General features: G+C 40.4%; 2 protein-coding genes across 2 annotated transcripts; one reads left to right on the forward strand and one right to left on the reverse strand.

Annotated features, from left to right (window-relative positions):
• Positions 1–15868: 15868 nt before the first annotated feature.
• LOC134817514 (nuclear pore complex protein Nup155-like) lies at positions 15869–26729 on the forward strand. Its single transcript, XM_063826656.1, has 10 exons — positions 15869–16025; positions 16213–16343; positions 16902–17039; positions 23134–23274; positions 23522–23664; positions 23985–24104; positions 24269–24479; positions 24696–24873; positions 26311–26387; positions 26663–26729. The coding sequence occupies exons 4-10, from the start codon at positions 23246–23248 to the stop codon at positions 26727–26729; spliced, it is 825 nt and encodes a 274-aa protein (XP_063682726.1). The 5' UTR covers positions 15869–16025; positions 16213–16343; positions 16902–17039; positions 23134–23245.
• Positions 26730–27694: 965 nt separating this feature from the next.
• LOC134817515 (nuclear pore complex protein Nup155-like) lies at positions 27695–50361 on the reverse strand. Its single transcript, XM_063826657.1, has 14 exons — positions 50214–50361; positions 49695–49854; positions 49170–49462; positions 48795–48945; positions 48377–48499; positions 48075–48230; positions 47724–47888; positions 46293–46472; positions 45777–46183; positions 45503–45660; positions 45177–45318; positions 44855–44983; positions 42009–42145; positions 27695–27755 (listed from the first exon to the last, which is right to left on the reverse strand). The coding sequence occupies exons 2-14, from the start codon at positions 49846–49848 to the stop codon at positions 27695–27697; spliced, it is 2256 nt and encodes a 751-aa protein (XP_063682727.1). The 5' UTR covers positions 49849–49854; positions 50214–50361.
• Positions 50362–61039: the final 10678 nt, after the last annotated feature.

Here is a 61039-nt window from a genome sequence, read left to right on the forward strand (position 1 = left end):
ATTAGAGGAATTGTCGAAGATTCTGTGAGTCATACCAGTTCTTCTAATGATTCATCTGAAAAACCAAAAGAAATAACAAAAATTGTGAACCAGGCTTTCCAAACCTGGGCAGATGTTACTGCAAATAGTCAGAAGAAAGTTATTGAAGAAATGAGCCTACAGCAAGCTTCTCAAAGTGTTGTTAGTAAAGTTCAGTCAAAGATGCACACTGATGCATATGAGCGAAATTTAAGAAAGCTCAATCTGTGTGTTTTGAATGTACCAGAGAGCAAGAAAACTAACTCCAAGCTACGCCAGGAAGAGGACTCGAAGTTCTGCAAGGAGACACTAAAGATTGAAAAAAGTGACTTTATCAGTTGCCATCGTGCAGGTAAAGTGGATCCAGGTAAGCCAGACTCCTGTCGGCCATTGATCATCCAGACAGCTGACGAGGAGTCAGTTAACTATTATTCCAACCATGGCAAGGGCTGGAAAGAGTCATCATACTGGATAAATCTGGATCTTTGCAGAGCAGACCGAGAGATCCGTTTTTTAGCCAGAGAAGAGAGGAAGAAGAGGCGGGAAGAAGCAGAGAAGGAAAAGACAGAGAAGAAGGTGGAGAAGAAGTAAATAGCAGTAACAAAGAATGTAGTCAGCCCATGAATATATTTTATACTAATGCTAATGGACTATTTAATAAAATTGATGAACTAAAATGTATTCTATCAGTTTATAAATCCATTCATGTAATCTGCATTACAGAAACTCATTTTAATAGTGATATTTTAGATGCTGAAATTTTTATTGAAGGTTTTAGTATGTTTAGAAAAGACAGAGATTTTAAAATCGATAACTCCACTAGCAACATAAGTGGAGGTGGAGGTTCTATCATTTATATTAAAAACAGTTGTAATGCTTCATTAGTGAGCTCATTTTTAAAAGCACCAGACTCTTTAGCTATTAATGTCAATACCTCTGGTGGATTGATTAGTATTTGTTGTATTTATAGGTCTACTTCTTTGAATTTAAAACAGAACAATATGTTATTATCTTGCATCAAGAACATATCTAGTGAAAAGAATGTTTTTGAAACCATTATCATAGGAGATTTTAACCTACCTAATGTATCTTGGGAAACTGGTAGTGTAAATAGTGGTATTCCTAGTAAGAATCAGGTTTTAATGATTCAACAAAAGTATATTGATTTATTTAATGACAGTGGTTTGACGTGGTACTTTACTAACGAAACAACCAGAAGACGGCTTGTGAAAGATACTCTCCAGGAGAGTCTTCTTGATCAGGTTTTGTATACAAATGATGCTCTTGTCAACGGTTGTAAGATCGTTTCTCCGCTTGGCAAAAGTGATCATGTTGGGATACTTGTCGAACTGGTTGTTTCGCCCAATACTAACAAAAGTCCCAAACAAAAGATTTTAAAGCCTATTTGGGGTAAGATTTCCTCAGAAGAGTTATTTAACTTTAGTAAGAATAATATTGAATGGGATTATAGTTGTACAAATAATGTTCAAGATATGTGGGTTGAATTACATGGTAAATTGGAGTCTGTTGCTGCAGCTGTCCCAGCTGCTTCGGTTTATCTCGACAACAGACCTGTCAAGTTGCCATGGAGTACAACTTCACTTAAAAGAATGAGGAAGAACAAAGATAAAGCATGGGCTGAATTTGATATTAATCCTTCGGATATTAACTTTAGCTGTGCAAATAGCAAGCAGCATATTTTTGAGGTGGCAGAAATTAAAGCTAAAGTAAATTATGAAAAGAAGATTACATCTAATTTAAAACAGAATTGCAAATCTTTTTACTCGTATTTGCGCAATAAACGTCAAGTCAAATCAAGTGTTGTTTCTTTAGATAGAGGAGATGGTACACGCACAGATAGTTCATCTGAGTCTGCTGAGGTACTTGCTAGTGCCTTTAGTTCTGTGTTTGTGCGTGAACCACCTGGCCCTCTTCCCCAAAATGAGAGTTATAACAGAGAGGTTATTGATGATATGGAAATTAGCAGTTCTGATATCAAGAAGCAGCTTTTAAAGCTTAATGTTTTTAAGAGTTCTGGTCCGGATGGCGTTCATCCAAAGTTGTTGAAATCCTTAGCATACGATGAAAAGTTTGTTGAAGCTGTAACTGAATTATTTGTTAAAGGACCAGTTAACTGAAAAATTTGTAGTCTCCAATTTGGCTAAGATTTAAATCAGCTGTGACAAACTGGTAAAGAATCGTATCGTCGAAAGAACCAACTCTCTAGCGTACGTGTAACGCGTGTTATTGCAATAATAAGCTGTGGCCTCGTGACGTCATAAAGTCCCTCAGTGCGCGCTTGCATAGCGTAATTTACATTACAAATGTTTATCATCGTCAATAAAACACGTGTAACTCACTCAAATTTTAGAATTATGACTATTACCCTAGTTCTCCAAAATCCTTATAGTTTTGGCTATCATTCTAACTAAAGGAATAGCTGATTGGATGTACAGTGCTCACGTCATGATTTTAAACAGTTGCAGTGATATAGGTTCTTGAACAGTGGCGGGTGAATGTACGATTAGAAAGTTTCTGCTATTACAACTTATGTCATATGTGATAATTTTAGATTGTTTTCATTGCTTAATTACACAAGCAGCTAGGGAGACTGTACCGATTATTTTTCCCCAGTCCATGAAACTCTAACGAATTTAGAAACGATCTAGATAAGTAGGAGTTTGTTCAATTCCGAGAGCAATTATATTTATAGCATAGCGAAATTTATAACTATAATCCGCATGTGTCAGCCAGTACAGGAGACAAGAAGTCTGGCTACTTTACGGCCGTTCCTCTGGGACCATTAGTAGAAGTAGCTTCTATCAGAACAGTGCCGTGGGAACAGAATTCCCGCCAAAATACCCGGTATCGGGTTTACCAAATAGTAATACTGTTCGGAGTGTACGGTGTGCAGTGTTTTTTGAATTAGACTTACGGCTTACCTAGTTGTTATCCTAATTGCATTATCATCGGTACATAACATAAATAAACTACTGGTAAGTTTAAATACCAAGTGCAAACGTGTTCAGTCAATCGACCCACTGAACAATTATAGAAATTCCAAGACCCTATTATTCTCTGGCCATATATTACGGCACGATCGATTGTTAGATGGCTAAACGACCAACGTTATAATCTATACAATTCTAAAACTATGAGCTAGCACTTTAATCTAAAAACACACCTTTGATATTACTCCTGATTTTTACATTTCACGTAAAACATTGTCGCCACAGGTTGATCATGGACACTAACAGCTTAATTTGAGATAAATGACTTATGAGTTTCTCTAAAGTTAACTCTTAAGTTGTGTACTCGAGTCATTTATGGAAATTTATGGAAATGAACCTGCAAATGTTCAAATACTCACGAAACTTTGCACAGACCTTCCTGAAGGTATGAATAAACGATTTTCGAGACATTTTTTTGACCGTGGAGAAAACCCAGGAGGGCCACGCCCATATTGACCCAATAACGTAACCGACCCCTTGCTTCTGAAGGTCGTAAAGACTTCAAAATAGGCTTAAACGAAGCCACATATGCATGTTTATATAGGAGTTATTGAGCAACACATGGCCTAAAATCCTTACTTTTCGAGAAATTTGCCAAAAACCATTTTGGGCGTGGTGCTGAGCCCATTTTCGATAGGATCGTGATAGAGTCTTTAGATAGGGTGCAAAAGAACCGAAATGAGCATATTAATATATGACTTACGAACAAACATATGCCTTAAAGTGCTTACTTTTTCAGTTATTGGCGAAAAACTGATTTTCGGTTCCAGAAATCATGCAAAACTATGGGTATCTGGTAACTTGGGCTATGAAGGCCCTAAAGGTTTTTAAATGTGTGCAAATCGTGCAGAATGGCCATGTTTATATACAACTTATGAAGCAACATGTACCCTAAATTACTTACTTTTCGAGTTATTTGGGGGAAAAGATTGTATTATGTCCATTTTCTACCTGTAAAATACAGTCTCACGAGCTCTTCTGCGCGCGTGAGGGACTTTATGACGTCATCGCCAAAATAATACAAACGCTATTTACACGCGTTAGAGAGCAGTTAGAGATTTAGGAATTTCGACTCGTTGCTTAGTTTGCTATTTGTCACAATCTGTCAGAATATGAGGATAACTTTTTTTTCAGTTAACTGGTCCTTTAAGTGTTCAGAAACAGGAGTCCTGCCTGACATTTGGAAGACAGCATCTGTTGTAGCATTGTTCAAAAAGGGTGTTAAATCTGATCCCTTAAATTATAGACCTGTCTCATTAACTTGTATTTTGTGCAAAGTGTATGAAAAGTTGGTGAGGGCACATTTATTAACATTTTTAGAAGAACGAATTTCAAAGCATCAGCATGGATTTGTGAAGGGTAAATCTTGTCTTTCTAATCTCTTAGAGACATTTGATAATATTCTTGATATTTTAGACGAAGGTGCTCCTGTCGATCTTTTGTATTTTGATTTTAGTAAAGCTTTTGACACAGTCCCTCACTTTAGACTTCTATCTAAATTGGAGGGGTTTGGGGTCAAGGGAAAAGTTTTAGATGTTATAAAAGACTTTCTGACAGACAGAACCATGAGGGTTTGTGTAGAAGGACAATGGTCTGAGGTGAAACACGTGTTATCTGGTGTTCCCCAGGGGTCAGTATTGGGTCCTTTGCTATTTATTCTTTATATAAACGATTTACCTGACAATGTTAAAAATAAGATTAAATTATTTGCAGATGATCTCAAGCTAGTTTGTAATGCAGCTAACCATAGAAGTGTATCTGATGATATTTTAGAACTCGAAATTTGGGAGAGTATTTGGCACTTAAACTTCAATCCTGCCAAGTGTAAAGTAGTCCATATTAATCTGAATAATAATCCTAACTCGAATTATATTGTAAATGGAGTAGAACTAGAAGTATCTGCACAGGAAAAAGATTTGGGGGTTATTACCCATAGCTCCTTGCTTTGGAATGAACAGATAAAAGCATGTATTTCTAAAGCAAATCGTATGATCTGCTGGATTGTAAGAAATTTAGTTATTAGAGAAAAGGTTGTAATGATAGCTATTTATAAAGCTTTGATAAGACCTCATCTTGAGTATTGTGTCCAATTGTGGAATCCAGTTGCGGCTCATGGAAGTTGGGGGACTGTTTTGGAGCTGGAGAGCGTCCAGAGGCGGTTTACCCGTCTTATTGATGAGGTGGGTACTCTTCCATACAGCCGCAGACTGGATATCCTCAATTTGACAACGCTGGCAGAGCGGCGAATACGTGGGGACCTTATCGAAGCTTTTAAAGTAACTAGTGGTTTGACTGAATATGGATCGGGTTTGTTCAGAATGAGCAGATCTGGTCTTAATCTAGTTTCAACTAATAGGTGTAATAAGAGTGTAACTAAAGTTAAGAATCTCCAGTCTTCTTTTCTTCCGGAGCGAGTCATTCCTTACTGGAACAAACTCCCTTCGGATGTCAAGAACTGCTCGACAGTTTTAAGCTTTAAAGTTAGATTGGAAGGATTTAAGAAAGAAATGATTTCTAAAAACAGTGTAAATGATTTTTATTTTTGGAATATTTCGAGTGAAGTTTTAGGGAAAATTGAAGGACCCAGTTATTTAAGCAATAAGGAGACACATAATGAATATCTTTGGTTTCATCCTTTTGTGGCAAAGAAGCGTTTTATAAATCTTTATTCCACTGGGAAGTATTAATGAATTATTTATAGATAATGTATTAGATTTTATTAATTAATAAAATTGAATTTGATAAATTATTAATGTTGATGGAAAAATATATTTATTTAAATTATTTTTTTATTGACATCCTCCAGTCTCCAAAACGAGGTGTGAAGGTAAATTAACTTTGAGCCTTGTTTTGGCGACTCCTTAATCGATGGGCAAGTAGGTATTTGTTTTTTAGCAGTGTTGAACATTGAAACAATTATAAAATGTTTATTTTTATCTTATATAACCAATAACGTACAATATGAATGACATATGCTATAGTGACGTAACATATATAGTGCAAAGAATTAGTAACTTGCGAGATGTGATTTAGTGATAATCGACGTTAACCTTTTGCAGTTTACAGTTGCACAATGTTGGCGTCGATTGTTACTAATATTTATCTGAATTTAATACAAGTACATGTCACATATAAATTGGGTAGCTGAATGAAACTCGTGCCTCAAAATTTTCCGTTATTAGCATTGCAGTGTCCACGCCCTATACTGCGTTAACGACCGAAATTTGCCCAATATGCAATTATTATTTTGCTCCTAAAATTCTCTGATAATTAATAATATATCGTGACATGTAATTGTAAGATAACAAACCTCGCGCGCGCGGCGCTTACATCTGCACCTGAGAATCTCTCAGCAATGTGTGGCTGTCTGCGCGGCGGGCTGTGTATTGTGTATAGCTGAATTTAAATTTAGATTTATTTGTAAATGTATAATAATATTAAATATGTATTGATTGTTTTGTGGTAAATAAAAATTTTGTTTTACTTAAAAAATTTTGTTTTACTATTTAGTGCAATGATATTTTGTAGATCACTTGTGATGATGTTATGTCATAATCTTTACTTACTTACTTACTTACTTATGCCATCTGCAAAGCAACAACTCTCAAATATAAAACACAGCAGAGGTATAAGACCCAACGTATGAGTACTGACTTTTGGCCCACCCTGTATGATACAATATACATAAACGAGTAAAAAAACTAGCAGTGTAATCTGAAAAGTTACATACAGCAAGGATACAAGGATAAAAGGATACAAGGATACAAGGATACAAGGATACAAGGATACAAGGATACAAAAGCGATAATTACTTTATTGAGTAATTTATTGAGTACAGCAATCATTTTAATTTAGTGTTTGACATTTCAACAATTCGTTGTTGAGAAGGTTCCAAGATCGATTAGCAAGATTGACTTCATTCAATTCAAGATCTTTATCATTTTGGAGATTTTTTCAGAGTTGACAAAAATTCTTTATTTTAACCCAAATTTTTTGAAAACTGGCCACGGGCCTAAATATTACATATCAATCAAGTACAATTCATTAACATTACCAATATTAAAAACTGTCCAAAATATCTAAGAAAGTATTTCTAGCCAAAGGGCTCAATATTTAAATCTAAATCTTCAATATTGTCTGGTTTATATCGCAACTTGGGCCCTCTGTCCCCCCTTATCGAAATAACTGTTGTCTTTAATAACTGGTGTCTTTAACCCAAATCCTAACCTGGATTTTTTACCCCAAAGTCTGCCATTTTGCATTTTTGGGGTTACCTTTGAGTCAAAATTTTGTCCAAATTTTTGCAAGATGTGTAGTTTTGTTGCATTTAAAGACTTTTGCTATAAGCTGTTGCTCCAAAATAAAGCTTCGATAAACAAAAAAATCATTGACGGATGTTACTCGTCTAAATTTCTTCGAAGTAGCGCGCGCCGCTTTCTTCTCGAAATGGCCTGATGGCAAGTGCTACGAAGTAGCGCGCCGGGCCAAACCATTAACAATGGTCAAAATTGGAGGACTTCGCCGCTTCGACGCGCCGCGCGAACTAGCATTCTTGCTTTGCATCGACGATCGTTGCTCTGCTTCGCAGAGCAACGATCTCAACGGATTGATATCGTCAATCAATGGTCAAAAAATCATCAAAACATAAAAATATGTTTTGGAAGATTTAAAAAAGCTTTTCTGCCGTCTCCTTGACCAAATTTTACAGTTTTTACTACATTTTTGACCAGTGACCATTGACCAATCAGCATGAAAGCGGTAAATATACGTGGGAACCTTATTGAAGCTTTTAAGGTTATTAATGGTTTGACTTGTAGCGCGATGCGTTACTGTGCCGCGCCGCGCACTTAATAAGGCTTCTCACAGCGACGATCGCGATAATGGTTTAAACTTGTTTAGACCAAGCAGGTCAGGTCTTAATTTGGTTTCATCCAATAAATAGTATAAAACAAATTTTAGTAAAACAAATTTTATTTTATACCCACAATCAATTCATATTTAGTTCAAATATTTAAAGTCAAAATAACCTTTTCACATAAGTGGTTTTAATATTGACCATTGTTAATGATCTGGCCCGGCGCGCGCTACTTCGAAGAAATTTATACGAGTAACATCCGTCAAGTTTTAATATAATAAAATAATTTGTGATAAATTAATAAATTAATTTACACTCAAAAATGTACAAAATATACACAATTTTTACCTAGTACAACACTGGTTAACCGGCGCGCAGCTGATCGAAAAAGTTTGTTTTGCATTTACTAACTTCAGTGTACACCGTACATGAAAAGATAACTTTCTGAATCTTTTACTACTAAATACATATTAATTCAGATGTTGTTCAATGAGTAAGCCACAAATGTTCAAATTATGTAGGAGGGTAAAGGACACAATTGCTAGTAATGCTTCTTTGTGCCCGTTGACTATAATGAACATTTTGCGGAGTTTCTCCAAATAGCTTTTATCGGAGTGCGTGTTATTTACTAGGTTATGCATAAGCCAGGCCAACATTTTGTTTTGTGTCAGCCGCGCTACCAAGTTGCAGTGTATGATAAACACTAAAAAATTATACACTATACAAATTTGCTAATACATAATATCAGAGTCCAATCTAGCTGCAAACGTCAAACACCAGAATATGTAGTAAGAGTGTGACAAAGGTCAAGAATTGAATCTTCAGTGTTCTTTTCTTCCAGAGCGGGTTGTTCCTTATTGGAACAAGCTCCTTCGGAGGTGAAGAATTGCTTGACAGTTTGAGTTTTAAAATTGGATTGTAAAGTTTTAAAAAGAATATGATTTCTAAATGTATTGTAAATGACTTTCATTTTTGGAATGTTTCGAAAGAAGTTTTAACAAGAATTGAAGGTACCAGTTATATCAGTAATAAGGAAAAACACAATGATTATCTGTGGTTTCATCCTTATGTAGCAAAGAAACGTTATATAAATCTTTACTCCACTGGGAAGTATGAATAAATAAAAAATTTGTAATGTTGTTTTTATTCATGATTAATATTTGATAAATTATTACTTTTAAATTTGATGGAGAAATAGTTATTTTTCCATGTAGTGAGATGATACTTTGTAGACATTAATGATGATGTTATGTCATAATTTTTACTTTACTTTACTTTTAGTGAGGTCGGTGAGAGTGACACAGGTTGCCATCAAGATACTAAAACCAGTATGTCAGGAGAAAACTTTGATGCAATGTAGAATAGATGATGAAGAGTTTATAATATGATGAATTATCTCTGGATCGGTATGGTCTATGAATGCGCGCTCGAGGGACCATGAACCTGCTAGTTCTTTTTATTTGTTAGTCGAACATCTTATATTAGGCTGTAGGAGTTCTAATAAGTTCTAATAAGTTTATTATCGGATATCTATTATGATATAAATATTCATTGTAATGGCAATAAATAAATAAATCAATTTAAATTTAAATTTAAATCTGAGGCCATACCTGGCCTAGCTTGCAAGTCTGTTGCTTGCTCATTTTACGTATTTGTATAAGTTAATAATTGACGCGTCGCAGACAATGTGTGCCGGGTTGCACACTTGGCGTGCACGATCAGAGAGGTTTACAATGTGTAGTAATCATGCAGCCGAATCTTTAATCGATTTATGTCTATTTACTATTTATTTATCATGTTTATGAACATAATAGCCTGGGGTCCCCAGGTAAGTTGCAAGTAGCATTATTGGATGCGCGGCGCGGCCGGGTGCAATCAGATTTGGACCTTTTTGTGTATATATATGTATACATTTTTATTTAAAAGGCACCCATTTGGAATTATCAGCATTCAAAATTTGAAAACATATTTATGATTTAATCGATTTAAATTGTAAATTGTTTTGAATTGTCAATGGGGTCACGTTGTCATGACGTGCAGATACAATGTAATCGCGAGGGCTCTGGCTAGAGCAATAAATTAACTTGATGCTAGAGAGTTCTTTGATTTTTGTTAATATAACGTTTCCTCATTATCAATTTTACAAATTATAAAAAATTACAAAAAATATTTAAGGACTTAACAGTTAATGGGGGGGTACCAACATGGAACGTTACGCCACTGGTTGTATGAAGTGCATATGCATATTTGAGGTTAAATTAATGGTGCTTATTGTAGCCAGTTATTTTAAGAATTTTCATCATCATCATATTAAAGTTTTAATATTTTCAACACTACTATATATATAATAAATGATTTGAGATCATGAATACGGTGTTGTAACATTGAAACGTTGAGTAATTCCTTTCCTGGTAAGAGCATTTTTCCTTGTCAAACAGGATCAATACAAATTTACACAAGAATACATCATATTAAATAAAAGGAACACCTTACTTCAATATTTTGTATACTGAAAGTTTCAGGATCAGTGTTGATGTAGATTCATAGAAACCAACTTATCATTCAGTAATCAGTATGGACTGGATTTTCTATCTAAGCTTCAATTTATTTAGCAGCCAGAAAAAAGTATCTGGAGGTCTCATGTAAGACCCCATCGGGATTTAAACCTATTACCGAGTGAAGGTGTTCACCTTTGACTCCTCAATATAAGACTGCTTTATTTATATGATAACTTCTTAGTACGCCATGAAGCAGAAGTAAGGGAATTTAGGATTGCGGTTACTTGCCAAAGTTCAGGGCAAATTTACCGGTCCCAAAACCGTTTGTAATCCAAGTTGGAACTTAACCATGATTCAAAAGGTCACAACCTTAATTTGCAAATTTCTATGGTGCCTTTCTTCAGCACTTCTAAAACGTGGAAGTAGAATGCGCTTGGGTCTAGCCACACGCCATGGGTTTCTGTTGGGTCCTGAGAATGGCCATTATGTTATACCATGGATGAAAATGAGGCAAAGAATGTCTTGATGACCTCGAATATACTTTTTGATATTCAAAATCATTTTCTAAGCAGTACAGTAGATTTGTTATTAATTTCATTCATGATTTCACCAGGGCCAACAATTTGAGCTATAAATATTACAAATTCTAGATTCTTTATATCCAGACATTTCCTTTAAATTCATTATCTAGAAACATAATAATACTTTAAAACAATCCAATAAATACATCATAATAAAAAAAATTGTAATAATAAATACATCATAATGATCGTTACTTCCCCTAGAATGACAGCTAGCTCTTCTGCCAACAAACCGATATCAACAGAGTCGCTAGAAAATGCAGCTAAGAACATTGACACTGCCCTTCTATCAGATCGTCTGTATTCAGAACTTGATGCGCTGCTAAGGAATGCTCGACATGCTGGTGTACATTGGTTAGTATTGTTGCCACATTTGTAAAAGTGGGTCCAAAATTTTTATCTCATTTTTTTTATGCTTATTACATTAGAATCTGAGTATACAGTTCTAACTTTTAAAAAACAGAAGCTAAAATTTCATCTTTTTAATTTGTTAGATCATCATTGGCTGTTAAATTTTTAATAAAAGGTATATTATCCATCACAATAAATGGTATGTACAATTTTAATATGCTATTTTATAGGATTATGAACTCAAATGGGCGGTGTAGACTGTGGGACTTTTTTAATTTATCTTTCTTCAGAAAAATTGTTAAATTATTACTTTTTAAATTTTAATAATAACAATTTCTTCGACTGGAAAAGACAGATGGAACACCCGTCTCAATCAAAGGCTAGCACATTCCACTGATGGGCCCATAAGACAGTCCCTTTCCCGAGACTGTCTGAGCATTTGCTCAGTCCAGTGAAACTTTTTTCAGGGCCTTTTCCCTACCTTCAAAAGTTATGAGGATAAAAAGCTAATTTTAAATAGAATTAAAGTGCCAACATGTAAAAAAACAATTTTTATAAAAAAAAAAAAAAAAAAAAGGGAAAAAAAAAAAAATTTTTGAATTGTTTGGTAATTTTTTTGTTTGAAATTTTGTTAAATGTGGTTGTGGTTAATTTTTAAATTAATTTTTATGAAATTTCAAGAGAGGAGGGTAAATCGCACGAGATTTATTTCTGAACTATGAGACAGGGGGGGAGACACGTACAAACGGGGGGCTACAGAGGTAGCTGAGTGTAGGACTTGTCGTCCCAAACCCGGGTTTTCCAACCTCACAAAAATTTCATTGGTGGGGCCCCCGCCACATAGGGGTGCTGGGGGTCGTTTGAAGTGGGGGTGAGATCAATGCCCCAAAACCCTTCGCCAAACCCCTTTGTTTTTCTCTTTCTTCATGGGTCAACAGGTACGGTAGGAATTTTTCTTCGTGTAACTATTCAGTATCAACTTTAAAGGTTAAATTAAAAATTTTGGGTTTTAAGGAAGAATAAAAATTGTTAACGAGGGGGAAAACATAGAATTAGAATACAATTTACACAGCAATATAATAAGATTCAAAGAGGCTTCTCCCCAGCTGAATATGAGAAAAGTCTCAGACTTATCACTTTTAAATTTTTTCCCATTTTAAGGGAAAGGAACACCTAAAGGCAGAATCTTCCTAGCGGGGGTAACGGGCATCTCTACAAATTGCAATACAGTCTTATCAAACCTGGTTTGGAAAGAGGTGCAAACCTAAACCAAAGCTCCTCTTTTTCTCTTTTTCCTAGTTCCATCGGGTTTAAAAATTTTTTTTTTTTGAATTAATTAAAATTTTTCCTTGCCACTTTTTTAAAAAACCCTTGTACTGTTTTTTGGATGGGAATACAAAATTTAATCATGTTTTCCAATGATAAAAAAAATTTTTAAAAATTTTTTAAAAATTAAAGAAACTAGTATAGACATACAACTATTTACAGTTTTCCCAAAAGAGTTTGTGAAACGATCATTGTTCGATTTTTACAAAATCACCTGTTTTTCCTCCAACATCCATGATCCCTTGAAATCAAACTAACTTTCACTCCACGCCCTAAGTTGGGTGAGAATGACCCAATAGTGCAGATGAATACACACCACACGTCAACTACTGACCAATCGAAAGGGGCTTCTACGCTACGCCCTAGCGAAGAGGGCAAGGTAGCCCCTCAGTTGCTTATTTTAACCCTACAAAAGATGTAACAAGGTTTCAATTTTGAATGCCGGGGTTTTCACCGCGTTTGACTTGTATTCGATTACAAATCGTTAATAGATCTTTTACTTGATTTTTTACAACTCCAGTACGGTAGTGTTTTACATTCACAAACACCATCCGTCAAACAAACGAGTGCTAACACCCTCAGGGTCTTGATAGTTCCAACTTCAAACCTCTCGTCCTTTTGTCCTATAAAGAAATAGAATCGTTCATTTGCACGCTAGTAACATTTATTAAAAAATTTCCTTTTTAAAACTCTTCATGACATCATACGTTTGAATCTACAGATTTTTTTTTCTTCAGAAATTAAAAAGAATTAAATCAGTCCGACCCCTAAACTTTTTTAACAATCATTCGAAAAGAATAATCGGTCGAACACAAAAAGGGTCTCTCAGGAGTGACAAGCTCAGGAGTACTCTCTACTCAGTAAAAACGCAGCATCCGGGGGGAGGGTACAGCCCCCTGTCCCTGGCTCACTCAAAAAAGCCACCGGGCTTCGCCCTAATGGCCCCCCCCCCAGCACCCCATGTTCATCTTGCTATCAGCTAGGGGTAATCGTTACATTTTAAACTTTTTAAACTTATTTTTTCCAGACCATGGCTCAAATCCCAAAGGCAAAAAGGCCAAGGACAAGGGTTAGCGAACGGGGGCACCGGCGTGCCTCCCCACCCCCCAGAAACACGCCATTTTGACGGGCGCCGGGGGAGAACATTTTTTTTGGGGAAAAAAAGGGAGAAAAAGAGGAAATTTTTGAAAAATTTTACCCAAAATTTTCGAAAATTTTTTTGGATAAAGAAAATTAATTGGGAAATTTTGAAGAAAATTTTTTTGATTGTATAAAAAACAAAAAGGAACACCTGTCAGTTTTGGAACGCAGTGAAATACTGATTTAGAATGCGATTGCGTTGTGAAGTTTTCCAAAATTTTCTAGTACTTGATTTCTTTCAAACCCCCCCTTTTTGCTTCCTACAAATTTCTTGAATGCCAAAAGTCTCTAAAAACCCTTTTGCAAAAAATTTTCCTGGGGCTGCCCTCCCAACCCCCCTAAGGCTTCGCTACGCTCGCCGACACCCCCCCCAAAGAAAAATCCCCGGCTACGTCCCTGCCGTGAATTGGGCCCCAAGAATTTTAAGAAAAAAAAAAGCATTGGGGGGAAATAAAAACTTTCTGGATGTGGGGTCCTGCGCGCCCAAAACGCCCACGTTTTTAACTAGCCTGCACAAATTATTTTTCAGAAATTCCCAAATTTAAAAAATTGTTTCCGCGGGGGCTGAACGACCAAGTAAATTGTTAATTTCATTTCACCATGAAAGGGACTATCCCATTAGGCAAAAATTTTTTAGAACTGGTTATAAGTTATATTTATTTACTATTTTTGACAAAACCGTTCAGGGGGCATAAAGTTTTTAAAAAAAAAAACAACGGTTTCTCATTTTCAAATTCGGTATGGAATTAAAATGGGCGGGGGGGGCTGGCCGTCACCCGCAAAATCGCATGCCTTTAAACAGCTAAGATGGGAACCCCGGGTTTTTCTTGTAGGGGGGGGGGGGACTAAAACTCTGGGGAGGGGACAAAAACCTTGGGGGGCTATATAAACCTGGGGACTCTAAAACAAAAAGGGACCTATAACTCTGGGGGGGGCTATATAAACCTGGGGGAGGGGGGCCTATTAACTTATTAAGTTTATAAGACCCATTTTTTTTTTGTTGCATAGTTAAATTTTACCACGGTACTTTAAAAGGGAATTTCAGATTGTATGTCACAGAAAGACAGTAAGATTTAAAGAGCATCTCCCGACACATTTGGTTTTTTACCACCTACTCAGAGACCCACCTCACAACGGCCCGAGGGAGAGTCGGGGTCGGGAAAGGCCCTAACCTTGCTTTTTTGAGGGAAAGTAGAGGGGTGTTTAAACGAAAATTGAGATGAAAATTTTGTAATTAAAATAAATGGGGGCAACCAACAACCAGACCATCCCCTTTAAACCCGCTCACAAAAAACAATTTGCCGGGAGGTACGCGAACACTTCCCCCAACATAGTGTGCCCCGCACGTCAAACCTTTTTTACGCACGATCCTCCTACCTCCCAGGGGGACCTTTTTCCTAAAATCTCTCCACCCGTAACCATCCTTCACTTTCGGAGAGTACAAAAGGTAGGACCAGAGGCACGTAACTTTTAAAAGTGCCCCGAAAAGAAGGAAATCACAGCACTGATCCGCGTGCAATCCTGGGGGACAGACACCTGATCCGTCCCCGCGCTGCACGTCCTTTTTTCAATTTAGGAGGCGACCAACACTGCGCAGTGGCACTTTCAGCAGCACAACTGTGGGGGGAAAACCCCAACACCCCTACTGGGCCCTAAAAAAATACCATGCTCAACACTATCACAATAGAGGGTAAGGAATTTTACTATTTTAACATTAAACAAGCCTGTGGTAACTTAACGAAGTTCAGATATTTTTTTCTATTCTAGTTTAAATTATTGAAATCTGTAGTTACTCCTTCAGCCGACACAGTCACTGGGGGGGCTATAAGCCTAACGAAGTGGGTACAGTGTAAGCACGCCGATTTTTCTTTACTTTGCGAGACACTGGGTCCCCTTTTACGGCAAACTGGTGGAAGAACCAGTCTCCGATAACCCTGTTTAAAGGAAGGAATCGTCTGTGTGTGTTGTGTGTTTGTTTTTGGGGGGTGTGTCTGTGTGCTGATGGTTTTTTTTGGGGGAAAAATGTGATCCAGGAAGCTAAAAATTTTCAGTAAACATTGTATAATACAAACATTGCGGTTTGTAGCGTAGTTGCACAATAACTCGTCCAGGGGTTTACATTGAATTTTGCGTGGTTCACAGAGCAACTGTCCGCCCAAGACTTCCTTTAGATAGCTCCGCAAACCCCCCTTTCCCAACACCCACTGACTCACCTCACGCGCCGGGCCCCCAAAGTGGCAGTCAGGTACCTGTCCATTTACCCGGCCACCATGTGGTTATTACCTGAATATATAATACGAAACCTAAATCACGGGCCGCTGTTTGAACGAAACTGTTTTTACCCTTTTTAATTTCTGGAACAGTACGGCATTTTCTGATAAACCAGAACTGCAATTCTCTAAATCATACCCGACTTATTCTTGAATTTTCAGGCTGAAGCACTGGAACGAAACTCAGTGTTGCTAACTGAGACTACTGGTTCAGTACAGTGTCGAAGCGTTAGAGTTGTGGATAGGTACTTTGCGAATACCAGTTTCATCTTGTTGCGGAAAGACTTCCAATGGTAAATTTCAGTTACTTTTTCTGGACTGTAATATGAATTTAGTTTTCATTGACCATTTAATCGCTGCATCATCACAATTATTATGTAATGACTTAAAACCATTCCTGTCTAGTCGACGGAGTTGTAGAAAGTTTTTTGCGCGCGATCTCCGCGCCATATTGTATTGTGTAAAAGCACATTTGTAAGCATTTAAAACGTACTGCTAAATTTTATTTATAAATTTTGTTTCGCCGCAATTTATGAATTTATCACTGCACTTCTTATATCGATAGTTAAAACTTTTAGCTATCGATAGTTAAAACTTTTAGCTATATCAGGGGTTTATCAATAAATATTACATGCAACTTTGATACATTCACCAGTCTGTAATCTGTATGATAATATTTCAAATAATCATATCGGAATGAATGACTAATCTCCTTGTACAGCGATCAGACTAGTAGTCTGCTGAAGGGTACAGAGCAGTACTACCACTTATTTTTTGTCTCATCATAAAAATAATATATAATACACAATTCTAAAACCAGGGTTACAACTTTCTGACGCTCAAAATCTCAGAATATCAAGAAGGACCCTCTGCAGAAACGACGTTCAGAAGATTTAGTTGTAAGTGGTAAGCAGATAACTGTAGCTCTTATCACGCTCGATATGGAGAGATTTTCGGGACTCCAACTTGACAGATGCCCTCAGTGCCAGGTTGGTCTTTAAGGGGCCGGGGGGAGGGGGTCTTTAATAACTATGTCCTGTATTTATAGTTATGATGAGAGGTTCTTCGTAAATCCGACCTTCCACATGTGCTCCTGTCACATTGTATTTAACTACATAGTTGCTGGATTTAGTTATTTAATTCAGTTATATTTGAAAATGGAATTGGTTCCGTATGTTTTTACTATCTTCGTAACCGATTAATAATAAATAAGATCAGTAAGACGAGAGAAATACAACCAATCTAATGTTAGAGGTTATCCGAAGTCTTTTTAACAGTCCTCCTAAGTAAACTGATTGGTGGACCGAATCCTCGTCATAGGAGCCTATTATTAGCCCTCACCCTACCCCTTCGGTAGGGGGCTGGTGGTTATTGAGTGGTCCTAGGAGCCTATTATTAGCCCTCACCCTACCCCTTCGGTAGGGGGCTGGTGGTTATTGAGTGGTCCTAGGAGCCCTTTATTAGCCCTTACCCCTACCCCTTCGGTAGGGGGCTGGGTGGTTATTGAGTGGTCCTAGGAGCCTATATTAGCCCTCACCCTACCCCTTCGGTAGGGGGGCTGGTGGATATGAGTGGTCCCTAGGAGCCTATTATTAGCCCTTACCCTACCCCTTCGGTAGGGGGCTGGTGGTTATTGACTAGGAGCCTATTATTAGCCCTCACCCTACCCCTTCGGTAGGGGGCTGGTGGTTATTGACTAGGAGCCTATTATTAGCCCTCACCCTACCCCTTCTGTAGGGGGCTGGTGGGTATTGAGTGGTTAGGAGCCTATTATTAGCCCTTACCCTACCCCTTCGGTAGGGGGGCTGGGGTTATTGAAGTGGGGTCCTAGGAGTCTATTATTAGCCCTTACCCTACCCCTTCGGTTAGGGGGGCTGGTGGTTATTGAGTGGTTGGGGTTCGGTCTGCTAACTGGGGGGGGGGGGGGGGGGTACCAATGGCATAAAATGGCATAAATGGCATACGTTTTATGGCATAATATAAATGGCATAATATTATGGCATAATATAAATGGAAATTTTTATTGGCCAATTCTCCATTTATGCATGAATTTAGGTCTTCATATTTGACTTTAAAATTCGCAAATTATTATTAGTACTTGAATAAGAGACATGTTTCATGCTTTATAAACGCTTGGAATGATTGTTAAAGATTCATATGACAAATAAAGAAAATAGAAATGTATTATATCAAAAATGGCATAAATGGCATACGTTTTATGGCATAAATGGAAATTTTTATTGGCCAATTCTCCATTATGCCATTTATGCCATTGGTACCCCCCCGCTAACTGCTTACCTTCTCTGTGAAACTTAGGAAGTTGGATTGAAGACTGCAGATATTCCCTTAAAGTTGACATACAATATATTTAAAAATTCAATGAAATTTTAAAATGTTTTTTTTTTGAAACGTGATCTCTTTGCTTAGGTTAATTTGTACGGTGAAAGTCACAAATCTTCATAATACACATTTGGTGATGAAATTCTTTAAAAGCCTGTTTACACAAATTCTCAATACAGTATCTATATGTATTAGCGAAAAAGTTAGCAAATAAATCTGGGGGGGGGGGGGGGGGGGGGGGGGGGGGCAACCATATTAAAGTATATTAAAGTATATCCCCGGGTCAAAATCGGAAAAAATCCTACATTTTAATATATTTTATATACCTACAATTAGAAGATTTATATTCTTCGTTAAGATTTACATGATGAACTATATTTTTCACTCAGATTCGCAAGATAAGCCTGTTTTAGGAATAGTACATGAATTTCCATCCAGATTGGTCAAAAATTGGCTGAGCTATGAGCTTTAAAAAATATACCCATATTTGGGCATACGCTTTTGCCCAAATTCGCTTTTGCCCAAATTCGATAAAATTTCAATATGTTTTAATGAGACTAACTCTATGTGAAAGATATAACTCAGTGTTTGTTGAATATAGTGGATACTAAGTAAAAAGACCTCCATGAACAAAATTGGGAAAATTGTACATAATTAATTGACAATATAACTTTATGTTATTTGCTTAAACTGTTTAGGATGCAACCTAATGTCATGATCTTTTTGAACTTATTAGCAATTAGACTGTTAGCTCGCTTCATAAGCATGTCATCTTCGTTCCAAAACTTTTTATGTCCTATGCATACAATCCTTGATAGTTGTCTTGATCTAGTATCTTTGTTTCACACAATAGAGCATAAGTTTTGTGGTTTATCCACTGGGCTTAGAGTTTGTGTTTAAGCTACCAAATTTTATTATTATTATTTATAATATCTCGGTTCGGAATACTAGCCAAAATGACTTCATTAAAATTGAAATAACTCCATCAGTTTTCAATATTTTTTCAAGAACTTTTTGGAATCGATTAAGAATTGCATTTCAAGCTTATTTTGGGCAACAATTTTTGATGTAGACCTCCGAGGAGATAAATATATATTAAAGTGTATTGTAGGTATATTAAAGTATATTAAAGTATATCCCCGGGTCAAAATCGGGAAAAATCCTACATTTTAATATACTTTAATATGGTTGCCCCCCCCCCCCCCCCCCCCCCCCCCCCCCCCCCCCCCCAAATCTACAAGTCTCTATCAATCTCCGCGGCTGATATCAGCTAAATTTCTATTGTTCAAGTTGTTCACCTGTCATTTCCCTCTTGATGCCGTATATTACACCGGTTGTAACCAATAGTGCGGTTTGCATCATAATTACAACTAAACCCGAACTTTCGTGATATGCATATTGAACAGCCACAGAAGCAATTATACTGGCTAAGCTGTAGCAACTGTTCATTATCGAAGATGTAAATGATCTGACGGATGTTGGAAAATATTCGGAAGCAAGGACGAAGTTTAACCAGCCCATTACGGCTAGTGTACCTCTGGTTATAAGGAGGACCGTCAACTTCAAAGCGGAAGGTATGCAGAAGTAAAGTGGGATGAAAACAAAAACTGGAATAAGGCTGGAGATAAAAAACAATTTTCTTCTCCCTATCTTATCAACGAGAAGCAGTCCTATGGCTACAGCAATTGGGTCAGCTAGTCCGATGACCCCAAGATCAAATAAAACAGAATTATCAAATGAGCAGGACTGGGAAGACTGTTTCTGTGTGATTTTCACCGTATGGCAAGGACCTTCGTCCATAAAGAGAGGAGCTGCATAAATAAGACCCATATAAACTGACTGTCCCGTTAATGTTATGATCACAAGCTTCCAAAAATCTGATAGATACCCTGTTGTCCTCAAAATTTGATAACTTTGGTAAAAGGTTGTTATTTCCAGTTCCTCAGAATTCTTGTCCTGGGTAATTTCAACCTCCCCCAGTTCTTTAGTGCAGTTCAAGTTGGCTAGTGTTTTCAAAGTTTCTTGAGCATTTTCCAATTTACCTATCCGGACATCATGCCTGGGAGACTCTCTGATTATTAAGAGAAGGACTAAGATTGGTTAACAGAGAAGTGCAATGATGATCAAATAACCCCGCCACCCATATGGTCCAAGCGTAAGATAAGCCAATGCACCGCTAAGTGCTGTCCCAATACCCCAACCAATTCCAACTGATGACATGCTGAGTGACCTGTATTTTATCGTTGGTATTTCTGCTGAATAGGTTGCCGCAGGACCAGCTCCAATGCCCTCACTTGCCCCAACAATGGCCCTGCAGATAAGTAACTGCCAAAGATTCCCAGCGAGCCCTGACAAGAGTCCTGCTGAAAGCATGGAGATGGTTGTGATGATTAATAGTTTCCTTCTTCCAAATCTATCGCCTAAATGAGATAGAAGGAAGCCGAATATTGTACAAGTAACCATACTGATAATTTGAAGTGCTGAAGTCCAGAAAGTTGACAGGCCCCACTCGCATTTCAAAATCAAGCTTACTACTGACATTACAGCAACTTCGGCTCCTTCCATAAGCAAGAAGCAATATGGCCCTAAGCCGTACAAAACCGAACCAAATCCACATCCCAATCGTTCTATAGCCTCTCCTATGGTAAGTGACTCTCTTGAAGACGGTTTCCCTTCAATTGCAGCTGTCAGCAGAGTTTTTTCGTCATTTTCCGATTCCATTTTTTTCTGGGATAAAAGGGTTTACGATAACATAGTTACTGATCTAGGAATTTATTGATATTCGCCATAAAAAATAGTAATTTCAATTTTCCTCGCTAGTTTTTGAGATGGGGCGCTAGCAGGCTCGGTTGATTGCAGTGCCCAGCATCTTCCTTGGGATCTTCTAGGTGTTTACCTGCCTTAACTTCAATAATCAGGGTTCTGGCAATTATTTCTGTCCTGAACCAGCTGATGATCATAATGATCATCAGCTGGTTAGTTAATTACAAGTTACAATCGACAGGGAACTCAGAATTCAAACCTGACGTTTCTATTTAGGACTAATTCCCTCATATATTTAGCAGCGCCCAAGATGGCCGAATAAAGAGCAAGTTCTAGCAGAAGTCAAAGTATAGACTACTTATTGAAGTTCGTTACCTCGATACTTCTTAGCTGACAATTTGTTTGCCTATAATATCGTGGTATGTTTTATTTGCCATCCCAGAGGAATAGAACCACGGCAATTAAAAATATATAATCAACAAAACTAACGAGCAGTTAAAACTTTATTATTCAAATAGTCACTCTCACTCACTCACACTCGCTGAGCAACGACACTTGCTCCACTTCTTTCAATGTGGACAATGAGTTGTGTGTGTATACTATGTGTTATATAATCTTATATACAGCTCATGTTATACAGCTCATGAAGGGGTGTCGAGTTCAGCTGGGCAAGCAAATAAAGGACGGGGTCTATATCGTCTTCTGAACTAAAGGTCTCAAAGTAGACGACTATACGGCAACTCATATCAAACTGGGCAGTCGCTACGACAAAATTTACTGGGCAAGTTTAACCGTGAAGACATGTTCTGCAACAAGTCCAAGAAACTCCATAATAAGCAGTGTGCTGGATCTTTGCAACTCTGGTCAAGCAGATATACAGTTCTTATGCAGAGGCAGTATATAAGTGCGGTGGGTGCGGAATCGCATTATTGACATAATACACCTATACCTGCCGTCATTCGTTCTACCGGTTAAAATCAAAGTTTTTCATGACATAACATTAAAACTATCGGAAATCGTCCCTGGAGCAGAAGTGAATGTTAGCAAACTAGAGCAGCTCTATGTAGAGGGATAGGCGATAGCCGCTGAACCCTTGTGTCTCAACATTCCCTCTTGTTTCCTTTGTTTCCAAAAAATATACATTATTTGAATATTATCTTTAAATGCACATACAATGTTTGTAAAAACAACAAATTCTCATCGTTAATGTGGAGATACAATGTTTGGAAAATTGTTTGCTGAATTTTGCTTTGAAACTGTACTTAAGATGTGTGGAATTGAACGTAGATTCGTGATATGTAAAAATCTCAATTTTGAAAAAATTGGACATGCGATGTTAGGTAATGTGAGCAGCGATAATTGTATATATGTACGTATATTCTTTAACTTTAGTCTCAAGTTACAGTTTAGTTAAAATGCTCTAGAGTATTGAAGTTTCTTGAGCAAATATTAAAGAGTAGAGTATTAGATCACGGTGTTTTTTTCCTCCAAATTTGCCGCACATAAAATAATTGAGGCAGGTTCGCACTATTTGCATAATTTTACCGCACCTATATGTTGCCTCTGTAACTACCAGTAGTAACCAGGGTAACCAGGAGTCGGTTAGCTCGACCGTCATTAAGCTTGTTGTCGGAATCCTATTTAGACGTTTTATTGCCGGAAACGACAATTTTAAGAATTTTACCTGTACAGATGTACAGATAAGATAACCTAGCTCTAGCACAAACCAATATACTCAAACCCACGGATAACATACGTGGACATGCACAGACATCATGGATCACCTCCCTAATTCGATTCAACGGTTTTTATACATAATTTGTATTCCAAGGAATAGGTTGTTTTTAGCAAGACTGGTGATATTTACAGATATTTTGATATACTATTTCACCTAATTACTCATCTGATTACTATCAATTGTTCAGTATTTGCTGGTAAGTAAGTAATAAGTATCTGACCTCTTAACTATTTAAATTTCAGGTTACGAGAGATCTGTCCTAATCTGTACGGAGCAGCTGACCTGAAAACTACAAAAGCGAACGAACTTTTACAAAGCGCAAAACATCAGACCAACAAAACGGAACAAACAACTATGCTTCATAAGAGTCTTGAACTTTTCAAGTAAAGCAACCATAATTCATCAATATTACAATAAATTTATTCTTTCTGATGAGACAAATTGTAGCCTGAACAGCATGCCAGATGATATTATTTGTTTTAAATATTTTTCCTAAATGATTGGTCCCCCCAAATAACCCACTTATTTGTTCAGGCAGGTGACAGTTAACCCACGTACTTGTTCAGGCAGGTGACAGTTAACCCACTTATTTGTTCAGGCAGGTGACAGTAAACCCACTTATTTGTTCAGGCAGGTGACAGTTAACATAGACCTGGGTGGTATTTGCAACCAATACGCCAGTGTGGGTTTCTATGAGGGTATCGTGGAGCTGTGTCTGGCAACAGCAGCTGAGCAGGATAACCAGAACTTAGCTGTTCATCTTACCCATACTGGTCAGTCAGTCAGTCAGTCAGTCAGTCAGTCAGTCAGTCAGTCAGTCAGTCAGTCAGTCAGTCAGTCAGTCAGTCAGTCAGTCAGTCAGTCAGTCAGTCAGCCAGCCAGCCAGTCAGTCAGTCAGTCAGTCAGTCAGTCAGTCAGTCAGTCAGTCAGTCAGTCAGTCAGTCAATCAGTCAGTCAGTCAGTCAGTCAGTCAGTCAGTCAGTCAGTCAGTCAGTCAGCCAGCCAGCCAGCCAGTCAGTCAGTCAGTCGATCAGTCAGTCAGTCAGTCATCTAGTCAGTCAGTCGATCAGTCAGTCAGTCAGTTTTATTACAGGTGAAGATGCAGGAGAACAGTTGTTGGTGGCTAGAAGGCACTGCTACACTTGTATTACAAACACACTAAACAATCTGCTAGCAATGTCCCAGGGCGCTAGTGGTATTCACAACAACACAGGTCAGAATACAAAACATAACCCCTTGCTAAACTCGGTGTTGAAGAATTATATTATGTTACTAGATAACTAACATTTTAACCAGACGACTCAGTATCTTCAACCGTTGGGGTCGTGAAATGAACCCTATCAGTTGTAATCAGATTCCTAAATTCGCAAACGTCAGGCGTCAAGGTAAGCAGCGCGGCAGAAGCAGAGAAGCAGTTGACGACCATGCTGGACTTCTGTTACCGGAGCAATGACGAGGTATTCCACGTCTTTCTGTACGAGTGGCTGATTGGAAACGGGCTTGTTAACCGGCTCCTTGCCATTAAGAGCAGTTACTTGGAACCGTATCTGAGGAGAGCTGCTAAACAGCCTGATAACCTACAGATTCTGTAAGTGGTATACTTAGTTTCTAAACCATTGACGGAGGGGGGGGGGGGGGGGGCACTGACGATAGCTGCAGTTTATTTAGTTATATCGTTCATCCAAACTTGAGACTCTTGGAAGAGCAATTGTCGTTGGTTTTCGGGGATCCTGATTTATCAAGTAATCAGAGTTTCATCGTTCAGTACAAATTCTGTACATGACATGATTATGACATGTTGCAGGGATATAATGTGGAAGTATTACGAGAAAGAGAAGAACTACAGTGCAGCTGCCAGGATCCTAGCTAAACTAGCAGACCGGGACCGGGACACTGATAACTTTACCCTGTGGGACCGTATTGACTACATATCACGTGCCATACTGTGTGCTAAAGCGTGTAGTACTTCGCTCAATAACGAGGTGAGAACCAACAAAACGTAAAATGAGTTTTGTGCAAGGATTTTGTTTTATTGGGTCTTTTTGTGGTGTACCAGCCGCGGCTTTACTGAGGTTAGCGTCAAAATTAAGCAAAGCTTATACTAAAAACTTTGAAAAATTCATTCTTTGCCGTTCTTACTAAACAGGTATCCGCCTCACACCACGTGGATGACGGGCACACCCACGTGTAGGGACGTCACACCACGTGGAGTGACGTCACAAGCCGACGTGGATGCTGAAAAAGACTACAAAGTTCAGACCTCCCCCGGCCCGTTCTTACTAACAGGTAGCCTCATTGTCCTCTGGCTCACTGTTACACAGTATCTAGCCTTCTACTTCCCACGACCATTCTAATTAAACCAATATTTCCCTGCTCAGCAACGTCTAGTCTATAACCCCCCACTTTACTAATCATACAAGTACTCCCGCAAAATGAAGGGTATTAATTTGTCCAGTGTGGTGCATCCCCGCTTTCTTTCTAGTTTCAAACTGGATGAAGACAGAACCCATTTCGGAATAACTGTTCTAGAATCTAATCACTTTTTTCTAAAATATGCAAATAGTTTTAATCTTGCTAAGTCCGGTCCGCCGCTTGTTATTCGCGAGGTACCAGGTTTCGTTCCCAGCTGAGCTACCACCATGGGTGAGCGTCATGACTAAGGATTCGGAGTGGTCCACGCAGCCGAATTTTAGAGAATCGGGGTGTGAGGGTTACATAGGAGCTGCCCATTGCATAAAAGGTCTCGGGGCGAAGAAATGTATAATGAATCCATCGGCTTCCTGTTTATGGGCTGGTTACATTCGTGTAACAATGTTGGCTGTTGGAATGTCCGAAGTAAAATAAGGGTTAGATTTACTAGTTACTGAAACAGCTAAAAAGAGTAATGTTCCTCAAAGGCAAGACTTTCCATTATCCAGCTAAGGAGAGATATCCTCAGAAAAGGTGCTACTGTTCATATGCGTCCCGAAACGCTGTAAGAAATGAAAACAGGACGTCTAGAAGGTGTAATTACAATCCCTAACCATATTATTAGATTAATATATACCTGCCAGATGAAGATTTGATAGTGCGGGAGGGAAGTTTTTTACGTCAGCAAATACCCACCCTCTACAAACGCACACGGCACATTCGGGGAGAACCATCCCGTGAAACCCTATCTTTCTTGAGGAGAGCGCAGAGATTTACCTTTATACAGCACCCCAGTCAACAAGTGTACTTCACTCGATTTGTCAACATATAGTGGAATTTACAAGTGTACTTAACACATTTAACATATTTTAACAGATTTTAAAACATATTTAACATATTTTAACATATTTAAACATATTTTAAAACATATTTTAAACAATTTAACAATTTTAACCATATTTTACCATTCCAAGCTCGATGTACTCTCTGGTTTAAATTCTTCCTTTCAGGTTACTGCTCCAAAGGCCACTAGAAAGACCGCCAAGTTGCAAGACAAACCGGGAAATTACAAACACAGAGAGATGCAGTGCCTCGTCGCCCTCTCGGAAACGGGGACATTTCTCCATCGTAGAAGCTGCTGGTAGCCTGAGTTGTCCTAAAATAAGAGTTGCTATTAGTATATAAAGGGGAGCAATACACTGGAATCTTTGAACACACATGATGATGAAGTTGAACAAGCTCACGAATTACGAAATAGTCAATTTATATTTAGTATACACTACTAAGAATCTAAAAAAAATCTTGTCAGAGTGAGTTATCGGGATCCCCCTGGCCATACGCTGAATCAGTAAAACTGCACAGTTTCCCTCACAAACACACGAGTATGGACGTCACACCACGTGGAGTGACTCCACTAAAAAAGACGTAGTCGAGTCTTTTTTTTTTTAATACTTTACCACAGTTTTTGGTGTGAGTGACGGGAGGTGCCCAGTAAATAGAAGGGTATGCATTTTGATTTTTGTCCTTTACGATGGATAGACCGTTCGCTTACGTCCTTTTTTTTTTATTTCTTCAATATTTATAGCATAAATGACAGATGTACGATCTTAGCTAATATCTAGTAGTAGTAGTATAGTAGTTTGCATGTTTTAATCAGATTTATTTTGTGTATTAGCTGTTGTTATATTTATGTTAACTAACTGCCGGTTTAATGTTTATGAATGCTGCTTTTATTTGTAAAATTTAAATTAAAGTAGTTTCCAGAAATTTTGACGATGTTTATTTCCCCTTTATCATTATACAATTGTCATCAGTCCACCCACTTAAACTGGCAGTTCCTCAAAAAGCAATGATAATAATAGTTACCCTTAAGAATCAAATCATTTCATTGGCCTACTTAATTACTATACCTGGAGACGAAGGCTCAGTGTGGAGATAGATGACAGACTGAGCACGCCACAGTAATGCCGTATGGCACATAATGCCGTAATATGGCACAGTAACGGCACAGTAATGCCGTAATATGCACAGAAATGGCCGGAATGGCACAGTGAGCCGTATTATGGCACATTCTTGGTCGTAAGGCACAGTAAATGCCGTACTAGGGCACAGGAAACGGCACAGTAATGCCGTAATGGCAACAGTAACGGCACAGTAATTGCCGTAAAATGGCACAGTAATGCCGTAATATGGCACAGAATCCGTAATGGCCGACTATGCCCCTTTTCTATCTGCAACGGGCCCTAAAGTTGTTTGATTTGAATCGGTCAGCAAATAATACAGAACTTATATAAAAGTTGGCGACAAAGAATGGTGTTCGGCTGGCAAGTGGAATAACAAAAAGCTCAGGCTGGTTAGGACAGGCAACAATAAACAGACTTAACTGTACTAAGACTATGTGAGATTCTGATAAGGGAAACCAGTAACATCCATGTTGGAAAACTTGGCTCTTACTCTGCCCATAAGTTGTTAAACGTATTTAACTTATTAGCTGACCTTGTTCCATGTTTTAAAAACAAAAGTTTTGACTCTGTAACACTAACACAGAACTAGCTTCGCTAGTCCTATATTCGCTCGCTTCTTCTCACTTGCATATTCAGGGAGCTTGAAAAGAGCGCCGCGCACAGGTATCGGCGACCAGGGAAACCATGCAGGACGCAAAGGATCGGAGAGGAATAACTAAAGAGTTTGTTAGCTTTCATTTTACATTCTCGCCGTATATTGTAAACTTTCTAGCTTGAAAAAGTACGTATTCATATTGTATATTACAACCCAATGTAACAAAACGAATGATAAATAGGGCCCGTCGGGGATATCATGGCTCGCTTAGAGGTTCCACATCCAGGATCTGGTAGTCCCTCATAATTCGCGGCCTCTATTATCGTCATCCCGAACACCTCTTTAAGAATTAAGGGATTGGCATGTGAAAATTTGCAGCCTTCCCGAAACTTGATAGGGTTAACGAAGTGTCGTTTACGTACACCTCAAGATCGGTACAGGGGCTGACCAGCCAGAACCCCATTGATGGTCTGAGGTCACGTGGGATTAATGACCCTGAGGTCACGTGACTACAGACGTCACCAGACCTTGTTTCACTGTTTCCCGCTCATTTGGACACGGTTGAGCTTGCATGCTTGTGAAATGTGTGTAATGTACAGCCTGTACTGTATTTATCTCCGATAAATGCCTAAAATATGTACAACAACGGATGTCAAAAAACTTCAAAAAAAAACGATATTTTCACTGGGGTGCGAGTCACAAAATATATTCTAGACATCTTTTTTAGATATCAATGTTTTATATTTGCAGTGCTAAGTTAGGTGTCATATATCGTTTAACTAGGTATTCAATTTGATCGCTCAATGTCCCCTAAGATGTGATCCTGATTCGAGCGTGCTAAATCACTCTACACAGTCGATCTTCGAGATTATTCTAAAAGGGCCTCCGATGGTTGTAACCAACTTCAATCGAAGTATATGTCGGACGCCTGATTCCGAATCGACCCCCATAACATAAGGTTAAAATGCTCTCCTGAAGAGATATTGGCGAAAAAAACTGTATCGATCACGTGATAAGACCGTATAAGTGCAGTTAGCCTAATTTCTCGTTAGGTTATGAGTTTCAGCAAATGTTTTTGTTTAACGATTGGTTTAGGGTTAGTGTTGGATCAGATTAGAGGGTTAGGAGTTTCGAAAAGTCGTCAGAACCACTAGAGAACGGGTTAAAAAAGTCACGGTGACAGTCGAGTGTAGAGTGATTAATCATCATCCAAGCGATTCAAATATTGATCCTTGCTAAAATTGTGCATTGTGGGTCTGTTAAAGGTCATTGCGTATGACCATGTGTAATGGTGTTATTCCACGTGCAATTTTAAAATCGGGATTTAAGTTCGTTTCATGGAAATTTTTATAAATCGGTAAAATGGAGTACGCATGAATTTGACAAAAGTCCCGTACTTTTGGTTATACATCGTGCAACACAAATTGGGTTCATGAACATGTATATAAAATTTGCCCCCTTTTCCCCCTACGAAGGGGTTGGGTGAGGGTAATTGGGCCCCAACCACCAAAAACCCCCCCCAGCCCCCTACCGAAGGGGTAGGGTGAGGCTAATAATAGGCTCCCAACCACTCAATAACCACCAGCCCCCCTACCGAAGGGTAGGGTGAGGGCTAATAATAGGCTCCCAACCACTCAATAACCACCAGCCCCCTACCGAAGGGGTAGGGTGAGGGCTAATAATAGGCTCCCAACCACTCAATAACCACCAGCCCCTACCGAAGGGGTAGGGTGAGGGCTAATATAGGCTCCCAACCACTCAATAACCACCAGCCCCCTACCGAAGGGGTAGGGTGAGGGCTAATAATAGGCTCCCAACCACTCAATAACCACCAGCCCCCTACCGAAGGGGTAGGGTGAGGGCTAATAATAGGCTCCCAACCACTCAATAACCACCAGCCCCCTACCGAAGAGGTAGGGTAAGGGCTAATAATAGGCTCCCAACCACTCAATAACCACCAGACCCCTACCGAAGGGGTAGGGTGAGGGCTAATAATAGGCTCCCAACCACTCAATAACCACCAGCCCCCTACCGAAGAGGTAGGGTAAGGGCTAATAATAGGCTCCCAACCACTCAATAACCACCAGACCCCTACCGAAGGGGTAGGGTGAGGGCTAATAATAGGCTCCACTCAATAACCACCAGCCCCCTACCGAAGGGGTAGGGTGAGGGCTAATAATAGGCTCCCAACCACTCAATAACCACCAGACCCCTACCGAAGGGGTAGGGTGAGGGCTAATAATAGGCTCCCAACCACTCAATAACCACCAGCCCCCTACCGAAGAGGTAGGGTGAGGGCTAATAATAGGCTCCCAACCACTCAATAACCACCAGCCCCCTACCGAAGAGGTAGGGTGAGGGCTAATAATAGGCTCCCAACCACTCAATAACCACCAGACCCCCTACCGAAGGGGTAGGGTGAGGGCTAATAATAGGCTCCCAACCACTCAATAACCACCAGCCCCCTACCGAAGGGGTAGGGTGAGGGCTAATAATAGGCTCCCAACCACTCAATAACCACCAGACCCCTACCGAAGGGGTAGGGTGAGGGCTAATAATAGGCTCCCAACCACTCAATAACCACCAGCCCCCTACCGAAGAGGTAGGGTGAGGGCCAATAATAGGCTCCCAACCACTCAATAACCACCAGCCCCCTACCGAAGGGGTAGGGTGAGGGCTAATAATAGGCTCCCAACCACTCAATAACCACCAGCCCCCTACCGAAGGGGTAGGGTGAGGGCTAATAATAGGCTCCCAGTAGGACATTCTCTTCCCCAATCTAGTCGATGTGATTTTGATATGGAGCTGGAGGACTCCTCGCCCTCCGAAATTGCTGAAATCATACATGATCTTAAGAACAAATCGACTTCAGATATGAATATACAGCCTCTTAAAAAGGTTTGCAATGTGCTGTCTCCAGTAGTTAATCACCTGATCTCACACTCCCTTCACGAAGGAGTATTCCCCGAAAAGCTCAAACTTGCTAAGGTTATCCCACTCCATAAAGGAGGATCGCGCAGCGAAATTACAAACTACAGACCAATCTCACTTTTGTCCTGCTTCTCAAAGATATTCGAAAAAATAATGCATGCACGTTTAGTAAAGCACCTAAAATCACGTAATATTCTATATGCATCGCAATTTGGTTTTAGATCGGGTCACAGTTGTGAACATGCGTTGCTTGAAGCTCAGTTTAACATACATAAAGCTCTAGAAAGGAAGCAAGTGTCAGCATTACTGCTTCTTGACTTCTCCAAGGCGTTTGACCTAGTAGACAGTGAGATACTGCTACATAAGCTGGAGCACTATGGTGTAAGAGGCCTTAGCTTATCCTGGTTTGAGTCTTATCTAACTAACCGGAAACAGTATGTTCACGTCAACGGTTGCAGTTCAGAAAAAATGGGATTGGAACATGGAGTTCCTCAAGGGTCCATTCTTGGTCCTATATTGTTCATTATTTACATAAACGACCTTGCAAATGTAAGCGATATAGCCCATTATATTTTCTTCGCTGATGATGCAAACATCATCGTTTCTGCCGACACGTACACTGAACTGAACATGCGTGCAAACAGAGTATTAAATACTGTACAGACATGGGTTAAAAACAACGGTCTTAAACTTAATGTAGGAAAAACTAAATACATGATATTCACTAACAGATTACCAGAGGATATAAATATTAGTATAGAAGGACAGCGACTAGTGAAAAGTGAACATGAACGATTTTTAGGTGTCATTATTGACTCAAAACTTAGCTGGAGCCAGCACATTAAACAGTTAAAGACTAAAATATCCAGAAATGCAGGCGTAATGATGAAACTTAAAAGTTCCATTCCGAATAAAGCTCAAAAAATGCTATACAATAGTTTAATTCAATCTCACCTGTATTACTGCGCTACTGTTTGGGGTACTAAATCTTTAAATTCCATTCAGTCTTTATTCTCTGCTCAAAAGAAAGCTATTCGCGCCACTGATTCAGAATATCATAACTATTTTTACGACAAAGAAAAACGTAAACTACCATCTCACACAAAATCCATCTTCAACAAAATAGGAATTTTGGCTCTTCCTAATCTCATTGCTAAAAGCTGTCTAACTTTGATGCACAAGGTTTATATGGGAGTAGCACCATCGAGTATCTGTAGTATATTTGAAAAATCACCGCTTAGACAAACGGAAAGGAGAAATCCAAAGTATTTTGAAATTAAGTTCAACAGATTACGGATCACCGATTATAGCATCTCTAACGTAGGACCACGATTATATAACAACACGATAAACGAAATAAACAAAATCCTTCCCTTCAACGTACCTAAGTTACAAGATAAGTTTATTAATGCATACAAGGACAACATTGTACGTTACTTACTGGACAAACAAAAACTTGACCTAGAAAACCTTTCGTGGACGGAAAAGAACTTTGTCCTTTACAACTTTTAAACAAAATATTAGCAAAATATAACAGCTGTAAGAATCCTAAACGTTAGTGCAGTCAAATAAATGAACTGCGATAATGCATTTGACAGTCAGTCACTGCAATTTATTCTGCAACTTATTTTTCAATTTTCACTGCCACACTTAGGCTTATCTTGCCTACACATTTAAAAAAAAACGAAATTCCTTGCGCACCGCGTACTAAAATTACTTGGATTTCTACCGCTTTGATAAATGACTACATGAAGATGGGGAGTTAATATTTTTGATTTATATAATATAGATTATTCATTCTTTAGTGTAGATTAACTTTATTTTTATATATTTTACCAAGTGTGAAGGATCAACCATACGTTATTGATATTTTTGAAATATTTAATGATACATTGATATAATAATAAATGATTGTAATATTTTTATTGAGGCACATGCCACCCCATCGCGGGTTTACTACTACTACTCAATAACCACCAGCCCCCTACCGAAGGGGTAGGGTGAGGGCTAATAATAGGCTCCCAACCACTCAATAACCACCAGCCCCCTACCGAAGGGGTAGGGTGAGGGCTAATAATAGGCTCCCAACCACTCAATAACCACCAGACCCCTACCGAAGGGGTAGGGTGAGGGCTAATAATAGGCTCCCAACCACTCAATAACCACCAGCCCCCTACCGAAGGGGTAGGGTGAGGGCTAATAATAGGCTCCCAACCACTCAATAACCACCAGCCCCCTACCGAAGGGGTAGGGTGAGGGCTAATAATAGGCTCCCAACCACTCAATAACCACCAGCCCCCTACCGAAGGGGTAGGGTAAGGGCTAATAATAGGCTCCTAATAACCACCAGCCCCCTACCGAAGGGGTAGGGTGAGGGCTAATAATAGGCTCCCAACCACTCAATAACCACCAGCCCCCTACCGAAGGGGTAGGGTGAGGGCTAATAATAGGCTCCACTCAATAACCACCAGCCCCCTACCGAAGGGGTAGGGTGAGGGCTAATAATAGGCTCCACTCAATAACCACCAGCCCCCTACCGAAGGGGTAGGGTGAGGGCTAATAATAGGCTCCCAACCACTCAATAACCACCAGCCCCCTACCGAAGGGGTAGGGTGAGGGCTAATAATAGGCTCCCAACCACTCAATAACCACCAGCCCCCTACCGAAGGGGTAGGGTGAGGGCTAATAATAGGCTCCCAACCACTCAATAACCACCAGACCCCTACCGAAGGGGTAGGGTGAGGGCTAATAATAGGCTCCCAACCACTCAATAACCACCAGCCCCCTACCGAAGGGGTAGGGTGAGGGCTAATAATAGGCTCCCAACCACTCAATAACCACCAGCCCCCTACCGAAGGGGTAGGGTGAGGGCTAATAATAGGCTCCCAACCACTCAATAACCACCAGCCCCCTACCGAAGGGGTAGGGTGAGGGCTAATAATAGGCTCCCAACCACTCAATAACCACCAGCCCCCTACCGAAGGGGTAGGGTGAGGGCTAATAATAGGCTCCCAACCACTCAATAACCACCAGCCCCCTACCGAAGGGGTAGGGTGAGGGCTAATAATAGGCTCCCAACCACTCAATAACCACCAGCCCCCTACCGAAGGGGTAGGGTAAGGGCTAATAATAGGCTCCCAACCACTCAATAACCACCAGCCCCCTACCGAAGAGGTAGGGTGAGGGCTAATAATAGGCTCCCAACCACTCAATAACCACCAGCCCCCTACCGAAGGGGTAGGGTGAGGGCTAATAATAGGCTCCCAACCACTCAATAACCACCAGCCCCCTACCGAAGGGGTAGGGTGAGGGCTAATAATAGGCTCCCAACCACTCAATAACCACCAGCCCCCTACCGAAGGGGTAGGGTGAGGGCTAATAATAGGCTCCCAACCACTCAATAACCACCAGCCCCCTACCGAAGGGGTAGGGTAAGGGCTAATAATAGGCTCCTAGGACCCCACTCAATAACCACCAGCCCCCTACCGAAGGGGTAGGGTGAGGGCTAATAATAGGCTCCCAACCACTCAATAACCACCAGCCCCCTACCGAAGGGGTAGGGTAAGGGCTAATAATAGGCTCCTAGGACGAGCAGTTAGCAGACCGAACCCCAACCACTCAATAACCACCAGCCCCCTACCGAAGGGGTAGGGTGAGGGCTAATAATAGGCTCCCAACCACTCAATAACCACCAGCCCCCTACCGAAGGGGTAGGGTGAGGGCTAATAATAGGCTCCCAACCACTCAATAACCACCAGCCCCCTACCGAAGGGGTAGGGTGAGGGCTAATAATAGGCTCCCAACCACTCAATAACCACCAGCCCCCTACCGAAGGGGTAGGGTGAGGGCTAATAATAGGCTCCCAACCACTCAATAACCACCAGCCCCCTACCGAAGGGGTAGGGTGAGGGCTAATAATAGGCTCCCAACCACTCAATAACCACCAGCCCCCTACCGAAGGGGTAGGGTGAGGGCTAATAATAGGCTCCCAACCACTCAATAACCACCAGCCCCCTACCGAAGGGGTAGGGTGAGGGCTAATAATAGGCTCCCAACCACTCAATAACCACCAGCCCCCTACCGAAGGGGTAGGGTGAGGGCTAATAATAGGCTCCCAACCACTCAATAACCACCAGCCCCCTACCGAAGGGGTAGGGTGAGGGCTAATAATAGGCTCCCAACCACTCAATAACCACCAGCCCCCTACCGAAGGGGTAGGGTGAGGGCTAATAATAGGCTCCTAATAACCACCAGCCCCCTACCGAAGGGGTAGGGTGAGGGCTAATAATAGGCTCCCAACCACTCAATAACCACCAGCCCCCTACCGAAGGGGTAGGGTGAGGGCTAATAATAGGCTCCCAACCACTCAATAACCACCAGCCCCCTACCGAAGGGGTAGGGTGAGGGCTAATAATAGGCTCCCAACCACTCAATAACCACCAGCCCCCTACCGAAGGGGTAGGGTGAGGGCTAATAATAGGCTCCCAACCACTCAATAACCACCAGCCCCCTACCGAAGGGGTAGGGTGAGGGCTAATAATAGGCTCCCAACCACTCAATAACCACCAGCCCCCTACCGAAGGGGTAGGGTGAGGGCTAATAATAGGCTCCCAACCACTCAATAACCACCAGCCCCCTACCGAAGGGGTAGGGTGAGGGCTAATAATAGGCTCCCAACCACTCAATAACCACCAGCCCCCTACCGAAGGGGTAGGGTGAGGGCTAATAATAGGCTCCCAACCACTCAATAACCACCAGACCCCTACCGAAGGGGTAGGGTGAGGGCTAATAATAGGCTCCCAACCACTCAATAACCACCAGCCCCCTACCGAAGGGGTAGGGTAAGGGCTAATAATAGGCTCCCAACCACTCAATAACCACCAGCCCCCTACCGAAGGGGTAGGGTGAGGGCTAATAATAGGCTCCTAGGACCCCACTCAATAACCACCAGCCCCCTACCGAAGGGGTAGGGTGAGGGCTAATAATAGGCTCCCAACCACTCAATAACCACCAGCCCCCTACCGAAGGGGTAGGGTGAGGGCTAATAATAGGCTCCCAACCACTCAATAACCACCAGCCCCCTACCGAAGGGGTAGGGTGAGGGCTAATAATAGGCTCCCAACCACTCAATAACCACCAGCCCCCTACCGAAGGGGTAGGGTGAGGGCTAATAATAGGCTCCCAACCACTCAATAACCACCAGCCCCCTACCGAAGGGGTAGGGTGAGGGCTAATAATAGGCTCCCAACCACTCAATAACCACCAGCCCCCTACCGAAGGGGTAGGGTGAGGGCTAATAATAGGCTCCCAACCACTCAATAACCACCAGCCCCCTACCGAAGGGGTAGGGTGAGGGCTAATAATAGGCTCCCAACCACTCAATAACCACCAGCCCCCTACCGAAGAGGTAGGGTAAGGGCTAATAATAGGCTCCCAACCACTCAATAACCACCAGACCCCTACCGAAGGGGTAGGGTGAGGGCTAATAATAGGCTCCCAACCACTCAATAACCACCAGCCCCCTACCGAAGAGGTAGGGTAAGGGCTAATAATAGGCTCCCAACCACTCAATAACCACCAGACCCCTACCGAAGGGGTAGGGTGAGGGCTAATAATAGGCTCCACTCAATAACCACCAGCCCCCTACCGAAGGGGTAGGGTGAGGGCTAATAATAGGCTCCCAACCACTCAATAACCACCAGACCCCTACCGAAGGGGTAGGGTGAGGGCTAATAATAGGCTCCCAACCACTCAATAACCACCAGCCCCCTACCGAAGAGGTAGGGTGAGGGCTAATAATAGGCTCCCAACCACTCAATAACCACCAGCCCCCTACCGAAGAGGTAGGGTGAGGGCTAATAATAGGCTCCCAACCACTCAATAACCACCAGACCCCTACCGAAGGGGTAGGGTGAGGGCTAATAATAGGCTCCCAACCACTCAATAACCACCAGCCCCCTACCGAAGGGGTAGGGTGAGGGCTAATAATAGGCTCCCAACCACTCAATAACCACCAGACCCCTACCGAAGGGGTAGGGTGAGGGCTAATAATAGGCTCCCAACCACTCAATAACCACCAGCCCCCTACCGAAGAGGTAGGGTGAGGGCCAATAATAGGCTCCCAACCACTCAATAACCACCAGCCCCCTACCGAAGGGGTAGGGTGAGGGCTAATAATAGGCTCCCAACCACTCAATAACCACCAGCCCCCTACCGAAGGGGTAGGGTGAGGGCTAATAATAGGCTCCCAGTAGGACATTCTCTTCCCCAATCTAGTCGATGTGATTTTGATATGGAGCTGGAGGACTCCTCGCCCTCCGAAATTGCTGAAATCATACATGATCTTAAGAACAAATCGACTTCAGATATGAATATACAGCCTCTTAAAAAGGTTTGCAATGTGCTGTCTCCAGTAGTTAATCACCTGATCTCACACTCCCTTCACGAAGGAGTATTCCCCGAAAAGCTCAAACTTGCTAAGGTTATCCCACTCCATAAAGGAGGATCGCGCAGCGAAATTACAAACTACAGACCAATCTCACTTTTGTCCTGCTTCTCAAAGATATTCGAAAAAATAATGCATGCACGTTTAGTAAAGCACCTAAAATCACGTAATATTCTATATGCATCGCAATTTGGTTTTAGATCGGGTCACAGTTGTGAACATGCGTTGCTTGAAGCTCAGTTTAACATACATAAAGCTCTAGAAAGGAAGCAAGTGTCAGCATTACTGCTTCTTGACTTCTCCAAGGCGTTTGACCTAGTAGACAGTGAGATACTGCTACATAAGCTGGAGCACTATGGTGTAAGAGGCCTTAGCTTATCCTGGTTTGAGTCTTATCTAACTAACCGGAAACAGTATGTTCACGTCAACGGTTGCAGTTCAGAAAAAATGGGATTGGAACATGGAGTTCCTCAAGGGTCCATTCTTGGTCCTATATTGTTCATTATTTACATAAACGACCTTGCAAATGTAAGCGATATAGCCCATTATATTTTCTTCGCTGATGATGCAAACATCATCGTTTCTGCCGACACGTACACTGAACTGAACATGCGTGCAAACAGAGTATTAAATACTGTACAGACATGGGTTAAAAACAACGGTCTTAAACTTAATGTAGGAAAAACTAAATACATGATATTCACTAACAGATTACCAGAGGATATAAATATTAGTATAGAAGGACAGCGACTAGTGAAAAGTGAACATGAACGATTTTTAGGTGTCATTATTGACTCAAAACTTAGCTGGAGCCAGCACATTAAACAGTTAAAGACTAAAATATCCAGAAATGCAGGCGTAATGATGAAACTTAAAAGTTCCATTCCGAATAAAGCTCAAAAAATGCTATACAATAGTTTAATTCAATCTCACCTGTATTACTGCGCTACTGTTTGGGGTACTAAATCTTTAAATTCCATTCAGTCTTTATTCTCTGCTCAAAAGAAAGCTATTCGCGCCACTGATTCAGAATATCATAACTATTTTTACGACAAAGAAAAACGTAAACTACCATCTCACACAAAATCCATCTTCAACAAAATAGGAATTTTGGCTCTTCCTAATCTCATTGCTAAAAGCTGTCTAACTTTGATGCACAAGGTTTATATGGGAGTAGCACCATCGAGTATCTGTAGTATATTTGAAAAATCACCGCTTAGACAAACGGAAAGGAGAAATCCAAAGTATTTTGAAATTAAGTTCAACAGATTACGGATCACCGATTATAGCATCTCTAACGTAGGACCACGATTATATAACAACACGATAAACGAAATAAACAAAATCCTTCCCTTCAACGTACCTAAGTTACAAGATAAGTTTATTAATGCATACAAGGACAACATTGTACGTTACTTACTGGACAAACAAAAACTTGACCTAGAAAACCTTTCGTGGACGGAAAAGAACTTTGTCCTTTACAACTTTTAAACAAAATATTAGCAAAATATAACAGCTGTAAGAATCCTAAACGTTAGTGCAGTCAAATAAATGAACTGCGATAATGCATTTGACAGTCAGTCACTGCAATTTATTCTGCAACTTATTTTTCAATTTTCACTGCCACACTTAGGCTTATCTTGCCTACACATTTAAAAAAAAACGAAATTCCTTGCGCACCGCGTACTAAAATTACTTGGATTTCTACCGCTTTGATAAATGACTACATGAAGATGGGGAGTTAATATTTTTGATTTATATAATATAGATTATTCATTCTTTAGTGTAGATTAACTTTATTTTTATATATTTTACCAAGTGTGAAGGATCAACCATACGTTATTGATATTTTTGAAATATTTAATGATACATTGATATAATAATAAATGATTGTAATATTTTTATTGAGGCACATGCCACCCCATCGCGGGTTTACTACTACTACTCAATAACCACCAGCCCCCTACCGAAGGGGTAGGGTGAGGGCTAATAATAGGCTCCCAACCACTCAATAACCACCAGCCCCCTACCGAAGGGGTAGGGTGAGGGCTAATAATAGGCTCCCAACCACTCAATAACCACCAGACCCCTACCGAAGGGGTAGGGTGAGGGCTAATAATAGGCTCCCAACCACTCAATAACCACCAGCCCCCTACCGAAGGGGTAGGGTGAGGGCTAATAATAGGCTCCCAACCACTCAATAACCACCAGCCCCCTACCGAAGGGGTAGGGTGAGGGCTAATAATAGGCTCCCAACCACTCAATAACCACCAGCCCCCTACCGAAGGGGTAGGGTAAGGGCTAATAATAGGCTCCTAATAACCACCAGCCCCCTACCGAAGGGGTAGGGTGAGGGCTAATAATAGGCTCCCAACCACTCAATAACCACCAGCCCCCTACCGAAGGGGTAGGGTGAGGGCTAATAATAGGCTCCACTCAATAACCACCAGCCCCCTACCGAAGGGGTAGGGTGAGGGCTAATAATAGGCTCCACTCAATAACCACCAGCCCCCTACCGAAGGGGTAGGGTGAGGGCTAATAATAGGCTCCCAACCACTCAATAACCACCAGACCCCTACCGAAGGGGTAGGGTGAGGGCTAATAATAGGCTCCCAACCACTCAATAACCACCAGCCCCCTACCGAAGGGGTAGGGTGAGGGCTAATAATAGGCTCCCAACCACTCAATAACCACCAGACCCCTACCGAAGGGGTAGGGTGAGGGCTAATAATAGGCTCCCAACCACTCAATAACCACCAGCCCCCTACCGAAGGGGTAGGGTGAGGGCTAATAATAGGCTCCCAACCACTCAATAACCACCAGCCCCCTACCGAAGGGGTAGGGTGAGGGCTAATAATAGGCTCCCAACCACTCAATAACCACCAGCCCCCTACCGAAGGGGTAGGGTGAGGGCTAATAATAGGCTCCCAACCACTCAATAACCACCAGCCCCCTACCGAAGGGGTAGGGTGAGGGCTAATAATAGGCTCCCAACCACTCAATAACCACCAGCCCCCTACCGAAGGGGTAGGGTGAGGGCTAATAATAGGCTCCCAACCACTCAATAACCACCAGCCCCCTACCGAAGGGGTAGGGTAAGGGCTAATAATAGGCTCCCAACCACTCAATAACCACCAGCCCCCTACCGAAGAGGTAGGGTGAGGGCTAATAATAGGCTCCCAACCACTCAATAACCACCAGCCCCCTACCGAAGGGGTAGGGTGAGGGCTAATAATAGGCTCCCAACCACTCAATAACCACCAGCCCCCTACCGAAGGGGTAGGGTGAGGGCTAATAATAGGCTCCCAACCACTCAATAACCACCAGCCCCCTACCGAAGGGGTAGGGTGAGGGCTAATAATAGGCTCCCAACCACTCAATAACCACCAGCCCCCTACCGAAGGGGTAGGGTAAGGGCTAATAATAGGCTCCTAGGACCCCACTCAATAACCACCAGCCCCCTACCGAAGGGGTAGGGTGAGGGCTAATAATAGGCTCCCAACCACTCAATAACCACCAGCCCCCTACCGAAGGGGTAGGGTAAGGGCTAATAATAGGCTCCTAGGACGAGCAGTTAGCAGACCGAACCCCAACCACTCAATAACCACCAGCCCCCTACCGAAGGGGTAGGGTGAGGGCTAATAATAGGCTCCCAACCACTCAATAACCACCAGCCCCCTACCGAAGGGGTAGGGTGAGGGCTAATAATAGGCTCCCAACCACTCAATAACCACCAGCCCCCTACCGAAGGGGTAGGGTGAGGGCTAATAATAGGCTCCCAACCACTCAATAACCACCAGCCCCCTACCGAAGGGGTAGGGTGAGGGCTAATAATAGGCTCCTAATAACCACCAGCCCCCTACCGAAGGGGTAGGGTGAGGGCTAATAATAGGCTCCCAACCACTCAATAACCACCAGCCCCCTACCGAAGGGGTAGGGTGAGGGCTAATAATAGGCTCCCAACCACTCAATAACCACCAGCCCCCTACCGAAGGGGTAGGGTGAGGGCTAATAATAGGCTCCCAACCACTCAATAACCACCAGCCCCCTACCGAAGGGGTAGGGTAAGGGCTAATAATAGGCTCCTAGGACCCCACTCAATAACCACCAGCCCCCTACCGAAGGGGTAGGGTAAGGGCTAATAATAGGCTCCTAGGACGAGCAGTTAGCAGACCGAACCCCAACCACTCAATAACCACCAGCCCCCTACCGAAGGGGTAGGGTAAGGGCTAATAATAGGCTCCTAGGACCCCACTCAATAACCACCAGCCCCCTACCGAAGGGGTAGGGTGAGGGCTAATAATAGGCTCCTAGGACCCCACTCAATAACCACCAGCCCCCTACCGAAGGGGTAGGGTGAGGGCTAATAATAGGCTCCTAGGACCCCACTCAATAACCACCAGCCCTCTACCGAAGGGGTAGGGTGAGGGCTAATAATAGGCTCCTATGACGAGGATTCAGTCCGCCAATCAGTTTACTTAGGAGGACGGTTAAAAAGACTTCGGATAACCTCTTACATTAGATTGGTTGTATTTCTCTCGTCTTACTGATCTTATTTATTATTAATCGGTTACGAAGATAGTAAAACATACGGAACCAATTCCATTTTCAAATATAACTAAATTAAATAACTAAATCCAGCAACTATGTAGTTAAATACAATGTGACAGGAGCACATGTGAAGGTCGGATTTACGAAGAACCTCTCATCATAACTATAAAATACAGGATATAGTTATTAAAGACCCCCTCCCCCGGCCCCTTAAAGACCAACCTGGCACTGAGGGCATCTGTCAAGTTGGAGTCTCCGAAATATCTCTCCATAAGAGCGTTGATAAGAGCTACTGTTATCTGCTTACCACTTACAACTAAATCTCTGAACGTCGTTCTGCAGAGGTCTTCTTTGATATTCTGAGATTTTGAGCGTCAGAAAGTTGTAACCTTGTTTTAGAATTGTGTATTATTGGGGGGGGTGTCATGTCCGTCTATGTCCGCCTATGTCCTGTCCTTTTTGGATTCTATGAGACAACGGACGTGTTTTTTGGGACATTGGCGGACACGGACGGACATTGGCGGACTTGGACGGACATTGGCGGACTCTGACGGACATTGGCGGACTCGGACGGACATTGGCGGACCCGGACGGACATTGGCGGACTTGGATGGACATTGGTGGACATTAGCGGACATTGGTGGACATTAGCGGACAAACATTTTGAGGACTGAAGAGTACTGAAGAGTACTGAAGAGTACTGAGGAGGATGGCTAAGAAGGATGGCTGAGGAGGATGGCTAAGGAGGATGACTGAGGAGGATGACTGAGGAGGATGACTGAGAGGGAGGAGAAGGATCAGGAAGACCCAGGAGGAGGAGGACCCAGAAGGAGGACCTAGGAGTAAGGAGGAGGAGGAGGAGAACTGAGGAGGATGACTCAGGAGGAGGAGGACTGAGGAGGAGGACTGAGAAGGAGGAGGACTGAGGAGGATGGCTGAGGAGGATGGCTGAGGAGGATGGCTGAGAGGGAGGAGGAGGAGGAAGAGGACTGAGGAGGAGGAGGAGAAGGACTGAGGAGGAGAAGGAGGACCCAGGAGGAGGAGGACCCAGGAGGAGGACCCAGGAAAAGGCCCCAGGAGGAGGAGGAGGACTGGGGAGGAGGAGAACTGTTGAGGACTGATGAGGAGGACTGAGGACGAGGAGGAGGAGTAGGAGGAGGACTGAGGAGGGGAGGAGGAAGAGGACTGGGGAGGATCAGGAAGACCCAGGAGGACCCAGGAGGAGGAGGAGGAGGAGGAGGAGGACCCAGGAGGAGGAGGAGGACTGAGGAGGACTGAGGAGGACCCAGGAGGACTGAGGAGGAGGACTGACGATGACTGAGAAGGAGGAGGACTGAGGAGTACTGAGGAGGATGGCTGAGGAGGATGGCTGGGGAGGATGGCTGAGGAGGATGACTGAGGAGGATGACTGAGAGGGAGGAGGAGGAGGACTCAGGAGGAGGACTCAGAAGGAAGAGGAGGACTCAGGAGGAGGACTCAGGAGGAGGACTCAGGAGGAGGACTTAGGAGAAATGAGAAGGAGGACTGAGGAGAACTGAGGAGGAGGAGGAGGAGGAGGACTGAATAGGAGGAGGAGAAGGAGGGGGACTGGAAGAGGACCGGGGAGGAGGAGGACTGATGAGAAGGATGAGGAGGAGGACCCAGGAGGAGGAGGACTGAGGACCGAGGATGAAGAGGAGGAGGAGGACCCAGGAGGAGGAGGACTGAGGAGGAGGACTGAGGAGGATGGCTGAGGAGGATGACTGAGAGGGAAGAGGAGGAGGAGGAGGAGGAGGAGGACTCAAGAGGAGGAGGAGGACTGAGAAGGAGGAGGAGGAGGACTGAATTGGAGGAGGAGGAGGGGACTGGGGGAGGACTGAGGAGGAGGATGGAGGACTGAGGAGAAGGATGAGGAGGAGGACTGAGGAGGACTGAGGACTGAGGAGGAAGAGGAGGAGGATGAAGAGGAGGAGGAGAACCCAGGAGGAGGACCCAGGAGGAGGACTCAGGAGGAGGAGGAGGACTCAATGAAACAAGAAATTTCAATGAAACAAGAAATTTAATTTTAGCACATTTTACAGAATAAAAAGATGTAAAACAATTCATAAAATATAATGCCCATTGGGGGGGGGGAGGAGAAGGACTGTTGAGGACTGATGAGGAGGACTGAGGACGAGGAGGAGGAGTAGGAGGAGGACTGAGGAGGGGAGGAGGAAGAGGACTGAGGAAGATCAGGAAGACCCAGGGGGAGGAGAAGGAAGAGTAGGAGGAGGAAGCATCTAAATGTTATTTCCATTTTTGTCCGTTTTTGTCCATTTTTTTCCGTTTTTGTCCGCTCTATTTTTTGTCCGTTTTGAAAATATAGGGTACCGAACGGACAAAAAACATGATCCCCCTATAACAGCAAAAATTGAACATTTTATTTAGCAATTTAGGTGTCCATTAATGTCCGCCTATGTCCGCCTATGTCCGCCTATGTCCGCCTATGTCCGTCTATGTCCGCCTATGTCCGCCTATGTCCGCCTATGTCCGTCTATGTCCGCCTATGTCCTGTCCTTTTTGGATTCTATGAGACAAGCGGACATAGACGGACGTGACACCCCCCCCATTATTATATTATTTTATGATGAGACAAAAAATAAGTGGTAGTTACTGCTCTGTACCCTTCAGCAGACTACTAGTCTGATCGCTGTACAAGGAGATTAGTCATTCATTCCGATATGATTATTTGAAATATTATCACCAGACTGGTGAATGTATCAAAGTTGCATGTAAAATTTACTGATAAACCCCTGATATATATATATAGCTAAAAGTTTTAACTATCGATATAAGAAGTGCAGTGATAAATTCATAAATTGCGCGAAACAAAATTTATAAATAAAATTTAGCAGTACGTTTAAATGCTTACAAATGTGCTTTACACAATACAATATGGCGCGGAGATCGCGCGCAAAAAACTTTCTACAACTCCGTCGACTAGACAGGAATGGTTTAAGTCATTACATAATAATTGTGATGATGCAGCGATTAAATGGTCAATGAAACTAAATTCATATTACAGTCCAGAAAAAGTAACTGAAATTTACCATTGGAAGTCTTTCCGCAACAAGATGAAACTGGTATTCGCAAAGTTCTCTCCACAACTCTAACGCTTCGACACTGTACTGAACCAGTAGTCTCAGTTGCAACACTGAGTTTCGTTCCAGTGCTTCAGCCTGAAAATTCAAAGATAAGTCGGGTATGATTTAGAGAATTGCAGTTCTGCGTTTAATCAGAAAATGCCGATACTGTTCCAGTAATGGCTAGGGTAAAAAACAGTTTTCGTTCAAACAGCGGTCCGTGATTTAGAGTTTCAGTATTTATATAGTCAGGCTAATAACACATGGTGGCCGGGTAAATGACAGGTACCTGTACTCTGCCACCGTTGGGCCCGGCGCGATGAGGTGAGTCAGTGGGTAGTTCGGAGAGGGATAGCGGAGCATACTCGTCAAGGAATGTCTTGAGGCCGGACAGTTGCTCTGTGAACCACGCTAAATCATCACATGTGAACCTGGACGAGTTATCTGTGCAACTATCGAACATATGAAACCGCAAACTGATTAGTAACTTATACCATGTCTTACTGCAAATTATAGACCGTTCCTGAGATCACATTATTCCCAACTAAACCATCACGCACACAGACACACACACACACACACACACACACACACACACAGACTGTATATCCTTACCTGCTAACAAGGAGTTTATCAGGAGACTGGTTCTCTTCCACCAGTTTGCCGTCCCAAAGGGGAGCCAGTAGTCTCGCAAAGTAAAGACAAATACCGGCGTGCTTACCACTGTACACCACTTCGTTAGGCATTATAGCCCCACCCAGTGACTGTGTCGGCTGAAGGAGTAACATACAGATTTCAATAATTTAAAACTAGAACTAGATAAAAATATCTAGAACTTCGATTAAGTTACCACAGGCTTGTTTAATGTTAAAATAGTAAAATTCCTTACATCTCTATTGTGACTAGTGTTGAGCATGGTATTATTGTTAGGGCCCAGTAGAGAGTAGTTGCTGGTTTGGCCCACAGTTGTGCTGCTGAAAGTGCCACTGCGCAGTGTTGGCTCGCCTCCAAACTTGAAGAAGGACCGTGCAGCGCTGGACGCGATCAGGTGATCTGTCCCCACAGGATTGCACGTCAGGATCAGTGCTGTAGCACATCCTTCTTTCTCTGAGTGCAGCTTGTAAAAGTTAGCGATAGCCTCTGTGTCCATACCATTGCTACTCTCCAGCAAGTGAAGGAGCTGGTCTACGGGTCGGAGAGAGGTTAGGATGAAGGTGCCCTGGGAGGTAAGGAGGATCGTGCGCTGAACAGGTTTGACGTGCTGGCACACTATAGTTGGGGGAAGTGTTCGCGTACCTGCCGGCAAATTGTATTTTGTGAGCAGGTTAAAGATGGATCTGGTTGCTTGGATTGTCCCATTTATTTAAATATACAAAATTTTCATCTCAAGTTTCGCTAGACACACCTGCTACTTTAGCCTCAAATAAGCAAGGTTCAGGAGCCTCTTCCAGAGCCCAGACTCTCCCCTCGATGGCAGTTGTGATGGTGGTCTCTTGAAGTGAGGTGGTAATACCAAATGTGTCAGGGGAGATGCTCCATACTACATCTATACTGTCGTTCTGTGACATACACATCTGCACATTCCCTGTTAAGTATCCGTGGTAAAATCTTAACTATGCAACACAAATAACTGGAGTCTCTATAAACTTAATAAGTTAATAGAGTCCCCCTACCCCCCAGAGTTTATATAGTCCCCCCCAGAGTTCATAGAGTCCCCGTTTAGTTTATAGAGTCCCCCAGAGTTTATATAGTCCCCCCAGAGTTTATATAGTCCCCTCCCCCCAGAGTTTATATAGTCCCCCCCCCCCCCATACAAGTACAACCTGGGTCCCCAGTCTTAGCTGTTTATAGGCATGCAAATATAGCGGAGCGACAGGCCGAGCGCCGCCCAGTTAATTCCATACCGAATTTGAAAATCGAGTAACCGTATGTATGTTTATTGTTTAAACTTTATGCAACCTGACACGGATCTGTGCAAAATAGTAATACTAATACTAACAATAATAACAGTATGCTATCAATTAGTGCCTAATGGGATACGTACATATCATGGTGAAATGAAATTAACAATTTACTTGGTCAGTTCAGCGCCGCGCGACAACAATTATTTAATTCAGAATTTCTCGCAAAATAACTTTGTGCAGGCTAGTTAAGAACGTGGGCGACATATTGGCGCGCAGGCACCCCACATCCAGAAAGTTTTATATTTCCTCCCAAATGCGTTTTTTTCTAAATTCTGTGGCCAATTCACGAGCAGGGACGTAGCCAGGATTTTTCTTTGGGGGGGGCTGTCGGCGAGCGTAGCGAAGCCCCTTAGCGGGGGCTAGGGAGGCGCAGCCCCCAGGAAATTTTTTGCAAAATAGGGTGTTTTAGACGACATTTGGCATTCAAGAAATTTGTAGGACAGCAATAAACTGGGATTGAAAAGAATCAAGTACTCACGTAAATTTGGTAACTTCACAACAGCAATCTGCATTCTCCAATCAGAATATTTCACTGCGTTCCAAAACTGACAGGATGTTCCTCTTTGATTTTTATACAATCGAAAAATTTTCTTCAAAAATTTCCTCAATTAATTTGTCTTTATTCCAAAAAAATATTTCGAAATTTAGGAGTAACTTCTCAAAAATTTCCTCTTTTTCCTCCCGTTTTTTCCTCCCAAAAAAAATGTTCTCCCAGGCTGCCTGTCAAGATGGCGTGTTTCTGGATGTGGGGCAGGCACGCACGGTCGCACCTCGTTCGCTAACCCTTGTCCTTGACTCTTTTGTGCCTTTGGCACTTTGAGCCATGGATCTGGAAAAAATCAAGTTTAACAGTTAACACTGTTAACGATTACCTCTAGCTAGATTAGCAAGATGAACATTGAGTGGTCGCTGGGGCGGGCCATTAGGAGCGAAGCCAGGTGGCATTCTGATGTGAGCCAGGGACAGGGAGCTGTACCGTCCCCCCAGAGATGCTGCGTTTATACTGAAGTAGAGACGTACTCCTGAGCTTGTCACTCCTGAGATGACCATTTTTAGTGATTCGAGCACGATTATTCTCTCTCGAATGATTGTTAAAATAAGTTTCAGGAGTCAGGACTGATTAATATCATAATTAATTTCTGAAGAAAAACAATCTGTATGATTCAAACTGTATGATGTCATGCACATGAGTTAAACAGGAAATTGTTTAATAAAATGATTACCTAGCAGTGCAAGTGAAGCAGATTCTGATTTCTTTATAGGACAAATAGAGACGAGAGGTTTGAAGTTGGAACTATCAAGACCGTGAGGGTTGTTAGCAGCTCGTATTGCTTCAGACAGGATGGTGTCTTGTGAAATGCTACAAACACTACCGATACCTGGAGTTGTAAAAATCAAGTAAGAGATCTATTAACGATTCATGATAATCAGAACTACAATGTCAAACGCGGTGAAACCCAGGCATTCAACTTGAAACCTTGCTTACATCTTTTGTATGGGTTAAAGTAAGCAACTGAGGTACTACCTTGTCCATCTTCAGCTAGGTCGTAGACGTAGATAGAACCGTTATCAGATCTAGTGTACAGTAGTTGACGTGTGGTGTCGTATTCTATCTGCACTATTGGGTCATTCTCACCGAACCTTAGGGCTGTGGAGTGAAAGTTAGATATATGATTACAAGGAGACTCATGGATGTTGGAGGAAATTCAGGTGATTTCAGTAAAATCGAACAATGATCGTTTCACAAACTCTTTGGGAAATCTGTAAATCAGTTGATATGATCTATACTAGCTTTCTTAATTTAAATAATTTCAAGTTCACTTTTTACTCATCTGGAAAACATGATCTAATTTTAGTATATCCCATCCAAAATCAGTACAAGTGTTTATAAACAAGATGGCAAGGAAAATTGTAATTAATTACAAAACAAACAAATTTGTAACCTGATGGAACTAGGAATGAGAAGTAAGAGGAGCTTTGGTTTACGAGTTTGCACCTCTTTCCAAACCAGGATAGATAAGACTGGTATTGCAATTCGTAGAGATGCCCGTTAGCCCCAGCTAGGAAGATTCTGCCTTCAGGTGTTCCTTTCACCTTAAAATGGGAATAAATTTAAATCGTGATAAGTCTGAGACTTTTCTCATATTCAGCTGGCAGAAGCCTCTTTGAATCTTATTATATTGCTGTGTAAATTGTATTCTAATTCTAATGTTCATCTCCTCGCTTAACAATTTTCATTCTCATCCTAAAATACCAACTATTTTAATTTAACCTTTAAAGTTGATACTGAATAGTTACACTGAAGAAACATCTCCTACCTGTACCATGTTGACTCCATCAGAAGAAAGAGAAAACAAAGGGTTAGGCTGAAGGTGCATGAGGGCATACTGATCATCACCCTCACTCTCAAACGTTACCCCCAGCACCACTACCTCGCTGGCGGTGCACACTACCAATAGAAACTTTATGTGAGGTTGGAATACACCGGGTTTGGGCACGACAAGTCCTACACTCAGCACTACCTCTGCTAGCCCCTCGTAGTACGCTAGATCTCCACCTGTCTCATAGTTCCAGAAATAAATCTCTGTGTCGATCGTTACCCATCCTCTCTCTGAAATATTATCATAATTAATTTAAGGAATTGAGAGGCCTACAACACACAGTCTTATTCACAGAGAATTTCAATACAAAATTAAATTATCTCAATGACAATCTGCAAAACATTTTCCCATTTAAGACTTACAATAAACTATTCAATTATTTTATAAAACATCTGCATTATATATACATGATCTGAGCACTAATTCTATTTAAAATTAGCATCTTATATCCTCATAACTTACGAATGGTAGGAAGAAGGCCCATGAAACAGTTGCACTGGACATGAGCAAACTGCTCAGACAGCTCCATCGGTAAAGGGACATGTCTTACTGGTCCTATCAGTGGAACTGATGCTAGCCCTTGTGCACTTAGAGACGGGTAGTCTCCATCTGTCATACCAGTCTGAAGAAATTGTTATTATTAAATCTTAAATAGCTAATAATTTAACCATTAGTCTGAAGAAAAGATAATTAAACTGTCACCACAGTCTACACCGCCCATATTCGAGTATCACTAATCACTATAAAATAGCATATTAACATTGTACATACCATTTTATAGTGATTAGTGATACATATACACATGTATATAAATTGAACAGCCCAATGATGATCATAACAAATACAAGATAGACTGAAACATTATCCTAGCTTCTGTTTTAAACAGTTAGAACTGTAGTACATCAGATTCTAATGTATTAAGCACTCAACACATGAGATCAATTCTGGACCTATCTTTACAAATGTGGCAACAATACTAACCAATGTACCACCAGCATGTCGAGCATTCCTTAGCAGCGCATCAAGTTCTGAATACAGACGATCTGATTGAAGGGCAGTGTCAATGTTCTTAGCTGCATTTTCTAGCGACTCTGTTGATATCGGTTTGTTGGCAGAAGAGCTAGCTGTCATTCCTAGGGGAAGTAACGATCATTATGATGTATTTATTATTACAATTTTTTTTATTATGATGTATTTATTGGATTGTTAAAGTATTATTATGTTTCTAGATAATGAATTTAAAGGAAATGTCTGGATATAAAGAATCTAGAATTTGTAATATTTATAGCTCAAATTGTTGGCCCTGGTGAAATCATGAATGAAATTAATAACAAATCTACTGTACTGCTTAGAAAATGATTTTGAATATCAAAAAGTATATTCGAGGTCATCAAGACATTCTTTGCCTCATTTTCATCCATGGTATAACATAATGGCCATTCTCAGGACCCAACAGAAACCCATGGCGTGTGGCTAGACCCAAGCGCATTCTACTTCCACGTTTTAGAAGTGCTGAAGAAAGGCACCATAGAAATTTGCAAATTAAGGTTGTGACCTTTTGAATCATGGTTAAGTTCCAACTTGGATTACAAACGGTTTTGGGACCGGTAAATTTGCCCTGAACTTTGGCAAGTAACCGCAATCCTAAATTCCCTTACTTCTGCTTCATGGCGTACTAAGAAGTTATCATATAAATAAAGCAGTCTTATATTGAGGAGTCAAAGGTGAACACCTTCACTCGGTAATAGGTTTAAATCCCGATGGGGTCTTACATGAGACCTCCAGATACTTTTTTCTGGCTGCTAAATTAAATTGAAGCTTAGATAGAAAATCCAGTCCATACTGATTACTGAATGATAAGTTGGTTTCTATGAATCTACATCAACACTGATCCTGAAACTTTCAGTATACAAAATATTGAAGTAAGGTGTTCCTTTTATTTAATATGATGTATTCTTGTGTAAATTTGTATTGATCCTGTTTGACAAGGAAAAATGCTCTTACCAGGAAAGGAATTACTCAACGTTTCAATGTTACAACACCGTATTCATGATCTCAAATCATTTATTATATATATAGTAGTGTTGAAAATATTAAAACTTTAATATGATGATGATGAAAATCTTAAAATAACTGGCTACAATAAGCACCATTAATTTAACCTCAAATATGCATATGCACTTCATACAACCAGTGGCGTAACGTTCCATGTTGGTACCCCCCATTAACTGTTAAGTCCTTAAATATTTTTTGTAATTTTTTATAATTTGTAAAATTGATAATGAGGAAACGTTATATTAACAAAAATCAAAGAACTCTCTAGCATCAAGTTAATTTATTGCTCTAGCCAGAGCCCTCGCGATTACATTGTATCTGCACGTCATGACAACGTGACCCCATTGACAATTCAAAACAATTTACAATTTAAATCGATTAAATCATAAATATGTTTTCAAATTTTGAATGCTGATAATTCCAAATGGGTGCCTTTTAAATAAAAATGTATACATATATATACACAAAAAGGTCCAAATCTGATTGCACCCGGCCGCGCCGCGCATCCAATAATGCTACTTGCAACTTACCTGGGGACCCCAGGCTATTATGTTCATAAACATGATAAATAAATAGTAAATAGACATAAATCGATTAAAGATTCGGCTGCATGATTACTACACATTGTAAACCTCTCTGATCGTGCACGCCAAGTGTGCAACCCGGCACACATTGTCTGCGACGCGTCAATTATTAACTTATACAAATACGTAAAATGAGCAAGCAACAGACTTGCAAGCTAGGCCAGGTATGGCCTCAGATTTAAATTTAAATTTAAATTGATTTATTTATTTATTGCCATTACAATGAATATTTATATCATAATAGATATCCGATAATAAACTTATTAGAACTTATTAGAACTCCTACAGCCTAATATAAGATGTTCGACTAACAAATAAAAAGAACTAGCAGGTTCATGGTCCCTCGAGCGCGCATTCATAGACCATACCGATCCAGAGATAATTCATCATATTATAAACTCTTCATCATCTATTCTACATTGCATCAAAGTTTTCTCCTGACATACTGGTTTTAGTATCTTGATGGCAACCTGTGTCACTCTCACCGACCTCACTAAAAGTAAAGTAAAGTAAAAATTATGACATAACATCATCATTAATGTCTACAAAGTATCATCTCACTACATGGAAAAATAACTATTTCTCCATCAAATTTAAAAGTAATAATTTATCAAATATTAATCATGAATAAAAACAACATTACAAATTTTTTATTTATTCATACTTCCCAGTGGAGTAAAGATTTATATAACGTTTCTTTGCTACATAAGGATGAAACCACAGATAATCATTGTGTTTTTCCTTATTACTGATATAACTGGTACCTTCAATTCTTGTTAAAACTTCTTTCGAAACATTCCAAAAATGAAAGTCATTTACAATACATTTAGAAATCATATTCTTTTTAAAACTTTACAATCCAATTTTAAAACTCAAACTGTCAAGCAATTCTTCACCTCCGAAGGAGCTTGTTCCAATAAGGAACAACCCGCTCTGGAAGAAAAGAACACTGAAGATTCAATTCTTGACCTTTGTCACACTCTTACTACATATTCTGGTGTTTGACGTTTGCAGCTAGATTGGACTCTGATATTATGTATTAGCAAATTTGTATAGTGTATAATTTTTTAGTGTTTATCATACACTGCAACTTGGTAGCGCGGCTGACACAAAACAAAATGTTGGCCTGGCTTATGCATAACCTAGTAAATAACACGCACTCCGATAAAAGCTATTTGGAGAAACTCCGCAAAATGTTCATTATAGTCAACGGGCACAAAGAAGCATTACTAGCAATTGTGTCCTTTACCCTCCTACATAATTTGAACATTTGTGGCTTACTCATTGAACAACATCTGAATTAATATGTATTTAGTAGTAAAAGATTCAGAAAGTTATCTTTTCATGTACGGTGTACACTGAAGTTAGTAAATGCAAAACAAACTTTTTCGATCAGCTGCGCGCCGGTTAACCAGTGTTGTACTAGGTAAAAATTGTGTATATTTTGTACATTTTTGAGTGTAAATTAATTTATTAATTTATCACAAATTATTTTATTATATTAAAACTTGACGGATGTTACTCGTATAAATTTCTTCGAAGTAGCGCGCGCCGGGCCAGATCATTAACAATGGTCAATATTAAAACCACTTATGTGAAAAGGTTATTTTGACTTTAAATATTTGAACTAAATATGAATTGATTGTGGGTATAAAATAAAATTTGTTTTACTAAAATTTGTTTTATACTATTTATTGGATGAAACCAAATTAAGACCTGACCTGCTTGGTCTAAACAAGTTTAAACCATTATCGCGATCGTCGCTGTGAGAAGCCTTATTAAGTGCGCGGCGCGGCACAGTAACGCATCGCGCTACAAGTCAAACCATTAATAACCTTAAAAGCTTCAATAAGGTTCCCACGTATATTTACCGCTTTCATGCTGATTGGTCAATGGTCACTGGTCAAAAATGTAGTAAAAACTGTAAAATTTGGTCAAGGAGACGGCAGAAAAGCTTTTTTAAATCTTCCAAAACATATTTTTATGTTTTGATGATTTTTTGACCATTGATTGACGATATCAATCCGTTGAGATCGTTGCTCTGCGAAGCAGAGCAACGATCGTCGATGCAAAGCAAGAATGCTAGTTCGCGCGGCGCGTCGAAGCGGCGAAGTCCTCCAATTTTGACCATTGTTAATGGTTTGGCCCGGCGCGCTACTTCGTAGCACTTGCCATCAGGCCATTTCGAGAAGAAAGCGGCGCGCGCTACTTCGAAGAAATTTAGACGAGTAACATCCGTCAATGATTTTTTTGTTTATCGAAGCTTTATTTTGGAGCAACAGCTTATAGCAAAAGTCTTTAAATGCAACAAAACTACACATCTTGCAAAAATTTGGACAAAATTTTGACTCAAAGGTAACCCCAAAAATGCAAAATGGCAGACTTTGGGGTAAAAAATCCAGGTTAGGATTTGGGTTAAAGACACCAGTTATTAAAGACAACAGTTATTTCGATAAGGGGGGACAGAGGGCCCAAGTTGCGATATAAACCAGACAATATTGAAGATTTAGATTTAAATATTGAGCCCTTTGGCTAGAAAATACTTTCTTAGATATTTTGGACAGTTTTTAATATTGGTAATGTTAATGAATTGTACTTGATTGATATGTAATATTTAGGCCCGTGGCCAGTTTTCAAAAAATTTGGGTTAAAATAAAGAATTTTTGTCAACTCTGAAAAAATCTCCAAAATGATAAAGATCTTGAATTGAATGAAGTCAATCTTGCTAATCGATCTTGGAACCTTCTCAACAACGAATTGTTGAAATGTCAAACACTAAATTAAAATGATTGCTGTACTCAATAAATTACTCAATAAAGTAATTATCGCTTTTGTATCCTTGTATCCTTGTATCCTTGTATCCTTGTATCCTTGTATCCTTTTATCCTTGTATCCTTGCTGTATGTAACTTTTCAGATTACACTGCTAGTTTTTTTACTCGTTTATGTATATTGTATCATACAGGGTGGGCCAAAAGTCAGTACTCATACGTTGGGTCTTATACCTCTGCTGTGTTTTATATTTGAGAGTTGTTGCTTTGCAGATGGCATAAGTAAGTAAGTAAGTAAGTAAAGATTATGACATAACATCATCACAAGTGATCTACAAAATATCATTGCACTAAATAGTAAAACAAAATTTTTTAAGTAAAACAAAATTTTTATTTACCACAAAACAATCAATACATATTTAATATTATTATACATTTACAAATAAATCTAAATTTAAATTCAGCTATACACAATACACAGCCCGCCGCGCAGACAGCCACACATTGCTGAGAGATTCTCAGGTGCAGATGTAAGCGCCGCGCGCGCGAGGTTTGTTATCTTACAATTACATGTCACGATATATTATTAATTATCAGAGAATTTTAGGAGCAAAATAATAATTGCATATTGGGCAAATTTCGGTCGTTAACGCAGTATAGGGCGTGGACACTGCAATGCTAATAACGGAAAATTTTGAGGCACGAGTTTCATTCAGCTACCCAATTTATATGTGACATGTACTTGTATTAAATTCAGATAAATATTAGTAACAATCGACGCCAACATTGTGCAACTGTAAACTGCAAAAGGTTAACGTCGATTATCACTAAATCACATCTCGCAAGTTACTAATTCTTTGCACTATATATGTTACGTCACTATAGCATATGTCATTCATATTGTACGTTATTGGTTATATAAGATAAAAATAAACATTTTATAATTGTTTCAATGTTCAACACTGCTAAAAAACAAATACCTACTTGCCCATCGATTAAGGAGTCGCCAAAACAAGGCTCAAAGTTAATTTACCTTCACACCTCGTTTTGGAGACTGGAGGATGTCAATAAAAAAATAATTTAAATAAATATATTTTTCCATCAACATTAATAATTTATCAAATTCAATTTTATTAATTAATAAAATCTAATACATTATCTATAAATAATTCATTAATACTTCCCAGTGGAATAAAGATTTATAAAACGCTTCTTTGCCACAAAAGGATGAAACCAAAGATATTCATTATGTGTCTCCTTATTGCTTAAATAACTGGGTCCTTCAATTTTCCCTAAAACTTCACTCGAAATATTCCAAAAATAAAAATCATTTACACTGTTTTTAGAAATCATTTCTTTCTTAAATCCTTCCAATCTAACTTTAAAGCTTAAAACTGTCGAGCAGTTCTTGACATCCGAAGGGAGTTTGTTCCAGTAAGGAATGACTCGCTCCGGAAGAAAAGAAGACTGGAGATTCTTAACTTTAGTTACACTCTTATTACACCTATTAGTTGAAACTAGATTAAGACCAGATCTGCTCATTCTGAACAAACCCGATCCATATTCAGTCAAACCACTAGTTACTTTAAAAGCTTCGATAAGGTCCCCACGTATTCGCCGCTCTGCCAGCGTTGTCAAATTGAGGATATCCAGTCTGCGGCTGTATGGAAGAGTACCCACCTCATCAATAAGACGGGTAAACCGCCTCTGGACGCTCTCCAGCTCCAAAACAGTCCCCCAACTTCCATGAGCCGCAACTGGATTCCACAATTGGACACAATACTCAAGATGAGGTCTTATCAAAGCTTTATAAATAGCTATCATTACAACCTTTTCTCTAATAACTAAATTTCTTACAATCCAGCAGATCATACGATTTGCTTTAGAAATACATGCTTTTATCTGTTCATTCCAAAGCAAGGAGCTATGGGTAATAACCCCCAAATCTTTTTCCTGTGCAGATACTTCTAGTTCTACTCCATTTACAATATAATTCGAGTTAGGATTATTATTCAGATTAATATGGACTACTTTACACTTGGCAGGATTGAAGTTTAAGTGCCAAATACTCTCCCAAATTTCGAGTTCTAAAATATCATCAGATACACTTCTATGGTTAGCTGCATTACAAACTAGCTTGAGATCATCTGCAAATAATTTAATCTTATTTTTAACATTGTCAGGTAAATCGTTTATATAAAGAATAAATAGCAAAGGACCCAATACTGACCCCTGGGGAACACCAGATAACACGTGTTTCACCTCAGACCATTGTCCTTCTACACAAACCCTCATGGTTCTGTCTGTCAGAAAGTCTTTTATAACATCTAAAACTTTTCCCTTGACCCCAAACCCCTCCAATTTAGATAGAAGTCTAAAGTGAGGGACTGTGTCAAAAGCTTTACTAAAATCAAAATACAAAAGATCGACAGGAGCACCTTCGTCTAAAATATCAAGAATATTATCAAATGTCTCTAAGAGATTAGAAAGACAAGATTTACCCTTCACAAATCCATGCTGATGCTTTGAAATTCGTTCTTCTAAAAATGTTAATAAATGTGCCCTCACCAACTTTTCATACACTTTGCACAAAATACAAGTTAATGAGACAGGTCTATAATTTAAGGGATCAGATTTAACACCCTTTTTGAACAATGCTACAACAGATGCTGTCTTCCAAATGTCAGGCAGGACTCCTGTTTCTGAACACTTAAAGGACCAGTTAACTGAAAAAAAAGTTATCCTCATATTCTGACAGATTGTGACAAATAGCAAACTAAGCAACGAGTCGAAATTCCTAAATCTCTAACTGCTCTCTAACGCGTGTAAATAGCGTTTGTATTATTTTGGCGATGACGTCATAAAGTCCCTCACGCGCGCAGAAGAGCTCGTGAGACTGTATTTTACAGGTAGAAAATGGACATAATACAATCTTTTCCCCCAAATAACTCGAAAAGTAAGTAATTTAGGGTACATGTTGCTTCATAAGTTGTATATAAACATGGCCATTCTGCACGATTTGCACACATTTAAAAACCTTTAGGGCCTTCATAGCCCAAGTTACCAGATACCCATAGTTTTGCATGATTTCTGGAACCGAAAATCAGTTTTTCGCCAATAACTGAAAAAGTAAGCACTTTAAGGCATATGTTTGTTCGTAAGTCATATATTAATATGCTCATTTCGGTTCTTTTGCACCCTATCTAAAGACTCTATCACGATCCTATCGAAAATGGGCTCAGCACCACGCCCAAAATGGTTTTTGGCAAATTTCTCGAAAAGTAAGGATTTTAGGCCATGTGTTGCTCAATAACTCCTATATAAACATGCATATGTGGCTTCGTTTAAGCCTATTTTGAAGTCTTTACGACCTTCAGAAGCAAGGGGTCGGTTACGTTATTGGGTCAATATGGGCGTGGCCCTCCTGGGTTTTCTCCACGGTCAAAAAAATGTCTCGAAAATCGTTTATTCATACCTTCAGGAAGGTCTGTGCAAAGTTTCGTGAGTATTTGAACATTTGCAGGTTCATTTCCATAAATTTCCATAAATGACTCGAGTACACAACTTAAGAGTTAACTTTAGAGAAACTCATAAGTCATTTATCTCAAATTAAGCTGTTAGTGTCCATGATCAACCTGTGGCGACAATGTTTTACGTGAAATGTAAAAATCAGGAGTAATATCAAAGGTGTGTTTTTAGATTAAAGTGCTAGCTCATAGTTTTAGAATTGTATAGATTATAACGTTGGTCGTTTAGCCATCTAACAATCGATCGTGCCGTAATATATGGCCAGAGAATAATAGGGTCTTGGAATTTCTATAATTGTTCAGTGGGTCGATTGACTGAACACGTTTGCACTTGGTATTTAAACTTACCAGTAGTTTATTTATGTTATGTACCGATGATAATGCAATTAGGATAACAACTAGGTAAGCCGTAAGTCTAATTCAAAAAACACTGCACACCGTACACTCCGAACAGTATTACTATTTGGTAAACCCGATACCGGGTATTTTGGCGGGAATTCTGTTCCCACGGCACTGTTCTGATAGAAGCTACTTCTACTAATGGTCCCAGAGGAACGGCCGTAAAGTAGCCAGACTTCTTGTCTCCTGTACTGGCTGACACATGCGGATTATAGTTATAAATTTCGCTATGCTATAAATATAATTGCTCTCGGAATTGAACAAACTCCTACTTATCTAGATCGTTTCTAAATTCGTTAGAGTTTCATGGACTGGGGAAAAATAATCGGTACAGTCTCCCTAGCTGCTTGTGTAATTAAGCAATGAAAACAATCTAAAATTATCACATATGACATAAGTTGTAATAGCAGAAACTTTCTAATCGTACATTCACCCGCCACTGTTCAAGAACCTATATCACTGCAACTGTTTAAAATCATGACGTGAGCACTGTACATCCAATCAGCTATTCCTTTAGTTAGAATGATAGCCAAAACTATAAGGATTTTGGAGAACTAGGGTAATAGTCATAATTCTAAAATTTGAGTGAGTTACACGTGTTTTATTGACGATGATAAACATTTGTAATGTAAATTACGCTATGCAAGCGCGCACTGAGGGACTTTATGACGTCACGAGGCCACAGCTTATTATTGCAATAACACGCGTTACACGTACGCTAGAGAGTTGGTTCTTTCGACGATACGATTCTTTACCAGTTTGTCACAGCTGATTTAAATCTTAGCCAAATTGGAGACTACAAATTTTTCAGTTAACTGGTCCTTTAACAAATAATTCAGTTACAGCTTCAACAAACTTTTCATCGTATGCTAAGGATTTCAACAACTTTGGATGAACGCCATCCGGACCAGAACTCTTAAAAACATTAAGCTTTAAAAGCTGCTTCTTGATATCAGAACTGCTAATTTCCATATCATCAATAACCTCTCTGTTATAACTCTCATTTTGGGGAAGAGGGCCAGGTGGTTCACGCACAAACACAGAACTAAAGGCACTAGCAAGTACCTCAGCAGACTCAGATGAACTATCTGTGCGTGTACCATCTCCTCTATCTAAAGAAACAACACTTGATTTGACTTGACGTTTATTGCGCAAATACGAGTAAAAAGATTTGCAATTCTGTTTTAAATTAGATGTAATCTTCTTTTCATAATTTACTTTAGCTTTAATTTCTGCCACCTCAAAAATATGCTGCTTGCTATTTGCACAGCTAAAGTTAATATCCGAAGGATTAATATCAAATTCAGCCCATGCTTTATCTTTGTTCTTCCTCATTCTTTTAAGTGAAGTTGTACTCCATGGCAACTTGACAGGTCTGTTGTCGAGATAAACCGAAGCAGCTGGGACAGCTGCAGCAACAGACTCCAATTTACCATGTAATTCAACCCACATATCTTGAACATTATTTGTACAACTATAATCCCATTCAATATTATTCTTACTAAAGTTAAATAACTCTTCTGAGGAAATCTTACCCCAAATAGGCTTTAAAATCTTTTGTTTGGGACTTTTGTTAGTATTGGGCGAAACAACCAGTTCGACAAGTATCCCAACATGATCACTTTTGCCAAGCGGAGAAACGATCTTACAACCGTTGACAAGAGCATCATTTGTATACAAAACCTGATCAAGAAGACTCTCCTGGAGAGTATCTTTCACAAGCCGTCTTCTGGTTGTTTCGTTAGTAAAGTACCACGTCAAACCACTGTCATTAAATAAATCAATATACTTTTGTTGAATCATTAAAACCTGATTCTTACTAGGAATACCACTATTTACACTACCAGTTTCCCAAGATACATTAGGTAGGTTAAAATCTCCTATGATAATGGTTTCAAAAACATTCTTTTCACTAGATATGTTCTTGATGCAAGATAATAACATATTGTTCTGTTTTAAATTCAAAGAAGTAGACCTATAAATACAACAAATACTAATCAATCCACCAGAGGTATTGACATTAATAGCTAAAGAGTCTGGTGCTTTTAAAAATGAGCTCACTAATGAAGCATTACAACTGTTTTTAATATAAATGATAGAACCTCCACCTCCACTTATGTTGCTAGTGGAGTTATCGATTTTAAAATCTCTGTCTTTTCTAAACATACTAAAACCTTCAATAAAAATTTCAGCATCTAAAATATCACTATTAAAATGAGTTTCTGTAATGCAGATTACATGAATGGATTTATAAACTGATAGAATACATTTTAGTTCATCAATTTTATTAAATAGTCCATTAGCATTAGTATAAAATATATTCATGGGCTGACTACATTCTTTGTTACTGCTATTTACTTCTTCTCCACCTTCTTCTCTGTCTTTTCCTTCTCTGCTTCTTCCCGCCTCTTCTTCCTCTCTTCTCTGGCTAAAAAACGGATCTCTCGGTCTGCTCTGCAAAGATCCAGATTT

This window comes from Bolinopsis microptera, chromosome 6, assembly GCF_026151205.1.
Source record: "Bolinopsis microptera isolate Bmic1 chromosome 6, MBARI_Bmic_1.0, whole genome shotgun sequence".
In the NCBI taxonomy this organism is placed as follows: domain Eukaryota; kingdom Metazoa; phylum Ctenophora; class Tentaculata; order Lobata; family Bolinopsidae; genus Bolinopsis; species Bolinopsis microptera.

Coding starts and splice junctions, on each gene's coding strand:
- LOC134817514 (XM_063826656.1), top strand. CDS start 23,246: ATGCTTCATAAGAGTCTTGAACTTTTCAA. Junction 23,275..23,521: donor AAGAGTCTTGAACTTTTCAA/GTAAAGCAACCA, acceptor TTATTTGTTCAG/GCAGGTGACAGTTAACATAG. Junction 24,480..24,695: donor CCTGATAACCTACAGATTCT/GTAAGTGGTATA, acceptor GACATGTTGCAG/GGATATAATGTGGAAGTATT.
- LOC134817515 (XM_063826657.1), bottom strand. CDS start 49,848: ATGACAGATGGAGACTACCCGTCTCTAAGTGCACAAGGGCTAGCATCA. Junction 44,984..45,176: donor CCAACGGTGGCAGAGTACAG/GTACCTGTCATT, acceptor TTGAATTTTCAG/GCTGAAGCACTGGAACGAAA. Junction 42,146..44,854: donor TTGCGGAAAGACTTCCAATG/GTAAATTTCAGT, acceptor TCAAAATCTCAG/AATATCAAAGAAGACCTCTG.